Genomic DNA, 72,089 nt, shown 5'->3' with positions numbered 1-72,089 from the left:
AAATGTCTCCTTGATGTCCAGTTTGTCTTGCAAAGGAATATAAATGACGTCTCTATAACTCTAACCAATGTGACCATTCCAACTATAGAATGTGTTCCAGCTAACTTCCGTCAAGTATACGTTTTAATTTAGCGCGCTCTAAAGAAAAGTAGAAAAAAATTTAAACTGGGCAGTATCTTAGCATATATGAAACAATCCGACGTTGCTGATCACACGCTACTTTTCTGTTAAATATGTTCGTTAAAGTAACTATTTTAAAGGTCAATTAAGCAATCTTTGTTAATTACACGGCTTATCGGATTGGCAGTTAAGCACGCGAAGAAATATTCGGACCTTTCAGAACAAGTGCTACAACTTCTGCATTGAAGATATTTCGCTATAGTTACTAATTAAAAATCTACTTGAGTAATCTTTGTTAATTGCCTGGTAGGCGGAATTGCGAAAATATTCTTACGTGCTGCGTACGGCTCAGAACGACGCAGGGCCAATTCGACACGCGTAGCGCACGTGTTTGTTCTTGTAATGCTAGGCGAAAGTTTGCTGAAACACCCTGCATATACGACACAGGCGTGCAGTCCAAAGACACTGCGCATAAGGACGTGCAACAACGCGTTTGGCATATGACGCTGTGATGGGGCTAAGGCCCCGCATTCGGTTCTGTAAGTGTTGAGATCGGTCGATCGGTATACATAAAAGGTAGGTAGCTTAAGAAATTCTCTATGCGTTCAAATACAAGCGGGCCCGTGGGAGGCGTGACTTGTCGATCTGCCCCTGGGAAGCCAGCTGGCGACCCTGGGTGAGACCCGGCCAGCCGCTGTGGCCAGCGGAGCCCTGGATATGGTGGCTACCCGTCCGCGGTAATCCACCTACTGCTTTTTATTTTTTCGTTAAATTTTGTTCTTGCGCATTTAAATGTCCTAACGGGACCTACAGGCCCCACGAGGTTGCCAAACGCGCTCCATTACTCAAAACCTCTCGTCCGAACCGCAAGGTTTACAAAGAAAGAATGTGAAGCATAACGTCCGTATTCGTACCCTTGGCATGACGGTTCAGCACTGCGGGGCAACTCGATGATGCAGATTGTTTGTTTGTTTGCCCTAAGGAGACTGATCACGAACAGCATCCATCTGATGATGATGATGATGATGATGATGATGATGATCCTCTACACATGGCTCATACCCACTCTGGGGGATTGGCCAAGAATTGTAGATATGAAGATTTAAAACTACTAAGTTAACACAAAAGACAAGCACACATAAAAAGAACTAGTGCAATAATTATTTCTACATTTAGCCCAGACTTCTCATCCTAACTAGAAATTAGAATAATGAAATTACTGTGGTACCGAACGTCTTCTTTTTTATTGATTTTTTTTTCTTATTGATTCATTGCTATTATCGGAACAGGTTTGCATTTAAGAACTTAAAGACACATTCGTTTTGTTTCCTGAAGGAAAGCAATTACGGCATCAAAAACATTCCTGTGGCTGACGCCCAAATCCGAAGCACCGAAGGTGAGAATAGCGTCTATTGTTAAAATTATCCCCAGCTTAGCACAGTGAGTTTCAAGAAGTCTTTTTCTTTGTAATATATAGCGGCGACACGATAAAAAATAATGCTCTATCGATTCGATTTCTGAACAAAAGTGACAGAGGGGAGATATCACCAGACCAGCCCTGTGTGCATATAGATTCAACGGGGGCACTCGGCATCGTAATCTAGTTAATAATACTTCTAATTGTCTAGTTTGACACCACTGAATTTTCCATGGAAATTTTAGATGTCTAAATTCTGTCCATGAAGTTATTGATTCTATGGCGTCTGCTCGAAGGGAAAATTTCCTATATGGCTGATTTCTTCTTCTTTCTCGCCTCGAGTACCCTCTGACTCCGCGAGACTTTTCTTAACATTGGAAAAAAAGGCATATCAGCTTACCATACAAAAAATGAGCACGTCACACGTATGCAAACGCATGTGCTTTCGTGCAAAAAGGCCATGGAGGAGCGCCAACGCTGTATCCGATGCCTCAAGTTGTCGGTTGGTTCGCACTATCTAAAATTAGAAAATTTTTGAGCCATTCCACCCTGCGACAGTGAATGACCAGCGAAGCTGTGTAGCACAGGGCACAGTGGTGACACAGCATATTTATGAATGGTACAGAAACGTACAGAAAGTCCCTTTTGAATTTAGTGTATGCTTGTTTAAAGCACTTCCACCCCGATGTGCTTGGTCAGAAGCGCAGCACAGAGTTATATTCATTTAATGAGATGTTTATATACCTGGTTATTTATTCATCTATTACTCTTTTCATTTATTTATTTATTTATTTATTTATTTATTTATTTATTTATTTATTTATTTATTTATTTATTTATTTATTATCCGCGGAAAACTTCTTCATTTTCAATGTGCCAGTCGCGAGTAGTGGGATTTGCGCCATTTGAGTGGCACAAACCTGCGCTAGGGTTTTTTTTTCTTGAAAAGGTCACTGTTCGCGGAGTTACAAAGACGCCACACTTAGAACATCGTATTGTCCGCTTCGGACGACGGAGACTTTTTCGAACATATCTTAGAGCCATGAAAATGCACTGAATGTTCTCCGCGAGCAAAAACGCTTTTTGGATTTTTTAGGGTAGTGCGGCCTCACCTCCAGGATCCGAAACTAACGCATGTGCTTTGTGCCGCGGCCTTCTTGCGCAGGGCCTCTACACACATTGCTAGTGTACGCAGAGCACTGCATACTATCATTGTCCGTCATACTCTCTCTCTCTCTCTACCTTTCATCTGATTTCCCATACGCAGAGTAGGACCCAGTGAAGTCCTGTGCCAAAGGGACACAAGACCACAACGACACAAGCGTCATGTGCCGACATGTGTTGTTTTTGGGCAGTCGCCCGCTGCGCGCTGACGCGCGCCTTGCAGGACCCAAATAAAGTTTTTCAACCAACCAACCAACCAACCCGCTCGCCCAGCGCTATCGTGTAAGGAGATGGTGTACCAACAAGCGCTAATTCCAAGACTGCAGAATAGCAGCCCAGCCTAAAACTGCTCCGTCTTACTTCTCTCTCTCTTTCTTTCTCTCTCTCTCCAGCACTGCACGTTTGTTTGAAACATCGATACATCCACAAATATTTTTTTTTAGCTAACGTCTAAGATGGCGCCTTTTATTCCGTCTAGTCCTACTTCTGTAATGATGCCAGAGTTCTTTACTAACATTTTTTCAGTGAGAAATGTTCCAACAGAGGCGTATTGTAAGAACGTTCCTAAAAGTTCCATTTTGGGAGCAATACACTTCAGCAACATGTGATTTTGCAAGTCATTTACGTTCTCTTTTTATTAATTATTTTTGGCTAGATGCGTCAAATATTATTTTGCAGTTAATTTTTGTTTTGTCATTAGTGTTTTCAACACATTGGAGTCCATTTCCGCTAACTGTGGTTTTAAGCAGCGCTACTGAACGATTGTTTTGAAACGAAGGGAGACACACACCAGGTGCTTGATGCATGCCTCCTTTCCTGCTTACAATGCTGTGTTGGAACAAGATAGCGAGTTGGGCTAGCTGGTTTACGTTCATGTTTGGAAAATCAAGTTGAAATGCATTGAAAAAAACCTGGACAGTAGAAGTGGACAGCACAGCGCTTACTCGATACTCAACTCCACTTCTACTGTCCACTTTTTTTTTTTTTTTTTTTTTTTTTGCTGTGTGGCTGCGTTGGCTGTGGCTCGGTGTAACGTCTTTTAACTCTGAGATCCTAAGTGGTATGGTAGATTCATCAATGTGCGATAACCGCAACTGTGTAGAGACTATCGATCATATCTTGTGCCGCTGTCCCCAATTTCAACAACATCGCCAGACTCTCCAATGTACCAATGCGCCTTCAGGAGACTTGACGGTCGGCCTTTTTCTCAAGGAAAGATCTGTGTGTGTGTTGTGGAATGACTCTTTCTCTGTAATTTTACTCCCTTATTCCCCTCCCCACGAGTAAGGTAACAATCTAGACTCTAGTTGACCTCCATGCCTATCCTCTATTCCTTCTCTCTTTCTCCTTCTTACGAGAAAAAAGTTCAGCGGAAGATGAAGCGCTGAGGAAACGTTTCAGCATGGAGGCTTCTCTTCGTCAGGGCCCTGACGGAAACTAGTCCCCTTGTCGAGTCGTTGGCTTCAGCGACATTCCCTTTTCGACAGTTTCTCTACTGGTTGCGCTCTCTAGCACAATCAGTAGAGCTAATTGAGACAGCGCTTACATATTGCAGAATGGCTGTGCCAGATACATAGTTTTGTCATATTGCATTGTTAGTTGTTTGACAAGCATTTTGCTAATAATGAATAGAACAACAAAAAGTTGTGTTCTTGAAGGATGGATATATAGCTGCATTTTGACTACCGCGATATTTTGTTTCCTTTTGCGGCTTCTATATGATATTATCGAGTCGCGTGCTATATCTCATTTTGTGTTTTTTTACGTTTCTATGCTGTACAGGAGTCGTTGCTGTTTTACATAATAAATTACGACATGATCAATTTTGTCTGTGAATCTAGCGAGCTCTCACTCTGTGATAGTATATACAGAATAAAGTAAGCGCAGTTACTATAATTGCATGCACAAAAAAAAAACAGTAAAAAGGAAAGAGGTCCTGCATGACGTCTTAAAAAACGTCTTTTCAAAGACAATGCAATGGGATATTTTAGGTATCCAGCAATCCTTTTTATAGAATGGGATTTTTAGCGACGTTTTTAAAACGTTTTGCCACTTAAAAAAAAAATGGAGGGGGAGCAGCCAGTGTTGAAATAACGTTTTCTTCAAAACTAGCATGTCTTATTTAACTTACCCAACCATTCATAGTGCAAAATATTGTTTGGGAGGAGATCTTTGTCAAAAATTGCCTTAAAAGTGGTAGTCGAAGTGTTACGCTGAACGAAGTGTTGCGCTGTTGTATAAAAGGAAACAGTCGGCCGAACAAGCACGGTTTCATGGAGAACTTTGGGCCACAATTTAGGTATCGCACACCGGTCAGTCATTTTCGACACAAGGCAGTAAAATCACATGATTTAGCGCAGTATATGAACAAATCGATTGAAAACTCTAGCTATATAGTTAAGAAATCGTATGATTTTAAAGCCGTTTTCGAGAAAGAGAGAGAGAGAGATCATTTATTTACAGAAACTCGGCCTGAAGTCGGCCTGAGCTATAGATTGCTCTGGCCTTCTGCACTACATAGGGGGAGGGGAACGGGGAAGCAAAAGAGTAATGAATGACGATGGTAAGTTAGGGAGGTGACAATATACACTCACAGAAAAGATCGAGTAAAAAGGGCGTCTTTTTGTCCCACAGCGATAATCTTCATCTGGCTGGCTTGCGTTTCCTTTCTTGAAAACTCGGCATTGGCCACTTTCCTACCAAGAATGCTATGTCACGCTGATAGCGCACGTGCCGTTCGTGACCAGAAAGTGCCGGGCGCGCGGCGATAATGCAAGGAGAGGAAGGCAAAGTAAATGACAATTATTGTTGTGGGACAAAAAGACGCCCTTTTCACTCGATCTTTTCTGGGAGTATAGTCCCTGCTGGGGCTATACTCACAGAAAAGACGCGCATCCAGTCCAATGGCTTGAATGGAGGCGTATTTGCGCTGTTTACGTCAGGCCAAGGATGTAATAGGTGTTTTGAGCAAAACACCTATTACACGAGTAGCTGTCAACAATTTTGAGTGCCTTTGAGGTGTTTCACGCCTAGAGAAATTTAAAATTCGCGCGCTAAAGTCTGAAAGACTGGCTTTTTTGTTGTTTCTTCGTGATCAACAAACTTAGACTGGCACATTTTTGACAGAATATTTACGGCCTTCTTTTTTCTTAAACTTTACGCCTCAAAGCTAGTTTTTTCCACGGAGCGTTAGTGTTGTGCACCGTGCTTTGCTGCGAGTCTAGTACCGGACAGGTTCATACGCGCCCGCGAAACAGGGGATGGTTTACAAAAGCCGCAACCCACACACGTGAAGTTACTGCGAAAGCTTCCAGAGCCTGTGGCCTGTGTAGGCATGTATTTATTTACGTGAACTCGCTTGCTGCGTCCCCACCCAAGGCCCACTGTTGAACGAGGTTTCGCGCAGCAGCGTAGCACGTTGCCTGCTGCTGCTGCTGCTGAGGTAAGCTTGCATGAACGACACGATGCCGGCATTGCCATTTAATTTTCTTCGGCACTCTAGCATTGAGTTTTCTTAGCGAAAGTTTTCGAGTGTCCTGCACTTCACTTCGGAGGTCACTTAAGGCTAGCATGGGATTTGAGCTCGATCGTGTCACGGCTCACGAATCGCAGTTGCTTTTTTTTATGCTTGTACCGTTACTGTACTGTGCGCACCCCGAATTCTTTGGAATGATATATTCAGCCGGCATTAGACATTTCATTGTCCACGTGTCAGAAAGGGTCGTTTTCAGTACTTAGTGCAAACAACGTATGATTGCTTAGTACGGGCGGCCCATCTCACTATTCCTACGTGAGCGTACCTTGCTTGCTTTTGGTGGTCGTGAGCGCGAAATTGAAACTACGGAAAGACTGCGCGGCGCTCATCCGCCGTGATCCACAGCAGTGCATACCATTTCTTGACTTGATACTTTCTGGGCCGTGTAATCAGTGTTCATTATAAACTTCTTCCTGGATTAAACGTCAGGTGTAAGTCGGCGCTGTGTGTTAATCCTCCTTTACCAATGTCAATGTGAAATCGTGCTGTACCAGTCGTAAACCTATACCAGTTTCGAATGAATAGTGCATAAAAAGCGGCGGCAAAAGAAAAAGACTTAGACAGGACAAGCGCTAAACTTCAAGCTATGTTTATTGGGAAACGTACAAAAAACAGTGCGACACTACTAAGCAAGGAATCCCGCATGCGCCACTGGCACCCATAGCTGCAATATCGAAAAAGACAAAACAAAAACCCTATCATCAAGGAAGCCATCAAACTTCATGCTTCAAATTACAAAGTGTGATATTAATCAGGTACATTAAATTCAAACTTCATGCAGGCATTACAGTGACAAGTGCGATATTAGGCAGGTACTGTACATTAAGGATTGACAACTCTGTCAAGGAGGCGTACAGGCTTGTGCATGTAGAGCCTTCTGGATGATGGAAACATGGTTTGAAGTTTAGTGCTTGACCTGTCTATGTCTTTATTTTGTCTCTGTGCACTACTCATAAAGTCGTGTATCTTTACTAACTTGCCCACCTTGCCGCTCTTGTCTGCTATACCAACTCGTCTGTTTTTGGGTCGTTCCAAAGTTTGTCCCTCCTACGCTGCTCAGTGCCTCCCAAAGAACAGGTGCGCACTGGCAGTAGCCTAGTGGCTGGAGGGCACAGCAAAGCCAGTGGCACCTTTTGCATCCTCTAACCTAACCTTGTCCATTATACGGCCCCCTTCTACAACACACTCTTCTCTCGCGAAGTGATGTGCTTGCTGAAGTTCAGCCGGTCTCTCTCTGGGGTCTCGCCGGCGAAGGGCCTTTGCACTACGAGACTCTCAGCCGGGTGCCACGGCTGGTCCGGCAGAGCGCTGCGTCTGTGCTTCCAGCCAGCGTCCCTCTTGGCTCTGCGCAATCGCTTGCAGTGCCGCTTTCTGGGCCAGCCAACATCCCTCCCACTGTGTCCAATTTTATTCACTTACGCATAGTGTTATATGGCGAGTCTGTCTTTTATTTTGCGTGAATCCTGAAAACCCCTTAGTACCGAACACACGCAAGAGGAGATGCAGTCAAGACTTAACGCAAGGTTGATGTAAAAGTGGATCTGGATAGGTTTTGTGATGGTCAATTACAGCTTTGAGATGGGAACTACGGACGAGGATGGCAAAGAGTTAGTTAGGTGGAGTGATAAAAGTTAAGAAATTTGGAGCTCTGAAATGGAGTTGGCTTGCACAGGTCGGGGTGGGTTGGAGAACATTGGGAGAGGCCTTTGTCCCGCAGTGGACTTGAGATAGGCTGATGATACGGAAATGTTTGCATGTCTTTTGAAAATGCAACAACAATGTAGTCACCACGCCAACTGCCACGTAACGCAAGACACGTCTTGAACAGCTCCTGTTCAGAGAAGTTCAGCCTAATTCCTACACCTCTAATATAAAACAAGTAAGGCTGCAGAATAGTCGCATTTGCGATTCTGATTGATAGTGCAGGTGTGTAAGCAATGGGCACATTTTATACAGGCAGCCTAAATAAAGGAGTACTTGCAAGCAAATCTTTTCTTTTTTGCTCCTCTTGGCAGCTGTCTACATAAGTATGGGATGAACTTACAAATACAAGTAGTCATTCGCATCTACTTTTGGTGCAACCAGTTCAGTAGGCATGCCAGGTTACGTACATGTGTCTTTGGGTATAATGCAGCAGGCTGTAGAAGTCTCCAGAACTACAGATGTTCGTCATGTGATACCTAGCCGCTTTTATCGTACATGCACCACTCTGCTCCAGTGCATTGATTGAAGGTCACCATGGCCACTTGCTGTCAAAGTGTCCTTCAGCTGCCATCGTAATTCTGTACCTACTGCATTATGCATGCGTCTGAGGAATACTGAAGAGAGACACTGAATCCAGTGATGGAAGTGCTTCTCCTAGCTGCTTTGTTAGTTTCGCATCTGTTCTGAAATGGCACTGGGAGACTGAAAACAATCGCTATTTATATTGAGCACAGCCTCCACTAAAAGTTTTCAGTTTCAACACGGCACTGGTGTCTTTCTTGTGTCCCTATGTTTGCTCTGTTTTTTACCTTCCACCATCAGCAGCAAAGATGCGTGCACAGTTCTACACAACCAGAAAGCCCACTTGACCTGAAAGGCCGGCAATTGCGCCTGTTGGCTACGTATTGTGTGTTTTTGTCTCGCTACCTGTTGCTTCTCCTGATCACTACTGGACATGACTGTTCATGAGCCACTACAAGCAATGACGCTGTGAGTGCTAGCTAGTAACAAGTTTGGGTGCTATCTATAACATTAGAGACAAAGCAGCTGGCTTTCCAAAACACAAGAAATTACGACACTCAAGTCGGGGCACCCATCAGTCTTAGTCGGTGGCAGGCACATACTGTGTTATGAGTGCAAGAGAGCACACCCTCTGCTTTTCTTTCAGAAATCCACGAGAACTTTGATTTTGAATCACATTTATGAATTTGTAAACGCACATTTATGAATAAATGAATTTGTTAACAGTACAGTAATTAACATAATGTCAACAGGTCCTTACCCGAAAGCTAGAGCAGGGCCCACTTTTAATAGCATCACCAGTAAAAAGACCACTAGTGATGAGCAGAAAAAGGGAAGTGCCGTGCAATCTCTGTAATGAAAAGAGAGCGCATGGCACTGACAGTATGGAATAGAGTGACCTTCAGGTCTATTGAGATACTGAGGTACTAAAAATACTTATGTTCAGTCCAAGCACTATGAAAAACCACAGTTAGATGGGGAGAAGCAAGTTTTGTGCCAGAAGGTGTTGTTGACCTGCGTTGTTCATAAAAAGGCACAAACATTCAAAACATTCAGTGTGAAAACAAAAATACTTTAACCATTTGGAGCATACTTTTATATGCCAGTATTAAAGGGCCACCAAACAGAGAAAGCACCTTTTTTTTTGTATTAGGAAATTATGGAGACAAATACTTGGAAATCCCTGACATCACACGGACATCAAAGAGCTGTGGTTTAAGTCCAAAGTTAAAAATGAAGCTTTGACCATCATTCTCCCTCCTAATAATAACCGTATAGCCATAAAATTAATGATAAAGAGCCTCTCAAATAAACATTTCTCAGTCTAAGCTCTCTTATTGCTTCACATTAGTGTCCCTTCAATAAGTATGTTTCTAATTGAACATATAGCATTATAAGACATTTCTAACTGATTGGATATGGCCTGCCAACATATCAAGCAAATGGGTGGTTTCTACAAACAAATGTAAATTAATCGCGTTCCTTGCACCCGCAGGCTCCTGCAGCATTTTGACGGATAGTTCCCGCCCAGAAAAGGATGCTCTACGTGATGTCTGGCCGTCAGCAAAGTAGCTGCTGTGCATTTTTCATGTCTTTCAAGCAGAGTGGCTTTGGCACTCTGCTTGCAAGGTTTTTTCTGCACAAAACCTTCCTAAAGAAGACCGGCGCAATCTCATAACAAGCTTCCTGAAGGTAATTAAAAATTCTAAAGCTAAAAGCGCCAGTTAAGAATAATTAGCTGTTAAAGCCAAAACATATGTAGAAGACTTATTGATTTACTAGTCTGTGAACGTCAGGTATTTGTGAATTCATGGCAAAATGTGTTCAAAAAGTGAGAGAGAGGATTTCAGGCACTTTTCCATTGGCTCATTCACTTCTTAGCTGCCATCACTTGAAGTGTTACCACTGCTTATTCTGGTATGTTCTATCGTGGTCATATTCTAAGATGCACAAATTTATAATGTCTCACAATATATGTTCACGAAAATGTGGTCATTTTCAGTGCAGTCCAGCGGAATAAAATTTTAGTCAGCGCCCCTGCCCCCTGGTTTTGCCACTGAACTGACAGCAGCGCAACTGAAGTGGTCCCATTGAAGAGCGCAGTCTATTAGTTGAAAGTCAGTGCTGTGTTTGTCCTCATCCTTAAGTCTGCGTTCAGTCGTGCTGCTCTGTTACGGTTATTTACAACTGGCAGTTTCCTACAACTGTTAAGCCTTATCTGCTCATTGTTCCAGCACCAGATCTCGAGTGGCAGCATCACTTTCACAACTACTGAATAAAAAATTATGTAGCCAGCATACACTGTAAAAATTGGTTTCACAACATATTTCTGCAATGCCTGAGTCACTGAAACTAGCCTGACCCTTGTTTTGTAGTAGTCAACCGCCATACACAGTTGGACAAATGTAAAAATTCACCACCACCAGTAATGTCAGGCGATTTTGCTTTTTAGTGCCCAGATTTTTGGGCACACAGCAAATTAACAATCAGCATGCTTGTGCTAGTATAGATGGCTCATGGAAGAAAAATTCTCCTGGACCTGCCAGGGGAGGATGACTATGCATTCTTCATTCGGGCGATGGAGAAGCTAAGAGCAGGAGCTGCAAAAGTGGCAAGCAACTCCGGCCATCATGTGCTCTCTCGCTGCGAGGTCAATGGTATTGCTAGCCGACAGTGCCACCCATGACCTCTTCCTGAGGTTTAAGGCCAGTTGTGCAAGCACAAAGAGGCACGAAAGAAAAATCAAGATCCAGCCATAGTTTGGCAAGGCGTCGTCCTGGCTTGTGAAGAGGCTCGGATCGAGTGGCAGCTGGACGACCAGCAAAAAAAGCTAAACGTCCCCACTCGCACAAAAGCATAAAGAATGGTGTTCCAGGAGCAAAACGCCATTAGGAACAGTGGACTCGTCAGTTGCGCTGTTACGTACCAGATGTGGTGGCGGAGGTTTATTGTTCCTGTCAATGCCCCCACATGAACACTACTGTGTGCTTTTGTTATTTCATGGCCTGCCACGGTGGTCTACTGGTTATAGTGCTTGACTGCTGAGCCGAAAGTCCCAGGATTAAATCCCGCCTGCGGCAGCCGCGTTTTTGATGGAGGCGAAAATGCTTGAGGCCCGTGTCTTCATCTTCGCAAACGAACTCAACGCCGAGGCGGAATAACTTTGCCACGCCCAAGGTTACATCCTTAACTCTATGGCTGTTGTTTATATGGAAGAGTTGTAGGGTGTGACAACTTATGACATGCCCGTTTTTTCAAAATCGCAAAAAAAAACGCACGTAATTTGAGATAATAACCGAAATTTAGGACCTCGATTGAGGCGACACCAAAACTGAGCGCACCGGGCACACAGGAAATCCATCGGGCTGGTTACATCAGACCGGAACCTCGCGTGACAATTTTTGAAAAAAACAACAAGGTGCGGCGCTGCAGAATGTGGTCTGCAAAAACGGCAAGTCGTCCCAAATACCCAAATGCACCGCTTATTCTTTTTTGGTGTGTAGTGCTGGTGTAGCCACGGCGGCTGCATTTCGATGGAGGCGAAGTGCCAAAGGCCAATGTTCTTGGATACTATAGGTGCACGGTAACGAACCCCAGGTGGTCGAAATTTCTTGAGCCCTCCACTAATACGGCATCCCTCAATTATATGTCCAATGGGAAACATATAAAGAAGCCATCAGAACTTGCGTTGTGGCACTAGACCAAGCTAAAGGTTACTTCATTGAGACCACGCTACCATCTATGCTCCATGATAACCCTAAAAAATTCTGGCGGAGTCTGTTGCCAAGTCTGAATGTCCAACCATCCTTAAAGGAGTCCTGACACAAAAATTTTCGCCCTGCGTTTTTTTTTTTTTTTTTTTTGCTGCAACGTGTTGCTGGGGGCCTGTTAGTCATAACACGGCACATCGTTTGCTGCAGCGCGCGACAGAATTAATTACAAGCTCCTCATTACCGACACAGTCTCAGTTTCGGTTTGAGAGCCCCAAAAATGACTAGCCGCCGGGTGAAACTATCGCCACCTTCTCTTGTGAAACACAATAATTGCATTTACTCATAAGCTTCATCTAATTCTTGACTGCTGCTCGTTCACCGACTTTGTCTTCTTGGATTTTTCAAAGGCCTTCGACAAGGTTTGCCACAAGCTGCTTCTCTCAAAACTAGCGCAAATTAACCTTAGTCCGAAAATCCTGACATGGCTAGAACACTTCCTCTGTAACCGATCTCAGTTTGTAACTTACAATGATCATACTTCACCCAGTAGCTCCGTCAATTCTGGAGTGTCTCAAGGGTCGGTCTTAGGACCCCTTCTTTTCTTAATCTTCATCAACGACCTACCTCGGGGTGTCACTTCTAACATTTATTTGTTTGCTGATTACTTTGTTGTGGTTTGTGAAATCACTAACTCCCAGGACGTAACCACATTGATCTTAACGCTATTTCCGAGTGGTGTAACGACTTGCTAATGGCACTAAACAGCAATAAATGCAAAGTCTTACGTGTACCCTGTACTGCCTCTAGTCCACCAGCATACCGACTTAACAACATCCTTGAGTCAATAACATCTTGCCACTCCCTTGGAGTAAACATTGCATCAAATTTAACCTGGTCCCTTCATATTAACCATACCATAAAAAGTGCTAACCGAATGCTCGGATACCTACGACATAATTTTTCCTCTGCCCCGCGTCACTAAAACTGTTTCTTTATGAAACCTTAATCCGCTCCAAACTTGAGTACGCTTCCGCTGTATGGGACCTCAGTACTGCCAAGCTAATCGAGTCACTTGAACTTGTTCAAAGTAACTCTACCCGATTCATTATCCACAACTACAACTGAACTGTTAGTATCTCCTGCATGAAACTAACTCTCAGTCTACCATCACTTGCTTCTCGCCGTTATCTTTCTCGACTATGCCTTTTTCACAAAATTTACTTCCATAACGGCCATCTCCCTAATGAATTAACCACTAAACCATCCTACCATTCCGTTCACATTGATCACTCCCACAAAGTTGGAATCATTTCCTGTCGCACTGATTACTGTTATCATAGTTTTATTCTAGGCACATCACAGGATTGGAACTGCCTTCCCGGAAGCATCGCCACCATTGAAGACCGCCAACTTTTAAAAACAACACTAACACTGTATAAATAAGAGACAGGAGACAAAGAACTTGCTCATCTTTATTTATTGTTTGCTGCATTTCTTGTTTGCTTTTTGCTTCTATTTTTCACTCTCTGTAATGCCTTTGGCCTTGAGGGTATCAGTAAATGAAATGAAATGGTTTTGGGACATGAAACCCCCTACAGTTATTATCACTATTTCTCACTATCACCTGCTTTTCCTCATTTCAGTTTGGACTCTGTCCTGAATTTCATGCTTTTGCTAGCCATCTGTCTCCTTTCTCAATGCCCAGTGGACCCTCAGTTGCAACACCGAGAGCACCTAAAGATCTGGGAGGACTAGGAGGCCCTGCTGAGTTCCGAGGACCCGGTCACGAAGACCGTGGCTGCCGAAAGGGCTGCCAACTTTATGCACTGACCGAACATAAATGCTCAAGTGCTGTGGGGCTGTGCGGAGGCCCGAAAACCTGCATTCTCCGAACTCCTCAGTCATGATAATAAAGTCCTCTGCGTCCTACATTCATGTGAGGTGCATAGCATTGCATGCATATCATTTCAATTACTGCATGCCTCGTACAGACACTTGTCTCGTACCAAGCCTGTTATGACAGTACTCTGATGCATGTTGTCCCCAAAACCACCAGTACACATGCTAGTTCTGATCTATGCGCCTTGCATGCCGGTCGCCTTGGTAGACATTACTTGGTATTTGGCTAACTGAAAATTCTACAAAATGTACAATGCGGATTTCGCTACCATTCGTTGGTTCATCTGACATTGGTCAAAGCATGTGTGGACCAAGCACTCTTGTAGCTAGGCTTTAAGCAGGGGAGATAAACAAACCAGATAGTGCGCGTTTCGAGGAATTTGCCTAAGGGGAAGTGAAATGTACCAAGGAAAGTGTTGAAGCACTACTCTTGCGTGCCCTTCCATTGAGGCGATTTCGTTACCATAGATGCTAAAAAAGCCGTGTGACTGCATGTCAACCTACCCACAAAACAAGTGGATTACAGCGGGCGGTGCCTACATTCAGGGACCCCAATGGCGGCAGCGGCTCGCCGGACTAAAGTGTTCTAGAAATGGGTAGTGGGCTGACTGGAGGCCGTGCACTGACGCACTTTATGTCTCACCTGGTAGATGGCGCCACCACCACCTGCAATGTAAGCGACGCGTTGCTGCCCTCAGCGCGAAGGTTAGTTTGCCAGCGCTTCAAGCACAAACTACTCTTGTGCAACCCCTGTACATAGCCATTTTCGTTGCTTTTTTTTTCTTTTGCGTGAGCATATTCTTGCTTTGGCCGTTGTTCTGGCGCATGAAGTATCGCTAAACATGAGCGCGTCATCAGCGGGCGCCGGATGCAATATATGCTGTAAACCGCCAGTTTTGTATTGCAGTAGCGAGCTCTCGCTTAAAAAAAAAAAAAGATCTCGCAGTTTTATTGCGTTTAGATAATTAATTAATTTATGGGGTTTTACGTGCCAGAACCACTTTCTGATTATGAAGCACGCCGTAGTGGAGGACTGCGGAAATTTCGACCACCTGGGGTTCTTTAACGTGCACTGACATCGATTGCCTTTAGATAAAAGAGACTAATATTTTCATGCTAGCGTTTGTACTCGGTGAGAGTATGACCTCTTTAGTGAGGTCATACTCTCACTAAATAAAACAATATTACTACAAACTTAAGCACCTTACGCGCTCTCAGTTGATATATTCTCCTGAAAAGTGCAAGAAAATGTGTGGGAGTGCACAGCTAGCAGGAAAGACCTATCCTAATCATGCCCAAGAAATAAAAGACCGAAAGTAAGGGTAGACCATGCAATCAGATTTTGCTTCTTGAAGACCCCTCACATGCTGGAAATTATATTTGTGTAAGAAATTGCATGCAAACACCGCTATCAGTTGAGTGCAAAATTCAGTTAGCAATTCTGCTGACACTATAATATGCCTCAAAGGTTCATATGCACTCTTTTCTACAGAACTATTTGTCCGCACTCCTGTATTTAGAAAAATGAATTTGTAATGAAGGTGTGGAAAAATGTAGACAACAATCGTTCGCGGAAGTAAGTGAAAAGTTTATTTGGTGGGGCAGCACAATGACCTTATATACTCCACAAAAGCCATGCGTATCAATCACTTTCATTTTTTTTTTTTCAAAGTGAAAACAGATGGAAAAAAGCTGAAATAGCTTGAAGAGGGCCTTGCCCCATTTTGTACTTATCAGCGTGTGCGGCAAAAAGCATGTCTGCTAAAACAGCCCAATAGATGCTAGAAAAATACTCACAAAGAGACGCTAAATATTTTCAATAGCATACTTAGCATAGCATAAATTTAAAAAGTTCACAAAAGCACATGAATACTCAACACATATTGTTCACACAATAAAAGACACTGAATCAGAAGAAATACTAAAAAAAATGACAAATAATAGACACATTTCCATTCAAACACATGCATTTTTATACAGATCTACTGACGTTCTGGTAGATCATATTAATCGCACTGTTGATGGTACGCCAAGGACCAAAGCCACCATTCACAATTGAATTAAGGGCATGGCGAGTGGCAATTAACATACTATCTTGCTTGTCTTTCAAATCTGGCATTTTCTTGTATTTGGGTCAGTGAGACAGAAAAAGAATATTCAGAGAAGATTCATACTTCAAGTTTAACCTACACTTGTAAAATCTAAACGCAGGAACAATAATAAAATTTAAAAAATCTTCTATAGCAAGGAAAAAAAATTAAGTGCAGCGGCTTATCTTGAAGTGCTTTGCTTTTTGGCGTTTGCCTGCTCTGTCTGTGTTTAGCCCCTTAATGTAAAAATGAAGTCGCGTAACAACATACAATTGGATTATTTTTTGAGAGAGCATTGAGGCATGGCTTCGGCACCCAACCTCTTGCCAAAGCCTTGCTTTCACAATGGTCAGCACATCTAAAATGCTGTCTGCACAAAGTTCTTCACATGAAAAGCAGCCTGTGAACAAGACTTGCTATCAGTCTACATTATTCACAACTACAGGAACTGAAAAATGAAACGTATTGACAAACAATGCTCGGCCGAAAACCTGCAGCGACGACGAAACGCAGCAGCAGCCCTACAGCAGCGGGGCGAAGGCGCGAAGGCTCCCATTGCTGACGATGGTAGCGCCGCCACGCGGGCACTCAGGAAAACGAAAACTCGTTTACATTTTTTGCGCCGCGGCAACGTACCCTGTCCCCGGAGAGTGGGCTCACTACCCAATATTCTAGCCGGACCTGACTGGCAGTCGCTAAAAGCGTCAGATAGGCAAGCTGCGCCTACCACGACAACGTACAGCGGTGAGCACTACTAGGGTGAACACGCGAGCGCGTGGCCGACGGCTCTGTCGGCGCCGCGTAACGGTCATCGGTAGAAACATTGCGCATGCGCATCATGCGTTCTACGAAATACTCTTTCCACCGCGCGCACACAAGCGTATCCCCAACAAGCATATCTATGACGCAGTGCGCGTGGTGGAAAGAGTGTATCGCAAAGCACATGCTGCGCATGTGCAATGTTTCCAACGATGGCTGTTACGCGGCGCTGATAGTGCCGTCGGCCACGCGCTCGCGTGTTCACCCTAACAGTGCTCACCGCTGTACGCTTTTGTCGTGGAACAGAATGCAACGATTACGATTCAAAAATTCGCGCCACCTTCGGATCGCCAATTACTAGCGCAACCGAAAGTGAATTGTCTCCACCGGCATCCGAAAGTAGACTAAACCGAAGCCAATCCGACGTGAGCGATGGGGGCTGACGCGATCGCAGGTGTACAGACGCCGCTGCGGGAATGCGCGTAGGCTGGCGCATCGGGGTGTTTGTAAAACGTGCCGGCTTTCTTTTCGTATCGCCAGCTGCATGTTTCTGTCAGCGCAGGTGGGCGTCTATCGCCGCTCGAGCCGTTCATCACGGCAGCGAGCCGACGACGCTGACTCCGCTTATTAGCGCACTCGGTGCTTTCGTTGCTTTCGTGTCGTGTCCCGACGTCTGAAGTCAAACGCGTCAAATGCCCCAACACGGAAACATCGTTTGCTACTGGTTTGCCGTGGTTCATGCTTCTTCGCCGCTCGGGAAGACGCACGGATACCGTTAACCTGTGTTTACATCGCCTGGTGATTGTCCTGAAACGGTGAGTACTCCTGAACCTGATTGAGTTGACGCAGTCTTCTTTTTTTTTCGTTCTTTCTTTGCGCCTGGTTTAACGTTCTGCATTGACCTGGTGGGTCGTTCCACAATAACCTCTCAGAAGCACGTGAACCAGTATGATCGCAACTGCTCATGCATGTGACCAATTAATTGACATAGCGGTGCAGGTGTCGCCTACTTACGCACCACGGTGGTCAAGTGGTTATGGTGCTCGATGCTGAACCGAAGGTCGCGGGATCGAATCCCGGCCGCGGCGGCCGCATTTTCGGTGGAGGCGGAATTGTTTGAGGCCCGTGTACTTAGATTTAGTTGAAGAACCCCAGGTGGTCGAAATTTCCGGAGCCCTCCACTACGACGTCTCTCATAATCATATTGTGGTGTTGGGAACATTTATTATATCATACAATTATTATATCATACATGTCACTAATTAACCAACACAGCGGTACAGGTATCATCTACCTCACATCTAATTCTTCACGATCTCCTTTATATACAATCATAAATTATCAGAATGAGGGCAATATAGCTAGGCAACGAGAAGCAAGGAATATTGTGACAAAACACAGATATACAAGCCCCTGGATTCCGTTCTTATGCATGCCTGTATATATAGGATCAGTTAATTAGCAGCTGGTGTCCCATATATGTGCAATTGAGCCATGTCATATTTTTTGGAGATGATTTGTTAGTCCCTCATGACTATAGCTAGAATGCCCTAATTCGCATGCTTATCTAATAAAACCGACTGGTGGGCTAGTTGGTACCGCATATCTTACGTTTCATTGCAAGGAAACACGAGGAGGAAAGGAAGACACGAGGACACAGCGCTATTAACAACTGAGGTTTATTGCACACGGTAGCAGCATAAATACCAATGTCCTAGAAAGAGGGAAAGGATGTCAAGATAAACTTTGCACCACGTGTCGCTTTACGGCAACAGCGCCAGCACTATCTCTTTTGGAGACTACGAAACAGATACTTACGTAACAAGCGTGCTTACATTTTTCATTTGAGCTAAATTGTTGATTTATTCTATGCTGTTTCTATGTAATAAGTAAGAACATACAGGCTGGCTTCAAGTTCTGTTGACTAGACTGCTTTAGAGAATTAGTCTGTGCTTTACAGCGATACTTGTGGCACCTCCTGTTATTGATTCGAAGCCATTTAAAACGAACAAAATAAAGAGCAGGCTGTCGGTTAATGTGCTTCTGTAAGGGACACAGTGCCTGTAATTCTACTGGTATGAAGAGATACAAAACGAAGTAAAAGACCAGAGCAAAAAATAAAAAAAAGAACTAGTAATGCTCAAAAAGAAGTATAGAACAGTCTTAAATAATAATACCTGTTGAGGGTTTTATTTCCCAAAACCATGATATGATTGAGGGACGCTGTAGTGGAGGCCTCTGGAGATTTCGACCACCTGGGGTTCTTTAACATGCACCTAAGCACACCGGCCTCACGCATTTTCTCCTAACGATAATAAAAACAGAATAGGGCAGTATAAAGACAGATTACTGCAGTTTACATAATTAAAAGCGAAGCGCAAAAAAAGAGGAGGAAATAATATCCGACGACTAAAAAAAAACGCTACAAACAAGAAGCCAACTCATTGTCTGCACATACGAACGTAATGAAGAGATTATAAATGTGCATGGCTCTGTATTTGGAACGTGTTTAAGCATCTTTAAATAAAAGGCAAAAACAAAGCGCACCTGTTTCTCACTATGTACCCAACCCTTGCTGCTGCTGTGTAATTGAGTTGCTGACAAGTCGTGTTGACACCATGATTATATGAACACCTGTGAGACCCATTGGAACATGATTGCAAAGATGATTGAGGAGCGGTTAAATAAGTACGTCGACGAAAAGAATGCAGTTGCTGACAAGAAAGATGCTCAACATCCACTCTTTATCCTTGGAACGTCGCACCAATTAGCACAACCGTTCACGCTTGTACATTTAAGACGAGTGCTTTATCTCAGTCACGAGTTGTTTAAGCTCACCTAGATGTTTTCCCGTGGCCTGAAAAATAATGTGTATCCATCTCATGCACAGGTGATCTCGTTCTTCTGTTATCTTTCATTTTGGCTGCCATTACTTTTGCACCATCATTTTTTGCACTGCACATCGCGAGAAATGTTCTTGCAAAGAATTTTTTAAAGGAACACCTGTCATATGCTCTGAAGAAAAAAGTTAGCGAAATATTGGAGACACTGAACGCTATGAAAGGAGGCGAGGACATCTGTGTTAGTGCACCTCCTATCATACTGACGGCCTCCGATTTTGATGTAGCAAAATGAACGAGCCAACTTTGACCTTATCCTGCTTCTGTGATAAAGTCTTCTTTTCACTTGGACTTTCTCGGTGGTAATCACCCCCGTCCTCCAAACCCCCCTAAATCTTTTTTATCTGAGCAGCTTCGCATGCTCGTTTGACACTATCCTGCATAGCGGTTACATTTCTATAAACCAGTAGGTAGGGCCTTCTGTTTCTTGATCTGTGCAGTGTGTACCTAGCGCAACTTTAACTATGAGAAATACCAACTAGCCTACCTTGTATGTACTCAAAGCAGCAAACTGCATGACATGATCGAAATAAGAAAGCCGTGATTTCATGATCTTTGCTTCGAATGAAGATCAGGAATTGTTCTCTCCCATGACGAAGATATTGATTCATTTCGCAGTTCATAGGATTCACAGAATGCTCACGCCAACACCCTAGCTCAAAAGGGTCTAGATTTTTTTTCCTTTGTATTTTCGCAACATCTACAACTCGCATCCTTACATTACCACTGAAAGAAGAATTAAGCCATAAGCTGGGCAAATGTATTAGTCTTGAGTCTCTTAACTGAGAGTCCGGCCATTGCTTTGTTTTCAAGCGCTATATTTCGCTGAACTTCTTTTTTCAGGGCTGCCATTGTATATTCTAGATGCTGTAAATAGTGTTCTAAAACATCTGTTGCATTGTCATTTATCTGAATCATTTGTTCCGCAGCTGTTCCCTTAATTTTACTCTTGTTTGTGTGTGTGTTTAGAAAAAGGCCGGCCTTCCTGATTCCTTCTTTCACCTTGAGAATTTGAGTTTCTGTCTTATGCTTCCAACAACTAAAGTAGCCTAGCATCATCTATGTATCTGAGTTGGTTACCTTTGTACCTCCAATTTCTCACTTCTACATGCCGGTTTACGAGGTGGCAATTTTTGAGCCCATATTCCACGTATAAGTTAAAATTATGGTGAACCTTTCTGTAGCTTAAACCAACCTGTGTCGTCAAAATTTGTCTCAACGAGCATAGGCGTGTGCACGGAGGGAAGGGGGGGTCACCTAAGAGGGGGGAGGCGCAAAGTCTGCCCCATACTTTGACTTAATAAAGGGGGGGCTGCGATGAACCTTCACGTCTCCCTGATGTCATGCCTATGTCAACAAGCACTTCTTGTCCTGTGTAAAGGTTCATTAATTAATAGAATGCTTAGGTGTTCAGGGTAACCCATTTTGGCAAGATACACCCAAATCAATTCAGTTTTGGTAACAGTGCAACTCTACAACACAGACAAAAGAACAACTTGACACGGTGCTCAGTCACGTTAAGTACGTAATCGAAGTGTACTGTGTGACCTGCACATGTCCTGAATTTGGACACAAACACGACACAGTGCTGTCCAAGTTCAGGACATGTGCAGGTCACACGGTATGCTTTGATTACGTACTTAACATGACTGAGCACCGTGTCCTGTTTTTCTACATTCTTTTGATAGTGTTGTAAAGTTGTGCTGCGACCCAAAGTACGATGAATCAAAACGGAACTCGACCACCTTGCAGTCTTGCTCCACCACGTACCCAAAGTTTACAGTTGTCAAGCAGAGTCAAAAGCCTTTCTATAGTTGATGAAACAAAAATACGAGGGCTTTTGGTGTTCTTTACAATTTTCTAGCAACTATCTTAAGCTTGCAATGTGGTCTCCCGTACCGCACCCTTTTCTGATATATGCTGGCTCTGTTGCCATCTTTTCTTGCGTATCTGGTTCTTGCCTTTTCTGTGTTCCATTAAGCAGTACATTACAGATGTGAGGTTTTAAGGCAATTTTTTCGAAGTTGGAACATTTGTTCGCCTGTCCCTTTTCATACGTTGGAAAGAAAATAGATCTCTTTTAGTGTGTTGGCCATTCTACTGTATTTGAAGCTTGCTTACATAGTTTAGGGATGACTTTTGTTGGTTCTGGTCCAATGTCCTTAACAATAGTTTAGGGACGTTATGTGGAGCACTTGCCTAACCTCGAGGTGTAACAACTCAAACCGCGATATAACGAACACGGATATAACGAATTATCGGTTATAACGAAGTAAATGAAGAATAGTCTTGCCATACATACAGTGTTAAAAATAAACTTTTATAACGAATTTCTGGATATAATGAAGTTATTTCGTGGCACGTGAGACTTCGTTATAATGAGGTTTGAGTGTTAGTTGCTTTATAAAAGGTACGAACTTGAGCTTGTTGGCGCGGCTTCATAATAGGAAACAGCGTGGGCAAATGGGCAAAGTCCTGTCTGCCTTTCTTGTCCCGTTTGCCCGCACTGTTCCCTGTTATAATATAGTTGCTGTAGAGCCCATTTTACTTTTCGTCTCAAGCGTGTTTGTTGTGTGGTTCATATTTGATATCTACAGAACGCTGTTTCTTGTGGTCACATTGAATGAACAAATTGAATAATTTCAAGCCTCCCTGCTTTTATATGCATTTGCTCTCTTGAAATGTGGGAAGAATGTGCAGTATCAGGAAGAAAGACAAAAGCGTGTAGCAAATCGTTCTCGCATCCTGCTCGCTGAAGTGCAGCTGCAGCGAGGTGAAATAAAACGCTCTAGTGAGGTAACAAAAAGCAAGAAACAGAAAGAAAACCCGTCATCCGTGGTGATATTGAAGTGCGTGGGATTACATCGCGTTGTGATCTGGGCAGTAGAATTCCTGGTCTGCAGCTGTTTCTGAGAGATAAGAAAAGAAATGCGCACAGTTGTGTATGAAATAAGGGGAGGAAGTACCATGTGTACATCATTTATACGCGTGCGTTCTTTTCATGGTTGGTACAAGAGCTGCGGGATGCTAGTGTAACAGCACTGTTGTTACGTGGCATGCTGCAACTCAAGTTTATGAAATGGACAAAGCTATCTCTCATTGCTTTTCTAGATAGGCAGCTTATTATACATGATTTCAATTGACAAAAGCTGCTTGTGAGTGGTAAAAATGGGGCACTGTGGGAACAGATTTTTGTTAGTCAGATCCACACAGTATCGATCAATAATGAATCCAAGGAGGGCGTAGGCAAATTTAATGCTTCTTTAACTAAAGTGATGGAACTACAAGCTATCGAGAAAATGAAGGCGGAAGAAGAAACGACTCACTGGTGATCGGAACTAAACCCACGCCTGCATTATGCGTGCATTTCAGCACCAGCTGTAAACGAAAGAAGGCATATTGATCAAAGAGCGCGTTCCTTTCAGATGCGACCTTACGAAGCCAACAGATAATGATTAATGAGGCCAAAGGAAGCAGACTGTAGTTTTTAATTGCAGCCAATTGGTGTCACTTCAGTTGGCAAAGCCCATTTCAAGTAGGCAGCTGTAAGTCTTATTTCTGCATTAAGCTTCATTTCAGCATTTGTTTTGTACAAAGGAACAGTAGAATGGTATGACAAGAAAAAAAAGCTGCGATTATGCAGCTTTTCATAATGTCTGGTTTGATTAGAAGTGCACTTTACTCTTTTATATGTACATGTATAAACATGAGCTGTTCATGTATTTGTGTTTTCAATATGCAAAAGATTTCTGCATAGTGCTTCATTTTTTTTCTGCATAACTTTGTTCTTTTCACATTTTTAATATCCCATATGTGCACCTTATTTTTCAGTGTTTACCGATTTACATTTTCTCTGTAGTTGAATTTTGCTGCTAAATTTGCTGATTGCTTGTATTTCACTTGCTTGTACTTTTCATGTTTGCTCGCTTGCGCTTTATTTTGTTTTTTCTATATGATCACATGTCTGCGGCTGAACTACTCAGGGTCAGGAATCCCGTCAAGCTGCTGTTTAGCAGCTTTTAATTCCTGTCCTTGCATCCTTCTCATTCTTTAATCAGATGTGCATTTTTTGTGTTGACCATTGCCATTTTATGAAAATATTGAATCATTGTACTTTAACACTATTGTTGAAAAAGAATGCTAAATAAACTGAACTGAACTGAACTTGGCACTTCCACAAATGCTCGACAGAAACGAGAAACGCAAAAATAAAAAATAAAATACATTTGACTGACAGCATGTATCTTTTCACATTTCAGAGTGGCATTTAACAGAATAAGAAAAAATGAAATAGTTAGAAAACGACGTTACAGAAGCAAGGGACCACAGACAATAGTTGTAAGGAAAAACATCCATATGATGAAAATGACGATATTAGAAGTAACTATATGGAAATGGTTACAATTAAAGTAGCACTATCTACTTCTGCCTAAGAGCACAAGCAGTTTAGGAAGTAAGTCTTCCAATTTTCAGGTGATAAATGATTAATGTCCATATTGTCGCTTATCTGTGCCCGCACACATCACTGGTTCACGAAGTGCTTGCTTTTATCACAGTTTTTCTTTAAGTGTTTAGCTTCTAATGAGTAATCTGTGTGTGTTGGTATATGAGGCATTCCTCATTTTGTTTTGCATGCTTTTATATAGAAAAGTGCTTCTGAAATTCAGCTGTTGCTGCCTACCACTTGTTGTATTGTGTTTCTCGCTTCGCATGCCCTGCCTCGGCGAACAATGGCTTTCTGTAGCTCGTCCCAAAAGGTGGCTGGGAGTCCACTGATGCATTGGGTATTGTTGCGTTTCCCTGGTGCAGCCATGAAGTTCAACGGTGCTCCCAAGCGATACGTGCCACTGCCGCAGAGCCAAAGCGACGACGAAGTCGTGAGGCTCGACGAACAGCAGGCTCAGCGTCGCAACAACACTGCGGTCGCGGGTTCCGGTGCCGCGGCGACGGCAAACGGTCGCGCTGGTGCGGCTTCCGAACACTCTGCAGGTGCAGCGCAGATAGCCATGACACGTCTGGAGGCCAAGCAAACCGATGTGAGTGTGTGCTTGTGCTCCACGCCAGATCTCCAGAGGTGCTTTAGTGCCTTTAAAGGGTAGTTGAAATGGTTTTTAACGCGTAAGCATTTCTTTAGGTTGGCAAAAGCATGCACCAAGATGGCATCTGCGCAAGTTGTCCGCAAAAGCCGCATGAAGCACGTGACCCTGTGAGCATGTGATGTGATGTGTAAACTTGATGGATTACTTAGCGTACTTCAATTTGTGGTGCACGTGTCGCCTATATTTTATGCATTACACCCCCACCATAACACCTGTAAAAATGCTACGAGTGTCTAATAAATTTAACAAATGCACAAATAAATGATACACAGGCATCCGGTGTTCCCGACTGGAGCAGCGAAGGGACAGCACCGCTGTCAGTGTGGCGCAAGTGCTGCCTTGCACTGAGCCTGGCGTGCAGTGCTCTGTTTGTACTAGGCCTTGGCTGGCTGCTGCCGTGCCGCTACGACAGCCTGCAGCCATTGGAGAGTGTGCCCAGCGTGATGCAGCAGTGGACGCACCTCTACCAAGGCCTGGGTGAGTGCCGTGGCTTTATGCCTGATTTGGCTTGGTTCTTTCCAGCTTTAAGGACATCTTTTATAGCACCCTTTTAAGAGTCCCTCAAAAGGCAGGAGTTGTCATTACAGTGGTAGATATCTATCTTATATAGAAGTTCAGAGGAGGTCAGTTACTAGGTTTTTTTTTTTTTTCAAGATGTTCTGATGTGAACTGCTTTTCTCCGTGGCATGAGCGACGTGAACCGCACTTAACTTAGTCTCACACTAAAAGACAATCCGTTAAACCGGAGGCATTCTGGAGGCAAGTTTTCTTGTCCTCGATGACTACCCAAAAAAGGGAACTTGCCTTTGTCAAGATAGAGGCAAGTTCCCTTGTCTTCAGTGAGTACCCAAAAATGGAACTTTCCATTGTCAAGATGAAGGCAAGCTCCCTTGTCTTCAGTGAGTGCCCCCAAAAGGAGAACTTACCTTTGTCAAGATGGAGGCAAGTTCTCTTGTCTTCAGTGAGTACCCAAAAATGGAACTTTCCATTGTCAAGATGAAGGCAAGTTCCCTTTTTGCGTGCTCATTGAAAACAAGCTCTGACTTATCAAAATGTTTACTTCGGTGGCATTCCTTGCTTAACTAAGACTTCTGATCATGATGGTTACTGTCATAATAAAGAAAAGTTTCTTGTATCTCATTGCAGCGCTGACATCCAATGTGGAGGCCTCATTTGAGGATGGTGTCGAGCGCGAGAGCACAGTGCACCTGGGCTTCCGGCAGTACTCTGAGCACAATGAAACGGCCACGGTCGGTGTGATGGCTCTCAACGGCATGACGGGTGCCATCATGTGGAAGCAGGAGCTGTATGCGGCTGCGGTACGGCAGCAGTGCCTCCTGGATGTCTGCTTCGTGTTGGGAGACGGCTCCAACTCGCTGCTTGCTGCAGTCAACAAGTCCAGTGGTCCGTACCATTTAATAATTGAAAGGTGTACTGAGACAAAAATTTTCAGCTCTTTTTTTTTGTGTGTCAAATGAAAAAACATGCCCTCAGGAGCCTGGAAAATGTACTGGTAAGCACAAGTGCGCCCTGAGAAATTAATTACAACACGTTTTTAAATGCTGCTTTTGGTTCCTACCGAAGCAAGACGGTATGAGCCTCTCGTCACACTCTTGCACAAGATATCGTGACATTTCTTTGGTCGCTTCGTTGCGTGATTCTGCTGGCGATGTGCCAGCAGCCACTTTATACGTCGCACGCCTGACGTCATTACAGCTAGCCATACTAGTGTGTGAAATCACCAGAATTGATACTGTAGCCTGGTGTCATGCTAGTGTCGATATCAGTAGGTGCACCATGCAAAGATTGACTTTAATGTAAAAATAAAAATCTTATGAGTGTTTACTGAGCTTCACATGTGCTCAGAACCGTCTCTTTTTAAACATATTGAGGGGATTCAGCGCGATATGAGGACAGAGGGGAACTCGCCCAAATGTCAGTTCTTCTGCCGTCTCTTTTTACAGGAGAGTTGTTCAGCAGAGTAAATTCAGCATCGAAAATTTGTGTCAGTACCCCTTGAATTCTTGGGTTTTATGTGCCAAAACCATGACATCATTATGATGCATGCTGTAATGGTTGGCTCTGGAATTCTATTCACTACCTAGGGTTCTTTAATGTGGACCGAACTCTAGGCATGTGGGTCTTTTTGCATTTATTCTTGGAAACTAGAAAACAAAACTTATGGTCTGAAGAACTACATTATGCAAATCTCAGTATCAAAGGTCCATGTGGCATCATGTCATATTTCTTCACATGATACTTTAAGGTCCAGTAAACACACTCCGACATTTTTTTACACCCTCCAAACGAGCTCGCTAATTCGAGCAGTAGGCCGTGGTGATCACGTTTTGTGAATATCGCAGCACTGTGCACCGTGCAGGCACTCCATCTCGAAAAACAATTCCCGTGCCCCTCTCCTGCATCTGACCAGTGCTTTTCGCCCGCGCAGTGATGTAATCTTGCCTATGGGCAACATTACGTAGCACCGACTTGGTTGGTTGGTCCTTCACACTACGAAACGGCACCTTGGCCCTGCGGTGTTGCAGCTCGGGCCATGCAGTCTGCACTTTCACTTTCCTGTGCTGCCTTCTGCCGTTTCAGTAGAGCCGAGGCTACCGGGACAAGCGGTATCGCCAGAATGGAAGCCTCCGAGATCAAGGGGCACCTTGCGACTTTACCGCTAGGGAAGGGGCACATGCGCAGTGGCCTACTTGTTTACCTCGCCAGTGCCTCGCACCCTTCGCACCACACTTCCTCACCGCGACGGTCTGACACGAGTGACACGTAGAGAAAGCCTTGATCGGATGTAGGCGCCACGCCGATGACATACCGTATATACTCGTGTAAGGGCCGCCCTCGTGTAAGGGCCGCACCCCTACTTTGGAGGGGGAATTTCGAAAAAAAAATTCAAAAAGTCCCGCCAGAAAAGTGTAGTTAGTTAAATTGCAGCTAGATGGCGCTGCCAGCTTTTCCGCTTCCGCCGACCTCGATGGCACCATTATTGCTTTGTGTGGCGCATCGTTGGCATCGTGTGGGTAGCTTGGCAGTGTTTCTTCAGATCGGTGTTGTCGATGTCACTTTGTCTGTAGTAGTGAGTCCTGTTTGAGCCATCGCAGGTGAGGGACGATGGGCCGGCACTTGAGATCTTTCACTGCAGCCTTTAATCTGCAAGTGATTGAATATGCCGAGGAGCACGGCAAGCGAGAAGCTGGACGCAAATTTCACGTCGATGAGAAGCGCATGCGTTACTGGATGAAACAGAAAGATGCCCCCGCCGTTACCAACAGAAGCCGAAAGGCATTTCGCGGAAAGAAGTGCAAGTATCCGGAACTCGAAGGCAAACTTGTCAAGTATGTCACCAACACTCGAAGGGACGGCTACGCCATCTCAACTGACATGATCCGCGTGAAAGCCCTGGCCATCGCTCGCCACATGGAAATACCCCGGCACAATTCAAGGCAAGTCGGGGGTGGGCTACGCGGTTTATGAACAGCAACCAGCTCTCCATCCGCCGCTGAACAACACTTTGTCAAAGGCTTCCAAGCGAGTACGAAAGCCATGTGATTAAGTTCCATCACTTTGTAAATGGTCGCAGGAGGGAGCATAAGTACGACCTCTCCCGAATTGGGAATGCGGACCAGACTCCTGTGTGGTTCGATGCACCAGAAAGCACCACAGTGGATTTAAAAGGTGCGAAAAGTGTGTCTGTGCGCACGACCGGTGCAGAACGTCAAAGATGCACTGTGATGCTGTGCATCACGGAGACGGCAGAAAACTTCCGCCGTACGTCGTACGAGGCGAGCTCTTCCGAGAACGAGGACGGCAATAGCGAAATGGAATCGTAATAAAAACATTCCTGGAATGTCATTTGCGACTCTCTTAAACTCTGATACTGTCGCGGAAACCGTACAGACCTTTGGTGAGCTGTCATCGGCCTGATTCGTGTAAGGGCCGCACAAGCAAAAATTTCGAAAAAAAAGTGCGGCCCTTACACGAGTATATACGGTAATCGCTGAAGTCGCGTTACATTGCCGAAGTTGGCGTAGTCGCAACAAAGGGCTACGCCTACCCCTCTGCACTCTCGAGAAGAGTGGGAAGGCTGAGCGAGAAACCGAAACTAGCTGAAGTGGGCTATTCTATGTCCTGCAAGTTTCTTATTACAGCATTTATTCGTAAAATTCTCGTAGCTGCATGTTTACATCGTACAAGTTCGCAGTTATCTCTCCATCACAAATTTTCAAGGAGAGCATGGCAGTGGGAGTGTAACATGTTGTCCATGGCTCATGGGTACATTATTTGAGCTATGACACGGGGATGTAAAGCTATGCGTTTGAGAAATATCAGCAAAAGCCTGCTTCTGCAGCCTTGTTATGTCATTTCTGCTGAACATACGATCATAATAACGGTATGAAAGTACAGTACTTATCGATTCAAATGCGACATCAAATTTTTTAGTATAACGACTTGTATGCTCAATTGCTCGAGATAACCACGTCATGTCCCAACGAATATTGTCTCTAAAGATAATGTTGGCTCTGATCTGCGCGTTCGAGTTATGCCGATACGACCCGAACTGAAGACGGTAGAAATGAAAACATGCGTATTACTTAGCCCTAAGTTGTCCTATTTCAATCCGCGAGTACTGTACATTGTCCGATCACTTGTTGGTTGGGGGAAAATAGGCATATTACCGTATTTGCACGATTCTAGGGTACCCCTGATATTACACACACATAATTTTACATTAGAAAATTGAAAAATGTAACTTGTCCATCTTTCTTTTGCGCATGACTGTAACCTGAACACAAATTTGAGGGCTGGATTTAGCGAAAAAGAGTGTATTAGATATTGCAAATACGGTATGCTAAATCATGTCAATGTGATTCCACTTTATGCATATGCAGAGAAAGAAGAAAAAAATAAATGACAGACTTGGGTCCTTTCAGAAAGGCCACTGGGATAGCAGACTATGAAGAGAATGAGGTCAGCTGTCTAAGTTAATAGTTATCTGTCTTGTTTGTTCGTTATAACATTTGGAGCCTCACACAAAAAAAAAATGTACATCACTGTAGCAAATACTTCGTTAGATCGGGCATTTATGGACTCGTTATCGCTGCAGGGCGTGCACTGTATGAGGGGTACCAAAATAAGTAACAGGAATAGTGCTGCGCTGGGCGTAGCGAGCGTACGTAGTATGCGATTCGTCCGCTAGGCAAGCGTCACGCAACATATTTCGAGTAAATTGCATCTGGTGGCTGCTCTCTGGAAGACTGTTTCTGGGTAAAGTGATTGTTTTCGTGAAATCAGTTCCGCGGGCTCGGTGTTTTTTTCGTCATGGCCAATTGAAGTGAAGAGCCGGGAGCTGTCAAATTTCGTTTCGTACTCTGGCAAAGTGGCTCAGCGACTATTGAGATATTAAACACTGTTTACAAGGACACTGAATGAGAAAAACTTACGAGTATGAGTGATTTTCTCTTTTTAAAAAGGGGCAAATGTCGATTCATGACAAACCCTGTCCTGGACGTCCGTCAACATCACGAATGGACGAAAATGTCACAAAATTTTGTGCACTTGTGTGTGGAGATAGACGACGGACCGTCGGAAAGTTGGAGAAGTTATCTGGCATAGCTTGAAGCTCAGTTCAGCGAATTTTAACTGAAGATTTGGGGATGGGAAGGGTCGTTGAGAAATCTCAGCCTTGAATTTCAACAAACGGGCAAAGAGATGGTCGAGTGAAAATGGGCCGTCCTTCGAAAGAACAGCTCCAAAGTTACCCAGACTTTTGCTGGAAGGTTGTTACTCGTGACCAGTCACAGTGCCATTCTTACCACTGCAAAACGAAATTGCAGGTCCGTGTGCATTTCTCGTAAAGTGGCCATCACAAAAAACGCCGAGAACGTGAAACTTACTTCACGAAAAAAAAATCACTCTACACAAAGCAAGGCTTCGTGAGAGAATTTATTGGATGACATGAACTAAAAAGGTGTGGCATGACGCTCGCCTAGCAGGAAAATTGTGTACCACAGTAGCTCCGCCAAACACAACACTATTCTGGTTACTTTTGGGTGCCCCCTTGTAACTGCATCCCTCCCACTATCCCCTTTTGTTGTTGGTTCACCACTGTATGCCACGTGCATTTTTTTGACGACAGGTGCTGTGCTCTGGTACGCACACGACCACGGAAGCGATGGACAGCTTGGTGGCAGCACCTTGCAGTCTGTCTCAGACTTTCATGTGGTGACGGACTGCAATGACGACGGCCTGCCGGACCTTGTCGTCTCTATGCAGGTGAGTTTGCTGCACGGCGGCAGCCTTTGTTCATTTCAGTGGCCGCTGTTTGTTATGCTTCGGGGTGTTTGCTAACGGCACCTGCGTGATTCAGTTAAGGTGTTAAGCAATGAATTCAGCAACAGGTTTTACTGATAATAAAGCTGGAATAGAAAAAAAAATTACAGCCAGTTACACGCCTCTAAAATCTGAGTAAACAGTGGAGCTTGCAAGCAAGTGCCGCCACCTGGCAAACGCAGATTGAGTGCTTTCTTCACCTTCGTCTTCTTCTACTTTTTTCTTTCTTTCATGCTTCTTTCTACATCTTCATCTTCTTCTGTCTTGTTTCTTTTATCTTTCTTTATCTCTTTCTATATCGCCCTCTCTCCTCCTTTCCCTTCTCCTAACCCTCACTCCTCACTCCAACCCTTGCTATGCATGGTTGTGCTATAGTTTACCCTCTCACCTCCTCCTTTTCCTCCTCACCTTGACATCTGTCCTCCTTACCCTCACTTCTCTTTCCCATTCCCTTGCAAAACTATACTATACAAAACTATGCTATGTTAGCAGCTGCTTGGCACATACTAAACTATACTACACAAGGCTCTGCCATGCCTTACCCTCTCCCCTCCTCCTTTTCTTCCTCCTCACCACTTCCCTTTTCCGTCCCTTGCTATACTATACTATTAATGGCTTTTTTTACGCTAGGAGCTACTTGGCGCATACACCCGCTTTCACTGGCGCGTATCCACCAAGCGTTTGCGTTGTACACCAGACAAACCTCAAGCTGAAACAGCTTTGGTGTTAAAAAAATTTCGGCCGGATTTTCCAAAGGAGAACAGTTTAGCATGCAAAGCGTTTAATGGAGGGAGGCAGAGGCCTGGTAGTACATATGCATTATTTTAGGCATTGTTATTAGTGGATAACAAACATTATCTGAGATTAGCTGACATTTAGGTAATTTTAACCAGTAGGAATGGGCAAATAGTAAAATTGAGGTTCGAAGCGAATTCGAAGCAAATAGTGATTTGGTCGAATAATTTCGAATCGAATAGTTCGAATAGCATGTACCACGTATTTTTATGAAAAATGAGCAATTTTGTCATGACCCTCGCACACTATTTTTAAGGATTGGAACTAGGTATGCGTGAATGTCACTTTTTTTGGTTTGAAATGAAATGGAAGGAACCTTGAATACTATCAAAATTTCAATAGCAGTACTGTGCAAGTTATAAGTGGTACAGTACGTTACAATTTAAAAATTACTTTACTGAGTGCATATAAGCCCATATAATACACTTCTAAACCTAAAAAAAAAAATGTACATTTAACCTTGAAGTGTGGCTTCGCGGCAATGCAGATTTTTTCTGAATGGGTGGTTTCACGGCACAGCAACAGGGCACTGCAGTGAAACCACCTTTACAGGGAGTTATGTGCGTTCAAATATATACATATATTCGTTCATTTCGAATACTTCGAAATTTCGAATAATCTAAACCCGTATCGAAGCGAATTGAAATACTTTATTATTCGTTAGAATATTCGAAACGCCCGAATATTTGCCTATCCCTAATAACCAGTGCCAGCCAACAATAGTGGCCAGCACTCACCACTGGAGAGAAAATATTTGGCAGTGCTGCTCTTATGAGAGTAAATACTGTACATGTTGTGGTATGCATGTCATGCCAGTTATGTCATGCATACTATGATATCTCACCTGAAGAAATGACTACTACAGCACCTTGTCATTTGTGTCAGTCACGCTACTCATGAACAGAAGGAGGGGAATTGATCAAGGGCTCGTTTTCTTTGTTAAGTGCAACCTATTGACCTAATCATAACAACAGACAGTGAAGCCAAGGAAAGTATAGGGGACAATATTCGTGGTTTTCAACTTGAGTATTTATGGTATAAATGTAAAAAAACGCCAGGCCTGCGCGGAAAGCGCAGCACAGTCACAGCGAAAGCTGGAAGAGCGGCATTTCTAGAGCCCGTCATAAGCTCTCCTGTCGCTACTAATACAGGTACATTAGCAACGTACCCACTACGCCACAAAGCGTAATTTTTGGGAAGTTGGGAAGCACCCAGCACGACATTATTCGTTGTTCTGCGGAGAAGCGAGGTACCATATGTAAGCGATTATGTGCAGTTTGTTGATGCGGCGGTTGATGACGATGAATAATTATGGTTGCGCCCTTTGTAATGGGTTGGAAGCTTCAAACGCCCCACTAGTTACGTAATGGATATTGTGTGACGCCCGGTCGTTATTTAACTGTCCCACCACGCTTTATAACACACTTTAACTGGAGAAACGTAGAGCGAGAGAGAGAGAGAATTGACTTTATTGAGACCCTGAGGAAATGGATCATGGGAGCCTTATGGGCTTCCATGGCAACCAACAGAAGTGCACTTGCGAGGAACCCACTACGCTATAAATCATTGTAATTTTTGAGAAGTAGGGCAGTAGGCACTGTGCCATTTTTCGTCATTCTACAGACAGCCGTGGTACCTGCTAAACGCATGTAAGGCATTATGCGCACTTTGTTGATGCTGTGCGTGATGACGATGAAGAATTATGGCAGAGCTCTTTGTAATGGGTTGGAAGCATTCAACAACCTACTCGTTGCGCAATTCGCATTGTGTGACGCCTGGTTACAGAATCCGCGTTGTGCGACGCTTGGTGCTTATTCTACTCTTTTACCACGCTATATTGCATATGCTAATGTGGTTCCTTCCCGACATGAAGCCTGTATAGGACCTTTTTGCGAAGCAGTTTCAAGCACCGGCATGGCTCAGAGGTTGAATACTGGGCTCCCACGCAGAGGGCCCAGGTTCGAACCTCGTTCCATCCTGGAATTTTTTCTTATTTAGTTTTTTTTCTTATTTCGAGCGATACTGGTTACGGACACCGGCGGCGGCGGCGGCGGCGGACAACTACGGCGCCAAAAACGGCCGGTGAAATGATCTCATAACAGCTTTCGCTGTAAAAGTTAAAGTGGACGAAAGGACAACATGCCACCAACAGTGAACAAACCAATCCAAAGGTCCCTACAGCCACAAGCTGTCTTTTCGTCCACTTTATTCAGTTTCATTGTCTTTTGTTATCATTAGGTTGTGCCATGCCATTCATGTCATGCATGCATGCCATGCCATACACATTCTGATGTAATTCCAATGAATGGCCGTTCATATAGTGACTGTGATGACTTACCCAAACTCCATGTCCTCACACGGATGGCATCACAGTGTAGGAGACTAACAGATAGGTAGACACGCACACTGTCGAAGTGACTTTGACGAACCACTTCGCACACTGTCGAAGTGACTGAGAACTGAAATCAGATGGGGTTCTTAGTTGTCAGTGTGGTTTGGTAGATGAGCGTTGTGTGTTTTCACGCAGGTGGAGAAGCCGAGCACCGAACCGTTCTCAGTGTCCGTACTGGAGAGGGCATTGGCACTGGTCTCCCAGGACGATGGGCGCCTGCTAAAGGCGCCCCTGGCGCTTCCGTTGTGCTACAACATGCCGCGCATCCTCGGTTCACTGGAGCATGGCCGTAACATCTCGCACCACGTCGATGTCTTCGTGCACTGTGTCACGCACGACAACAAAAGTATGTAGGTGACTGAATTTGATAAGTGACAAATGAAATAGATCAAGCAGTGCTCCTAAAGAAGAGGCACGTTACACGTAATGAGAAAGAAGCATGCAAGCCCTGGTGTGCATCTTTTTCCAGCGTGCATGAAGGTTTCTCTCTTCTAAAGGGGTACTGACACGAAAATATACAGCCCTCAAAGCCTAGAATACGTACTGTAGGCGTGAGTGCACCCTGAAAAAATCCGCCAGATCTCACACACTGTGGGAATGGATGTAACGTGAAGCAGCCAGCAAAGAGCTGCATTCATCGCCTTGCTTATCTTTGAGGCAAATGAAGTTATTCACGTCATGACATCTAGTTCATTATATATATCGCATGTTTGTCATGCATGCATGTGCAATCTGGCATATACCATGCTAATGAAACGTATATTCTAGTATATACGTGCTATGCATGACCTGTCATCTATGTGCATCATGCCCTCATGTCATGGCACACCAATATTGGTATATATCCTGTTAACAAAACAGCGGGAAGTGCACCAAGACAGTGTCATGTAAATCGTGCCATACATGACATGAATGTCATAATTTGCATGTTAGGACGTGTCATTTATGTCCGTCACACATTCATGTCATGCAATACCAATTTTGGTGTATGTCAAGCTAGCGAAACAGCCGTGAATGCACCATGAGCATGGCATGTAAGTCATGCTGTACATGACATGCATGTCATGATTTTCGTGTTACCACCTGTCATTAATGTTTGTCATACAGTAACGTCACGCAATGCCAATTTTGGTATGTATCAAGCGAGTGAACCGGCTGTGAGCACACTATGGACGTGGCATGTAAATCATGCCCTACATGACATTCATGTCATGATTTTCGTGTTACCACCTGTCATTTATGTCTGTCATTCAGTAATGTTGCGCAATACCGATTTTGGTGTATATCCAGCTAGCAAAGCGGCCTCGAGCCCACCATGGGCGTGGCATGTAAATGATACATGAAATGCATGTCATGATTGTCATGTTACCACCTGTCACTTCTGTTCGTTGTGCACTCACATCACGCAGTACCAATTTTGGTGTATATCAACCTAGTGAAATGGCTGCAAGCACACCATGAGCATGGCATGTATATCATGCTGTACATGGCATGCATATAAAGATTTTCATGTCAAGACCTCTCATTTAGGTCCGTCATATAGAAATGTCTCGTCATACCAATTTTGGCATATATTCACTTAATTAAAAGCCGCAAGCGCCCTGAGACCATGTCATGTAAATCATGCTGTACATGACATGCGTGTCATGATTTGCACAATAGGACCTGTCACTTGTGTTCGTCATGTACTTTGTCACGCCATACCAATTTTCGTATACATCACGTTAATGAAATGGCTGGAAGGGAACCAAGACTGTGGCATGTAGTTCATGCCGTTGATGTCATGCATGTCATGATTTTCATGTTATGACCTGTAATTTATGTTCGTCATACAATCATGTTATATCGTACTGATTTTGGCATACATCCCATTAACCAAATGGCCAGGAGTGCCCAAAGTCTTAGGTGGCAAGATAGATAGATAGATTGATAGATAGATAAATATATAGATAGATGCGCTCAAAGTTTCAGATGTTCGCTAAGTGATGCTTTGCATTTAAAAGTAATTACATTATGTTTTTAAAAGCTAGTTTCGGTTCCTACTGTAGCCTGGTGTTACAACAGTGTGACCTTGTCACGTGCTCGCCCAAGATATCGTGACATTTTCATAGCTGCTCCATTCCTGGCTCCATTCCTGGCTCCATTGATGACGCACAAGCATCCATTTTGAATGTTTTACAGTGAAAGCTGTTATCAGACCACAACGGCAGTGGGGTAGTCGTCCGCCGCCGCTGTTGTCCGTAACCTCTATCACACGGAATAAGAAAAAATGAAATGAGAAAAATATTCTAGAAACATTGGGTGCTCTTGCTGACTATCATCAACTAAGCATTAGCACCTCTAACAGCAGGTAAGGTTCTGTGCTCTCAACCTCTCTTTTCAAGATGAAGCGATGGCGTCAGCCTTGGCAACAGATATCACCGGTGGTTGCTGTTATTCTTTGCTACCACCCACCACCTACCTAGCCATTGGGAAGCATTTTAACATGGTGTGGGTTCGAGCTAGTTGGTACTTCATGATCAACACTTCTTGCGCAAAATTTTCTGAGACGACGGACGAAACAGACACGGACTTGCACCCGTCCGTGTCTGTTTTGTCCGTTGTCTTAGAAAATTTTGCGCAAGAAGTGTTGATTGGGAAGCAGCCACTCTGTGCTCTTGGCCATGGCTTTGGTGACAGGGATGGTGTTTGAGGCCCTTATATATTACAGTGAAAGCTGCTATGAGATCACAACAAGAGCCGATTTTTTTGGCGCCATAGTTATACGCCGCAGCTGCTGCCGCCGCTGGTGTCCGTAACCGCTATCATCAGAAATAAGAAAAAATCAAATGAGAAAGAACCTATAGAAATGGATGGGATTTGAATCTGGGCCCTCTGCGTGGATGTCGAGTATTGTACCACAGAGCCACGCTGGTGCTTGAACCTCCTTCCCAAAATACCCTATACGCGTATCATGTCGGTCAAGGGATTGTGTTAACATATGTAATATAGCGTCATAGAAGAGCAAAATAACAACCAGGCGTCACACAATGCGAATTGCACGAGTGGGTCGTTGAATGCTTCCAACCCATTATAAAAGGCTCAGCCATAATTCTTCATCGTCATCAGCCACAGCTCAGACAAAGTGCACGTGATGACTTACAGATGTGTAGCGGGTACCTAGCTTATCTGCAGAAGGACGAATAATGGCATAGTGGGTGCTTCCCTACTTCATGAAAGTTATGGTTGTTTAAGGCGTAGTGGGTACCTTGCATGTGTACTTGTATTAGTTGCCCCAAGAGAGTCTGCAACAGGCTCTGGAAAGGCCACGCTTCCAGCTTTCGCTGTGACTGTGCTGCGTCTTCTGTGCAGGCCTGCTCGAGTTTTTAGGGATATACAAGTGGCCATTTTTAATGTTTGGTGCCTGATGTCATCAAAACTAGCCATACTGGTGTGTGAAGTCACCAGAGTTCACGCTGTAGCCTTATGTCACGCTAGTGTTGATGTCAGTAGGTGTACCATGCAAAAATGAACTTTACTGTCAAAATAAAGTATCTCATTCGAATTTACTGAGCTTCAAAGCTGTGCAGAGTTGTCTCTGTGCACAGGAGATTTGTATGGCAGGGTAAACTCGCCTTCGAGAATTCGTGTCAATATCCCTTTAAAGGGAGACCCCACCCTTGGGTCGTTTTTTTTTTTTTTTTTCATTTCTTGATACATTTTGATGAAACTTGCTGAGTTTGTTTAGATATGTGCACTGATTTCAAATATACAAGTACTTTTTCAGTACATTATGTAGTTTTTGAAATATTAGACATTTCGTGCTGTTTTGGGTGCAAGGATTTTTTATAAACTGAGAAAGTTACAGAGTAGTAAATCAGTATATTGCAAATATCTGGAATGGGAACTGTATGTAGTAAAAGAAGAATGGATGTTCTGAACCCATTTGAGCAACATTGATGGTATGCATGTTGAATGTTCACGAGTGTGTCATTCCCAGTGTGACATCTACTCACTTGCCAAGAGTTGCCAAGAGGTGTCCGTATCGGTGATAACGGTGTTGTAGCACTGTGGGAGTCAGTCGAACGATAGCTTTCACTTTAGGAAATGTGGAACTGCGGTGCGATATGTCAGGAAATTATTTCAATATGTAGTGATGCCTGGCGTGCTTCTGTCCTCCATTCAGGCATACTCTTGAAAGTGGCATTAAGTCGGCTGTCTTCGGTCAACCAGACGGAAGATGAAGCCACAACACACGTAATGTGGAGGTGAGTGACATTATGCAAGAACGAGAATGCTGTGTCAGGTTGTGTCTTGTGTGAATGCTGTGTCACACGCTGCCATTCAAACTTACATGTAGCATCGCCACCTGTCCCTGCTATCAATGTGTAATTGCAGTAACTGAAATTTTGAGATGCTGCATGATGTTTTAGGTATGATCCACTTGCACATTACGTCACAAGCATGATAGCCATGAACAAAGTTGCCGCTGTGTTGACTGGGGCAAAACTGTAACTTCACTCGCTGACTCACAGTGGTAGCTTTGTAGCTATACTCTTGCATGGGATCATTTCCTGGCCATGATATCTTCATTTCAATGGAGGGGTGGGAAGGAGGGGCCAAATGCAAGAACACCCCTAGGCTGATGTCTGGGTGCACATTAAGGAGCCTGAGGTAGTCAAAACTCATCTGCAGCTTGCCACTACGATGTGCCTCATAATCGTATTGTGTTTTCTGACAATCGAAACTGCAGAACTTATAGTTTGTTACAACCTAAAAAAAATGTCAGCTTCACCCACAGACATCGCTGCCCCTCTCAAGATAATTTGCATAAATGCTCCATCCTGTAGCGCTTACCCATTTTCGTGACGTCAAGCATTTCTCGAGTGTTTCACATAGTTGACTATCCCACACAGACTCTCGTTTGTGTCGCCTGCTTTAGGTTGGGAAACTGAATGTTCTGGTACATTTAATCAGGCATTCTGGCATCGCTGCTGAGTCAGACATACCGTATTTACTCGATTCTACCGCGCCCTCGATTGTAGCGCGCACCTGTTTTCCGCGACCAAAAAAAAAACGTACATCGATTCTAACGCGCACCCATTTTTCGTGAGAGAAATGAACAAAAGTACGTAGGAGTCCACCTTCGCACATTCAGAAGAACAGGTATTTGGGTTTTAAAGAACTAAAGCTTCAAAAAAAGAAAACACAAAGTCAAACGGCGGGCCTTGCCGCTGAAACTGTCACCACTATGGCGGCGATACGAGTCGCGTAATGGATCAGTCTTCATCGCTGTCAACGCTCTTCGAGTTCGGCAAACCGGCCCTGCTTTTGTCCACAGAAACCTTTTCGTGAAGCTTTGCTGTAAAACAGTCTTCTGCTTCTGTTAGCGCCAGTCTCGCACGCACGCTTCGGCAACTCCGAACGACCGCGATGCGGCCCAATTTCCGTCGGTCTCTGCACATGTAATAACTTTTCCTTGAAATGCGACATCGTGGTGCACTCGTCGAGTATTTGGAGGGGGCACTTCCATGCCGCCGATGCGAATGCAGAGCGAGATGACAAACTCCTCAGCACACGTACGAACTGAAACAATGACAGAAATGGCCGAGGCGCGTAGGAGGCGGCCATCTTGAAATGCGGATGGCAATACGATAACCGTTTTTTCGGTACTCGATTCTAACGCGCATGCGATTTTACGACTCGTTCTGCCGAAAAAAAGGTGCGCGTTAGATTCGAGTAAATACGGTAATGTTTTAGGTTGTAACTACGAACCTTTAACATTTAATATGCGTTGTACAGTAAAATCTCGTTAATTCGACCCCCGTTAATTCGGAATTTCGGTTAATTCGGACGCGGCGTCTGGTCCCGTCCAAAATGTGCATTGTTCTATGGCTGAGAACTCTCATTAATTCGGACAGATTCGACCGCGCTTCGGTTAATTCGAACTCCCGACCGAGGTCGGGTCGAGACGGGGAAGCAGCAGCGGATACCACCACGGCCGCGGTTCGGATATAATTCGGATTCGCAGCCGAAATCGACGGCGCATCTAACACTTCGAGATCGGATCATGGCCTCCGAGATTTAAAACGAGGTAACGAGATCGGATTATGGCCTCCGAGATTTAAAACGAGCTTTGCATCTCGGAGGCACATACACAATGAAAGGCAGTGCATCGCTACTGTCATCAGCAACAGGCAACATGGCGACGGTCCGTCCGCGTTATTACGCGTTATCAACGCGATCAGCCAGCCACGAGGGGCTTTAGCCACGAGTGGTGGATGATAAGAATAGCATAGAATATGGCATAAGGCATCGTTCCGCGATAGCACCCCTGGTGTTCTGCAACGTGCGCGGTGAAGCGTTGTGCAGGCCTGGCGTTCCGGACTTTCCGCACGCCTTTCTACGTACGAGCCGTGCAACATTATCAACACTGACGAGACAGCGCTGTTCTTTAAGGCTCTGCCTGAGAAGACAATCGTGTTTAAGGGGGACCCGTGCGTCGGCGGGAAACGGAGTAGAGAGCGGGTGACGGTTCTTCTGGCTACGAACATGACCGGCACAGAGTAGCTGCCGCTGCTGGTGATCGGAAAGGCTGCGAAGCCAAGATGTTTTAAGAACATTAAGCAGCTGCCTGTCGACTACCGCTTTAATAGAAAGGCTTGGATGACGGCCGAAATATTTCAAGCCTGGCTGCGTCAGCTAGACCGCCGCTTTGCGGCACAGTGTGCGCGGACAGCCACCTTCAGGAACTTAGCAAAATTGTGATTTCCTTGCACGTTGCCTCCGCGAAGCAAGCCGCGATCACCGACTTCTTTAAGAAATAAAAGTCTGGTGGTGGCGGAAACATTTTTCTAGTGTTTTGATCGTACTCGCGATAATTCGAACCCTCGGTTAATTCGGACATTCTCTCTGGTCCCGTGAAGTCCGAATTAACGGGGTTTTACTGTATTTACATTAGCTGAGAAAAAGTACTTACTGTTTCAGCAGAAATCAGCTAGCACGACTGTCTTTTCATATTTGAAGGGCAGGCGCATTGCAGTTGCGTGTACGGAGCTTACATTTTTTCTTAGATTGTAGCAAACTATAGTTTGCTTGGTTGTAGACTCCCCTGAAAAATGACGTTGGTTAGGCGCAAAGCAGTCTGAGTGCTCTGTTAGGGCTCTTGTTTTGATCTGTGTTGCATTTTGCTGCCCATATGTATTGGATACGGATCGACTTGCCATCGTCTTGACTGTGGTCTGTTGTGCGGGCAGCAAGGGCAAGTCTGCCAGTGGGCATGGCCTGCAGCTTGTCGTGCTTCAAGAGGACGAGGAGCCCTCTCTGATCCTGGCCTGGGGCCATGGCAAGCTGCTCAAGCTGGCTGGCGCCAACTACCACCAGCGCTGGAGCACGGACCTCAAGCTGGACTCGCCCATCAGGTAATACCGGGGCTCTTCGATTTTTGGACTTCTGGCAGCTCACTGGCAGCCAGAGGTTAGCCGGCTAGTTCGGGTCCTGACAGGAAACGGCGTCGTAGTCACGTGTGTTGGAATCCCACGACAACCCGAATATGCCCCAAGATTGCAAAATCAAACGCTGGGACAGCCAGAATAAACATAAACAAACGCTAGCACCTTGGCAGCAAACGAAACTCTCTGTTGAGTGAGTGTCGGTTGTTTCTGCACTGCCCACTTGGAAGTACGGTAAACTCCTGTTGAGACAAACACGGTTAAGACGAATCCTCGCTTATGCCGAGCAACACAAGAATGTTTGGTTTCCCATAGACTCAACGCAAAAAAAAAATCTGCTTAAGACGAACTGCCTAACCGGTACTCTTCTGTTAACGCAATCTCACTGGCAATTCTGCGCAATGAACGTTGCCACCTTGGTGAAGCATGAAGCGACCGAGGGAAAGAAAAAAAAAATGGTTCCAGGGTCAATGACTTGAAGCAAATCGCAATGCGGAGGGAGTGAGTGAGATAAGCAAAGAAGCGAAAAAGAAAGGTCCGTGGATAAGGCCGGTATCTCCCCCACCCACAGGCTTGGGGGGGGGGGGGTGATAGGTCTATGAGTAAAGAAAGCAGCAAAAAGAGTTAAGGGACTTTACTGCTGGGAACCCCGAGCCATTGCATCCTTTTATGTTTTCTCCCCACGCTCTTCTGTTCCCCAGCTGTAGTACCAAGGAGAACTGAAAAACAAGAACCTGTGGCCACTGCGGGCCATCTAATCCGCTGTGGACAGAGAGGCTAATGCAAGAGGAGTGGGGGAAATAAAAACCAAAACGAAAGGAACAACAGGAACAAAAATTGCCTGTGCATTAGAATCGAGTACGAAACCGAAACTACGTTTGCGGCGCTAGCACTCCCGTCAGAGGGGTCACACGCGTCGTCATCACCGTCACACAGTGGTGACCGAGCATATTTTGTAGCCAGTAATATCGTCGGTTCGCGTTGGTTCGTGTAGGACCTGTGCGCATCGCATCTGTTACCAGTGAAGTGGAAGTTGTCATGCGCCGTTTTCATTATGAAAGCGCATGACAAAGGAAGGTTATTTTGCACACTGAATATAGCTGCATCATGTCTTTATCATGTGCCCGAGGCTTGTGACCATGAGTAGCGCGAAGGGTCACTTCAGATGCACGTAGATCGGGAAAAGAATTACTACGGGCCGAAAATGGGAAAATATCCGTAGCTAGAGGAAAGGCTTCCAGACTTCCTTAAGCCACCCAGTGTACTATGCTGACTTTGTCAAGGTAACAATATGCGATCGAGACGTACCCAAGAGTGATCTTAAAGCCAGTGAAACAGGTTCACAGAACAAAACGAACAGCCAGAAGAATAAATTTTCCATTCTTTGAAGGCAAATTGTGCTTGTCTCTCCCTTCTTTTTTTTTTTCTAATCATCAACATAGGGTTGTGTCAGTTTTATCGTTAATATGCAGTAGCAATACACTCAAACCTCGATCTAACGAACTCGGATATAACGAATTATCGGTTATAATGAAGTAAATGAATAGTCTTGTTATAGTGACAGTGTTAAATATAAACGTTTATAACGAATTTTTGGATATAACGAAGTTATTTTCGTGGCAGATGTGACTTTGTTATAATGAGGTTTGAGTGTATATGCATGTGAATTTTTATTTTGAATCTGCGAAATCAGGTGCGTGTTAGATTTGCGTAAATATGGTACTTGAAGGCACAGTTTTTATCAAGTTGAGCCAAATAAATGCTTTTTCTTGTCATTTTCCCCCCATTGTAACTCTATTCCATTCAGTGTTTTCAGGTGACATATTTGGATGCATTAGCATGTTAGCATGTCGTTTTGGGGGGCACTTCTGATGCACAGAACTCCTTATAAGACAAACAAATGACCGTGGTCCCTTCGAGGTCGCCTTAAGAACGGGAGTTTACTGTATGTGGCTCGGTTTGCTGGAAAGCTTAGGAGTTATTTTTGAGCATACACATTTGGGATACGATCACATGCGTTGACATTGACATTGACAAGCTCGTGAGATTGATGTCCTCGTGAGCTGAAAAGAAAACAGGTGCAAGAGCGATTAGAGAGACTCGTTGTTTGATCACGGTCTGGAACTTGGTACCGACAGGCACGAAATTATCGAATAATGCTAGTTTCGAACACCGTGAACTCAAACACGCCAATATTCGTTCGAATATTTGAAGCACGCGAATTTTCGCACAGGCCTGAAAATGTGCTCTCGTGAAATTCAGATGCACCTGTGATAAAATCCAGTGATGGTCGTTTGCATCCACGACCAGAGGCTGAGCAGCGGAATTCGGCGTTGCTGCAATGTACTGTTACACTGTGAGCCTGATGCAATGCACTGCGCTCAACTTTAGCCACATGTCTGAGAGGCCCACTGAATTTATAAATGTCTCTTCGTAGGAGTTTGGTTGCCGGCCACTTCACAGCATTCAGCACATACGAGCTGTTTGTCGTCTCGGACCACGGAACTCGATCTCGAGCCACATTGGTGAGTTGCTTGATGGGGATCGCGCGTTTCTGGTGGTACGTGTACGGTTGATCCCTGGTACAGTTGAAACCCTTTATAAGAGACACGCACCGGGAAGTGGGCCTTGTCCCTTATATAAGAAGTCTCTTATAAGCAACTGTCTCTTATAAGGGGGTTTAAATGTATGTCAAAACTGGGCATATCGAAATCTCGTTTGTAGCAAACAGTGGCAATATCCCTTGAAAATTTCATTGGAGTGCCATGCTCCCCTTGTATTGAACTCCTGTTCACCACCACGTTCAATATGTACTTACAGTAGAATGTCTGTGTCATAAGTTTGCAATTGCTGTGATCAAAATTTGGAAGTTTGTTTGTACAGTGTTCATCCGTGCATGGTAATACATGTGTAGAGCAAAATACATTCGTGGTATGTGGCCTGGGATTGTGAGACCTCCCCATGAATGAATGGTGGGGGGGGGGGCGTACCCTCTTCCAGCCGCCCCACGCTCCCTCGTAACTCACACCTCAGGGGTGAAGATTACACCTTACTTACAGTATTGGTTTGCAAGGCCATTTTTTTACAGAAATGTGAATGTCCTCAAGTATGACCTGTTGATTATTGAACGAGTTACTACAAATATATAGGACAACAATGACGATAGTGGCCAAGCTTCGCAGTCACGTTGTTGTCGTTCCTCTCTTTCTCGCGGACGCAGTTCCAGCTGTTGAGCGCATCGACGGGCCACGTCAGCTGGCAGATGCAGTACGACGGCACCGCCACTCGTGTGGCTCACCTGGTGCCCGCCATCTCTCGTTACGTGGACGGGGTGCTCATCAAGGCCACCAGCCCTCTGGCGGATGCCACGGCCAGCCGCCATGACCTCGACCTCTGGGTCAGTGCCTTTCTGCGATTACCTCAACAGAGTTTAATTCACTGACCATGCCATGCGGTGGCTGCTAGGGAGTGTGGGTTTGACTCCTGGCAATAGCAGCTGCAAAACTGAAAGTTGGTCGAGCTGGTTCATATTTATTGTGAAATTTCAGGGCACATGAAACACAAAGACACAGTGTGAGGGACCAACAAGGGCTCGTTTGCCCCCATACACTTTGTCCTGGTCTCTTGTGTGCACTAAAATTTTGCAATGAATAGCAGCTGCATTGCAGTGGGACATAATTAAAAATAGTTTCTACTCCATTTCTTGTTGTAACCCATGACCAGTTTTTACATTTGGATTGTAGGGGTTGTATTCAGTGATTGTATGTATATTTAATGTTATATGGTACATTTAATAACTACCCTGGAATAAGGTTTCACTGTGTTTCTTGCGTTTTTGTTTACTGTTCTTAATCTAACGGGATACTGAACAAAAATATGAAAAAATGCCGAAAGCATCGAAAGCCGAAAGCATCGAAGTTTGACTCTGAAGACACGACTCTTTTTCAATAAACAGTGTCTATTTCACATACTTTTGAAAAGACGGCTGTATTTTTGGAAGATTGTGGGTGCGCAGTGACTGCACTCCAGCACATGCCGACCTCCGCGGTGATGGCCGTAATATCGAGTTCCAGCGGTGAAAGTATCAGCAGCAGAGGTGGGGCAGCCAGTGCATGTCTTCTTGTCCTGCTACTTTCCTTTCTCCACCTCTTCTTTACGTCCCACTCACCCCTTCCACAACGACACTGACATGTGCCTCCACCCAGGAGCATTGTTTGCTGCTGGTGCCATTCGTACTGGTTCTAGGGCCCTCAGTACTGGTTCGTATGGTTGTAGCAAAGTAGCTTGAGAGAGGCAGGTGATGGCTTGTAGTGTCTGCGGCTAGCATGGTCGGCACGCCCGTTTTCAGCCAGCTAAACATTGCCTCATCTAGTTCACAGCGCAGCCGCTATACCAGGCAGTTTGGGAAAAACGCATTAAGTGCATTATTTCCCGCTAATTTCTGCCTGAATACAAGTTTGTGTTAACCGATTTAAGCACCCAATGTTTCATTTGAGGTGAAAAATATTTGCGGCAGAAGTTTTGTTCAGTATCCCTCTAAAAGTGACTGTCGTTCGCATAAATGTAGACGGACTTTCTAGCAATGGCAGTGTGGCCATCGCCTTGATGGATTTCATTTTATCCTCAACAGGTGAAGAAGTTGCAGGAGCCCAAGTATGCCCATTACCTGGAAGCTTTCCACGGAATCCACGATTACAACCCAGAGGTACTCGCCTAAGTGCACTTTCTGAGGGACGGGTATGATGCCGTTCAAACCGAGGCTGGTGCCACCACGTCATTCATGCCTCTAGAGTTCTATATAGATTTATAGAGGTTGCAGCGATGGCGTAGTGGTAGAGCATCAGCTTCGCATGCAAGAGGTCCGTGGTTCGAATCCCGGTGCCGGACAATTCCCAACCGGATTAAAAAAAAAATAATAATCCGCGTGATGATGGAATTGTGTAAAAAGGCCTGGGGTGCAGCCTCACTGGCGACCACAGCCAGCAATGCACTCCCTCACCAGAGAAGGATTGGCCACCCTGGTGTAGTACTTGGCCACTACCTCCCACATGAATACACCAATTAAACATCGGCCCTCAATCCCCAGCGGCTGCGAAGCAACTGACCAAGGCGGCGGTCAGACCTGCGACGCAGCAGAGGGTGCTAAGAATCTCTGGGTACGGACAGGCCGCCATTGGAATCTGAATTTGGCTACGTATAACGCTAGAACTTTATCTAGTGAGGCGAGTCTAGCTGTACTATTCGAGGAATTAGAGGGTGTTAAATGGGATGTAATAGGGCTCAGTGAGGTTAGGAGGCCACAGGAGGCTTATACAGTGTTGAAGAACGGACACGTCCTATGCTATCGTGGCTTAGCTGACAGAAGAGAACTAGGAGTGGGGTTCCTTATTCATAAAGATATAGCTGGCAATATAGAGGAATACTATAGCTATAATGAGAGGGTGATATGTATCGTAATTAGGTTTAATAAGAGGTACAAGATGAAGGTGGTACAGGCCTACGCGCCTACATCCAGCCATGATGATCAAATGGTTGAACGCTTCTACGAAGATGTAGAATCAGCAATGAGTAAGGTAAAGACACAGTATACTGTACTGATGGGCGACTTTAATGCAAAGGTAGGCAAGAAGCAGGCTGGAGATCATGCAGTTGGGGAATATGGCATCGGCTCTAGAAACGCCAGAGGGGAGTTACTGGTAGAGTTTGCAGAACGCAATAATTTACGCATCTTGAATACCTTCTACAGAAAACGGGCTACTCGTAAGTGGACGTGAAGGAGTCCTAATGGCGAAACTAAAAATGAAATAGACTTCATAATGTGCGGCCACCCGGGCATTGTACAGGATGTGGAAGTAGTTAACAAGATCCGATGCAGTGACCATAGAATGGTAAGATCTAGAATTCAACTTGACGTGAGGAAGGAACGGCAGAAACTGATACGCAAGAAGCCGATAAATGAACTAGCTCTGAGAGGGAAAGTTCAGGAATTCAGAGTTTCACTTCAGAATAGGTACGCGGCTTTAACCGAGGAAACCGACCTTAGCGTTGACGCAATAAATGATAACCTGACTAGTATCATCAAGGAGTGTGCAGTGGAAGTCGAGGGTACAGTCGTTAGACAGGACACTGGTAAGCTATCCCAAGAGACGAAAAACCTCATTAAGAAACGTCAAGCTATGAAAGCCTCAAATGCAACAGACAAAATAGAGCTGGCGGAGCTTTCGAAGTTAATCAATAGGCGTAAAGTAGCCGACATAAGAAAGTATAATATGGAGAGAATTGAGCATGCTCTAAAGAACGGAAGAAGCCTCAAAGCTATGAAGACAAAACTGTGCATAGGCAAAAATCAGATCGGGGTAAGAGTTAAGTTAGGGATAAGAGTTAATGGAGAGTATCTCAGTAACCTGCGATTCGCTGATGACATTGCATTGATGAGTAACGCGGGAGACGAATTACAGCTCATGATTACTGAACTGGATACGGAAAGTAGAAGAGTAGGTCTGAAAATTAATATGCATAAAACTAAAGTAATGTGGAACAAGCTTGGCAGAGAACAGCGCTTTGTGATAGGTGGCGAGACATTGGAAGTAGTAAAGGAGTACGTCTACTTAGGACAGGTAGTAACCGCGGAGCCGAACCATGAGAGTGAAATAACTAGAAGAATAAGGATGGGTTGGGGCTCATTCGGCAAGCATTATCAAATCATGAATGGTAATTTACCACTATCCCTCAAGAGGAAGGTATATAACAGCTGCATCTTACCGGTACTTACCTACGGAGCAGAAACCTGGAGACTTGCAAAGAGGGTTCAACTTAAATTGAGGACGACGCAGCGAGCGATGGAAAGGAAAATGATAGGTGTAACCTTAAGAGACAGGAAGAGAGCAGAGTGGGTCAGGGAACAAACGGGGGTTAAGGACATCATAGTTGAAATCAAGAAGAAATGGATATGGGCCGGGCACGTAGCACGTCGGCAGGATAACCGGTGGTCATTAAGGGTAACTGACTGGATTCCAAGAGATGGCAAACGCGTGAGGGGGAGACAGAAAATTAGGTGGGTAGATGAGATTAGGAAGTTTGCAGGTATTACGTGGCAGCAGAAAGCACAGGACCGGGTTGATTGGCGGAACATGGGAGAGGCCTTTGCCCTGCAGTGGGCGTAGACAGGCTGATGATGATGATAGATTTATACTGATGAACAGCCTAATTCAGCATAGATGTATAGTTCCTTAGCGATAGCTTTGATGGAAGAAGTTGTTTGCATAATAATTAGATGGCACAACATTATGTTAGGCAATTTTTCAAAATATGGGCCTTTTTTACCAGCTCACGTCAGCCAGGTTGGCCGTAATGTATTCACTCAAAGGCTTGCAGTCACTCAGATCTTGCTCTCCCAAAGTTGGCCACCAAAAATTATGTCCATTTTCTTAAAGTAATCATCGCAACCTCAAATATTGCTGCACCGGTAGTCATTGGCACATTTCCATGATTGTTCCTACCAACTTTAATTGACATAAAATGTCAGAAGAATCACTTGATTTAACTGTTTAGCTAATCAGTCTAGAGCTTGTTTTCCACATTAAGGGGGGAAGCGGGTCTTTGAGACCGAAAATCAGAAAAAAAATCGAATTTTTGAAAATGTTTTATTTGGATTCTGCCGCTACTGATGCATAACCTCGCCAAGTTTCATGCGTCTTAGATCAGTATTTTAGCCCTGAGAGCATTTTATGTGCCGTCAGCGAGCTAAATTTTTAGCGATGAACGCGTAAAAAACGGGCTTATTCAGCGCCGCGCTGTTGCCGTTCTACGTTACCTACGGCAGCCATCTTGGTCGCATTCGAAAGAGCCGCGCTTTTTCTTGAATATCCCGCCGCCCTTGTTTCCGTCCACTCAGAATTCACGTAGAAAATCCGCGCCAAAAAAAGGTCCCTCCGCGTGAGCCTATTGGCACAGTGAGCCCACGTGACTAAATAACGCCTTCCGATTCGTCGGGCCTCCCGCGCTGTCTGCTACAGTGCACGCAAAGCGGCAAGTTGATGTCGCCGTCGTATAACTGTGTTGTTCTCGTCGATTTACGTCCGTAAAGTTCCAACCCGCGCAAGCTGGCAAGAAACTGGAGCAGGCGTTTTTATCATCCTCAACAGACTGCACATTGCGGCGGCTTACTGGCACGGCGCCAAGTGAGCTAGACGAAGTGCGCCGCAGCCGCCGGGAGTGAATTAGGCCTACGCTCTCGGCCGCGTTTTGGAACTTTGATCGTGGCGAAGCCGTATCGAAAGTTGCGCAGCGCTCATAAATTCGAAAAAAAGAAAGAAGCGAGATCACGGCTCGGGTGCATCAGAAGCGCATCCAGCGGAGGACGGCGTGGTGGCGGAACGCGATTCATCGGTCGAAATGCCGACTTCACCTGTGTCGGCGGCCGAAGCGTGGTAGAAGGATCGACACGACGTTCTTGACTAGCACCGATCGTGCGCAACAGCAGAAAAAGACTGAAGATAAGATCTCCGGCTTATCGGCAACTTCCGCTAGCGAGCGCAAGCTGCGCACGCTCGCAACAGCGTGCGAGGGCTCTGACCCGTCGGCGGCTAACTACGGCATCGTCGACTTCTCCGCAATCAACAAACTGCTTGAAATGACATGCACTGGGGCCGTTTCGATTGGAAAATGTGATGGGCTACTCTCCTGGTGTCTTCTAAGGCATTTATTTGCAAAGTAAAGCATTTTTACTTGTGTAGCGCTCCTTGAAGATACAGAGTTTTGTTTTTTGCTTTTTTCTCAGTTTCAATTTTTTGGCCACCTTTCATTCTTTTAGCGAGCGTTTCTCTGCTTTGGTACACTCGATTTTGATCATTTTTGTATTACTGAAAAGCTGGATGTTTAGTGAGTGCAACAAAGTGTCATATGTTACTATAGAAAAGCGTAAGTTTTTACAAGAGAGAAAATAACAAAAATACATTTTCTCGGTAATCGAATGGCGGATTTTGAAGCTTCATAACTTTTGTTGTAGGAAAGCTAGAACCATGAAATTTGCTTTTTGCACTCTTTGATAACTGTAGAATGCAATGACATTTAATTCAGCAGGATCCGAGTAGCCAATTTATTAAAAAAGTGATTAAACGAAATGTTAATGAATGATTAATTAAAAAAATTGTCGTAAGGGCTACATAAAAACTGAGTTCATATTTGATATTTACACATGTAAATACATGATCACCGAAGTTTTCATTATCCTAACTTAAATAAAAAGATGCTTCATGTCAAAGTGCCTCTTCCCCCCTTAAGAAACTTTACAGGCTTTAGTTTTTTCGAACCTGCATTCTTACCGTAAAGGAAAGTGCTGTTGGGAAGCAGCGTGTTCATTTACTTACTTCAAAGTACCCTTATGGTGAAATAGCATTGCGGAGAGTATGGGAAATTTTTCAATAGGAAATGAAGCTGAAGCCAGAGGGAAGGGTTAACATAAATTGTAGTACAGAATTAGAAAATAATACATGAAGTAAGGTATCAATAGGCACCAATGAAAATTTGTTTAAAATGGCTCAGAAATGCACAGACACCTTACTACATCCTATTAAAAAATAGTGTTCTTATCATGGTATGTTATCTAGTACTTTCACACAAGCGAGTCATGATTTGCAATCTTGTGAATTTACACGGGAAGGTGATTCCACTCGTTGGAGATGTATGTGGCAGATAACAATTTGGAAATCTGTTCTCTTATTATGCAGTGGCCGGCGTGTTAAAATCGATTTTCTGACACTGTGTTTTTAAATTTTTTCAGTGTAGCTCCTAGAACTTTCAAACGTAAAGTCTTCTCCACGTAATTTTCCCATCAACAGCTTTGCATCAGCTTTCAGCAGAAAGCTATAGTGCAAGCCTTATGCAAATACACATTTGTACGGCGTGCACTAGCAAAGTTCATTTGCATGCACCTCGTTGTGGAATGTTTTGAGTGTACTGCTGCAGTAAGAAATTGTTCGTCTTGCACATCTTCTACCTCTGCATGCAGAAGCACCAACTTGTGCTGAACACCCAAGAAGAGCAGTACTTCATTGTAGACTTCACGAACAAGACGGTGGACATCATGGCACGGCTTACCGTGCAGCAGCTCTGCTTTGGTGAGTGTTCGGCCAGCATTTGCATACATTGCACGGAACTTCTGGGTGAGACATTTGTCGCTTCCTTGAACGTACTTTTCAACAGGTGCTGTTGTGATAAGAGCAGCGACAATGTAGAACTTGGACAACAACGAAAAAAACTATAATTAATCCTTCTCTCATAGGAATCAGTCATAACGGGAAAGTGAAGCGTATTTGTCATAGTAGTAGTTCAGCTTTGTTAGACATTATTAAATACAATTCGCACAGTGTGTGTTGATGTCAAGACTTCATGGTAGCCTTTGACATGGATGCACCTATGTTCACGCCTAGTGCCGCATCTCTCCCATCCCAAGGTTTATACTGTTGATTGTGAAAAAATATGTTGCAATGTGGGCTTAGTGCAGTGCACCAACTAGCCCAGCAACATGTTATACTAATACAGTGAACTCCCGTTAAGACAAACTCGGTTAAGACGAATTCTCGCTTATACCGAACAACACAGGACCATTTATTTGGTTTCCCATAGACTCAGTGCAAAAAAAATTCGCGTAAGACGAACCGCCCAACTGTACTCTTCTGTTAAGACGAACTTTCGCGGTGATCGACAACGCTAGCGATTCTGAGAAACGAACACTGCAGTCTTGGTAGGGCATTCAGGCGACCGAGAAAAAGCAAAACAGATGAAAAAAAAAAAGCGCTTCCTGGAGCAGATTCAAGCAAATCGCGACGCGGAGGGCGTGAGATAAACGAAGAGACCGGTCAGCGGATAAAGCCAGTATACCCTTTCACCCCCTGCCTGTGCGTGGGGCAGGTGTGGGCTTTATCAGCAAAGAAAGCAACAAAAAGAGTGGGGGATTTACAACTTGGACCCCCAAGCCATTGCGTCCTTTTGTATCCCCCCCCCTTGGTTTCCCAGCTGGAGTACAAAGGAGAACAGAAGAACACAAGAGCTTGGGGCCCTTCCACCGTGGTCAGAGGGGCAAACGCAAGTGGGGAAAAAAAAGCGACAACAGGAACAAAAATGGTCTGTGCATTACAACCGAGTACGAAACCGAAACCACGATTGCGGCGCACTCCCGTCAAAGGGTCAGGTGCATTGTCATCGCCATCACACAATGGCGGCCGAGCACATTTATTTTGTGGTCAATTCGCCATAGAGTTAATATACTGACTCTAGAGGAAAAGCTCCCCATAGGGCCCATGCATTGAAAACTATAACCGCATGGGTTCCGCCATGATGGAACAAAATGATTGTTGCCAGCGTTGCCAGACCCTGGGACGCTCGCTTTATTTGACGGTAGTAATCAGTTTTAATCTACCAACCTAAGCCAGCTACGCGCTGTTCAGAGAACATCAGCTGTGTTTTGATGCTTGAAGCCGTGTGTTAGTGTACGGTTGTCTGTGCAGCTGGTCCGGTTGATAACAGTTAAAATTTCCACCTGTTTGTGCATGGTTTTTACTAGGCACTCCCTACCAAAGTTTCTCCGTTCGCTGGCACAAAGGTCACTCGACAGATTCGACGCTCGAAGCAAAGTCCGTAGGCCGTGGTCGCGCGCTGATTCGACTTGCAATGGCGAGACAGCTGTATCCGCGTTCTTTTTCAGCTCATTGCTGCCGTACTTCAGCGCAGAGAGCCGTAAAGCAGAAAAATGTCGATTGCAGCATGCAGCGGCGAATGTGAGTGAGACAGCTCCCGAAAGCTTCAATCGAAACTAAAGTTACACGGCCCACGAAGCTTTATCGCCGTTAAAAAGTATTAAAAAAATCGGTTGCGACTAGTTCGTACATAACTTTCAGGGCTTGTCTCATCTCTTCATTGCCGTCCGTCCTGGTTTGCACTGATGCACTGAAGTTTCCAGCTCGAAAGAAAAAAAGTGCTGTCACATGAAGTCGAGTGGTATGCGGCGACAGAAAACGCACACAACGGGACACTATGACAACTACGAGATACACGTCGCGAACGAAGTTTCAGGGGCTTTAACACGACACGCAAACCGGCGCAATCGGCCGCAAGCACACACTCGCGTACTCGTGAGTGTTGATATGGTGGTGCCATCTAGTTAACCAGCCTGCAAACGCTCCTTTCCGCGCGCAGTAAATTGCATAAATAGCCGTCGTATCCTTTCGTAGAAGTATTCAAAATAAACACAAAACAATATCCGCAAGTTTTTAATGGTGCAGATGCTTCTTTAGGATTGATATGTGATGGCAAGAATGACAACGTTCCAAGATGTCAGCGTTCTTGTGGTTATAGGTCTCGCGGCCCAGCTTTTCCTCTAGAGTCAGTACTATATTAACTCTATGCAATTCGCGTTGGTTTGCGTCCACCTGTGCGCGTTGTATCTGTTCCCAGTAAAGTGCAAATTGTGATGAGCCACTTTGATTATGGAAGCGCATGACAAAGGACGGCTTTTTGCACAGTGAATATAGCTGTGTCGTGTCTTTTTCGTGTGCGCGAGACTTGTAACCGTGAGTAGCGCGATGGGATATCTTCAGCTGCACGTCGATTAGGAAAAGTTACTACGGGCCGAAAACGGGAAAATATCTGGACCTCGAAGAAAACCTTGCAGACTTTCTTAGGCAACTCAGCGTATAATGACTTTGCCAAGGCAACAACACGCAACCGAGGCGTATCCAGGAGTGATCTTAGAGCCAGCAAAACAGGCTCACAGAAGAAAAGGAACTGCCAGGACAATAAATTTTACATTCTTTAAAGAAAAATTGTGCTTGTCTTTTAATTTTTTTTCTAATCGTGAACATAGGAGCGTGTTACAGTTTTATCATGTAAATGTGGTAGCACATATCTTCATGAGCATTTTTATTTTTGAACACGCGAAATCGGGTGCTCGTAAGATTCGTCTAAATACTCTGCTTGAAGGCATAGTTTTTCTCTAGATGAGCCAAATAAAGGATTTTCCTTGTCTTTTTGCCCCCATTGTAAGTCTACTCCATTCAGTGTTTTCAAGTAACATTTGGATGCACTTGGCATATTAGCATGTCTCTTTTTGAGGGCACTTCTGATAAGCCGAACTCCTGATAAGACGAACAGATGACTGCGGTCCCATCGAGTTCGTCTTAAAGGGAGTCTACTGTATACTGTGGATAGCGCCACTGCTGTTAAGTTGGCTCTACCAATTTTTTGCAGGCACCAAGTGCGCTCCAGACATTTTCTCAACAAAGGAGAACGGTGAGCTTTGCATTCTGATCCAATGAGAGTCTGGTCCTTGCAGTTGTCACATGTTTTTGGAGTGATAATGTGCTCCAGAGTCAGTTTAGTTTAGCAGTCGGTGGCCTTTAGGCACATTGTTAGTGTTGAGGACATCTTATTGCATTGAGGTTCATTTGAAGACGTTTCTTGAGATTTCGTGAAAGCAAACCATAATCTGTGCAGTTAGAGACGAGATGGTACATTCAGAAGAAGGCTAAAGCATACAGCTTTTGCGACAATGAAAATTGAACCAACTGTCTTGTATATGATCTCGCATCATGTCTTACATAGTACCATACCTGCCAAGTCTCCCGGATTACCCGGGAGACTCCCGGATTTTGAACGTTTCTCCCGGTTGTACGGGTCATAGGAAAATCTCCCGGAAATCCAGTTTTGCCCCGCGCGTCCAGTGCATTGTGCGCCCCATGCGTCACGGTGACGCGAGGTGGGACGTTTCGCGTACAGATGCGCTACACGCAATTTAAAAATTGATCCTAAATGTGTTATAGGTTATATTAGCCGTTAATATTTCGTAGATGATGTGTTTGTGTACACAAAAATCTATCCCACAAGTTATCTCGCCTTCAAAATTTTGTGCCACTACTGCTTTAAGTGGAGAGCCCAGCACTTAAAAGGGTAGCCGTTACCGATGTCTGTCAAGATAGCGTGTTCGCCAGCGCTCGCGACCGTCCCCGTCTCAACGGCGCCCCTTATGGTCCCTTGCCCGACGAAATAACTGGTAAGCAAGCGACGACAGGCCTCGCACGCGGAGCGATGTTATCGCATGTGCCCTTCGCGCGACGGTGACGGCCAGGTCGTTTCATCTCTGCTTCAACCGCGTTCGTCCCTAGCGCTAGCGCGCATTTACTCGCACGTGAAACAGACGATGCGTAAGCGATGTTATCGGTTTGGACTCTGTACAGATCAGCGGCGACCGCAAAATCCCGCTGACAGTGTCCATATAATTGCTATCGCAGTACCCCACTCGCCCCCCCCCCCCCCGCGGTCGGCATACTTCATACCCCCCCCCCCTTCGCCGTTGAGTAGATCTCCCGGATTCCGTTTCTCCAAACTTGGCAGGTATGTAGTACTGAGCAAGTAGGTATGAGGCACTTCCCAATATATCAGACAGAAGAAAAAGCACAGAAACAAAGCAAAAAAAAACTGGGGCTCTGCATTATTTAGGAGAAACACACCAAGCAGTTTGTGTTACCACTTTATGATGGTGTCATCATTGGATGGTGTTTGCATCACACCGTTTGACGCTGAGAACTATAGAGCAGCATGTTAACGCAACGTTACGTGTCAAGACCCTGCGAGAACGTTGCGTATTTCATCACATATCACTAGTCACTGCGTGAATGGTGCTAGTTTTTTTTTTTTTTCACGCGAGTGTGCGTCACATCACTTTACTTTTTCGTCAGCCCTGTTAGCGCTGTGTTTTATTCACTACTACCATAAAGTATGACCAGCTAGTCCAATTCACAGCCATCATTAACATTGTCTGGACATAATATGTAATGTCGTTTTTGAACCAGATCAAGGTGGAGAAAGACGGAAAGATGAAATGTTCCATTGTTCAGTCCATGCTCACTTTGATTTGTTGCAAAATTTATGTTATGGGTCACTGACACCAGCTAGCCGAAAGCCACATCCTACTAGTGCGATATATAACCTTCAGCAGCAATGTGTGCAACTGTACGCATCAACTACGGAGGCGCGTAACGTACCGCATGTTTCTTGAAGTGGCTTGAAACGCAGTGTGCACATTTATACACTCTTCCTGAGTGGACAACTAGCGCTCATTTACCTTCATTGTGACGCATACTGCTGCAGAGAATTACTTTGCTGGAGACACAACTATGTTCGATGATCGTTCGACAAACCGCGCTGCAGGACCAACGTCAAGAGCATTATTTTTCTTTGCTCAAAACGAGCACAGCCAAAAAACAAACTGGGCATGCATTGTGAGCCTTACATTTGATTCTTTTTATGCAAAAATAAAACCTGACTGATTGCAGAATAATTAGATATTTAGTTACACGCTAATTACCACTAATTACTGAAACTCGCACAACACATTACCTTATTTTGTTTCCTGGGATGCAATATCGAGTGCTTTGGATTTATGTGGCATGAATTGGACGTATTTTCAAACAGTTCGTCATAATTCATGCCTGAAGGGGTTGTGATTCACTGGTAGGCTCTATGCCCATGTCGTGCAGTGGCCATGCAGGTGCTGCAACACCGGCCTGGCAGCTACTACCTGTCGCTCGCCACCACCTCGGCGAACCGGCGCTCGAATGCCAGTGTGCCCCACGACACGGTCGTCAAGGTGGCTCTGCTCAGCCACCAGCATCCACCACCAACACCGCAGCAAATGAAGCTGTCACCGGGCTCGGCCGATGCAGCGGCAGCTCTGCTCATGCATGACAAGCACTGTTGCCAGCCCTGACGAGCAATTCCCTCTGTTCTTGGGAGGCCAACACATCCTGATCACGCTTTGTGATGGCACCGCGTCGGGCACCCACAGGCCTGACGGAGGAGACATTTTTTTTCCCTCGCAATTCGACAGGGACACGACTATGCTTCTGCACTCGGTGTAAAAAGAAAGAACTATAGAGGCAAGCTGGTCTTAGCCTCGTGCCCTTCAAAGACCTCTTTAGTCATTTTGTATCCAAAGATATGCTTCAAGGTTATGGTCACGAATTTCATTTTTAGCTGATCATGTTACATTTCTGATGAGACGGGAATGTGAAAGTGTTTGCTTAGACTATGACGAACGTTTAAGGAGCCTGAGGTGGACAAAATTAATTTATAGCCTTCGGCTTTTTTTTTTTTTTTTTCGTAGTCTAGGTTCACTTCGGGACATTGTGGGAAAGAAATAAACGGAGATGAAGGAATATATTGTGCGTGACAAAATTGGTAAGCCAACTCCTCGTGAAGCTATTCCCTTTGCTTTTTTCTTTTAAAATGTTGGATAAACACATGGCCTTCTTGTCTGCGTAACTATGCTGTCGGGTAGCTCTAGCATCACACCACTTCTTGCATCTCCCATGCTGATGCACAACTATCGCAAGTATTTACAGTGCCGCTTGTGCTACCTGGGGCAGCCAGATTGCAAGACACCGAAAATCATGCAGAGAAAAAACCATGGGACATGAGAGAATCGAGCGTGCCCACAGCCGTAGAGTTTCCTACAATATTTACTCGTGGGAACTGTGCTGGTGCAATCATTCAGCCAGAATTGGAATGATGGGAAGGTAATAGGTAGTCCTGGTGCTTGCGTCTTCTAACCCACTTGTGGCTTTGTTTATTGTTGTGTTTTGGCTTTTGTTTCAGATCAAAGATTTGGCTCCTTGTGAACCTCTTGAGCTGATTTGAATGTTCAGCCTAAAAGGGTGAAGGTGGCGGAGGGGAACTCTTGGAACTTTCGTTGTTCTACTAAGTGGCTGCAGGCAACATGGAGCCACACAGCCGAAAGAATGAAGCTTCGGCAACTTCATCTATACCTGTCATTCCCATGCTGGCTGAAGTGCCATGTGTGGCAGCTCCCATAGAAACTAAAACCAGATTTCCGTCAAGTGTGCTATAATGACGCTCTATGGCTGCAGCAGCCGTTCGGCTGCTTGACAAGCAGTGCGTTGGGCTTCAACAGATGACAAGCACTAATGCATGCTGCGCACTCTGACATGACAATCTGTAGCCATCTTGTGCTATGCTCCCCCCTGCTTTGTTTTTTCATCCTTGTTGGGAACATTTGAAACCTTTTGTGCAAGCTTTTGCTCTGGGCTTTGATGCAATGCCTAGAGGAGTGTCTTCTCGAGCACGGAATGGTAGATTTGAGTTCGCATCAGCTATGGCGTGTGCTCATATGGCTGTCGCGCTATTCCTCCCAAGAGGTGGGGAAGTGCCGATGTTGCTGATGTTTCATTGATTGGAACTGAAACAAAACCAAATGGCTTATCTTGATTTCACTCCCGACCAAAATACCACTGTTATTACAGTATAATTCTAGTTAAAAATGTTTTAATTTTTTGTTTCCGTTTATTTCCAACACACTCTCTGGAGCAGTGAGCTTGCTCATTATTTTAAAGCAACACCAATAGATTAGGTGTAGCCAAATTTACCAAAGGCCGCCTAAGTTTAGGTGTTGTGGTTCTCTATTGTGAAATTGTAATCTCTCTTCACGAGCTGAGCACACTAGCCTCTCTGAGAAGCCCTTCTTGAATTTGTGCTCAAGTGAGAAGCCATGAGGGCCCCTCTCGGCTGGTTGGGAAATTTTTGCTGGAAATCAATCAGCCAGTCTTGGTGTCAGGGAACAAACTTTTGTAAAATTTGTGCCCCGTGAAAGCTCTAGTCAAGGGCAGCTGCATTTGCAGCCGTGCAATAGGTCCTTGTGGCAGGCATTCAGTATGGTGTATTTCCTCGGATATTAGTTTATAGCAACAAGACAAAGCTAACAAAGTCTTTCTCGAATGAAATGCGTCTGGATTGTCAACGATTTCAAAATGTTGCACTTTATTGCTTGCAATTTTAATCATAAAGTGTTTCAGATAAGTGTGTGGGGCCCTCCAGAACTCCTTTGGTTGTCAGATGGGTATCATATGACTGCCTCAGGCTCCATTCATCACATGGCTTACCACCCTCTGTTCTGCTGAGTAGTATTTTTATGCTGGGCTTGTGAAAAGTCAGCTGGGATATCTCTACGCACCCACCAACCTGGTACATGCATCGACGCCTACATTGAGTGACAAGAAATTAGGGCAATCATTTTATGTTAGCTGAAACCCATTCTTAGTCAGTCATTTGGCGTGGCAACATGTATTGTCCTCTGGCAATTTGTTGAAGGAAACATTAGTACTGGCACCTCGGCAGTAGAATACCTGAACTGCATCCTTGCATCTACTTTTCATTGCCTTGCACCACCAGCCACATTCCTAGGAGGACTAGATGAGATATGCCCATGTATTTACTATACTCTATACAATAAGGAGCACTTGGCACTTTTTCTGCACGTTCTTTGTGTTGTCTTTTGTCGGAGTCTTTGACAGTCGTTGTGCGATTCTATTACGGTGAACACTGGTCATTCAAATGCATCAACTATTTCAACCACATTCTCAAATCGTAAAGGAGTACTGACACAAAAATATTGCATCTTGTTTTTTCTGTTGCTATATGTAGCTAATAGTCCACTTATGTCTGGAAACCTTGTTTGCTCAGGCATGCAAAGGTTTATTGTTTCAAGACGTCTTTATACCGCCCAGTCACAGTTTTGATTTCAGAAACTGGCGAAAGAGGTGGGACCCAGTGGGGTTTGTTGGTAAACGTAGCTGGCATCGTGAGCACCCAAAACAGTGACGTTTTCGACATGCACCGGCATCGCTTGAACGTGTGCAGTGCGTTCACAACTGAGCAAGAGAACACATGAAGGGAGCATGGCAGTCGAACACAAACTTGTGACATAGCTGGTTGTTGGTCGTGCTTAAACTCTAAACAAGCTGTTGTCGATGCCGCAAGGTGCTCAGTTTTACGTGCGACTTTGTGGCACTCGCTTTAAGATTGATTTTCAATATATTCTAAGCCATATTTTCTGTTGATATATTGTAGATGACGTTTCTCTCTGCACAAATCTATCTCTCATCTTAACTCCCCTTCAAAATTTTGTGTCATGTCTCTTTCGAGCTGACCCCAGAGTTCTGTTTCTGATTTTTGTGAAAGTTGCACAGATTCTTTTATACACGTTGATGATACTCGGAGCAACCTTTTTGGGGTGGATTCAGTAGCACCCTTGTGACATTGGCGCAGACATGCTTTAAACTCGTGTTAGTTCAGATGACATGTTATGAAACACCTGGAAACAAACTGGTATGGAAAACATTACAAATGTCATTATAACAGCATTTTATTGCACTGGAAATGTGTTCCCAACGACTAGCTGGTATTGCAAACATTGAAGAGGTCATTGAAATGGCTGTTTATTTCACTGTAACTGTGTTACTTACATACAAGAGGTGCAAGCTCGAATGATCAAAACACTGACAGAGTTTGCCTTACATGTAGACATTGGCACACGCTTTTTTGAGCAAACGACCACCTCGCCCCTCTTAGGGCACTCTACACCCACAGCATATTCAGAGTAAAAGACTTCATTATGCATTTCTTTGTACAAATGCGCGTTTTTTGCATGCCAAGTAGAATCTCTTCATGTTACTTCTTGTAGTTTCTCGATTTCTACAAGATTGCCGTATTTATTTGCTATTCACAAGATCTGATGCGAGCAGACATGTTTGTTTCAATATTTATGAACGCTTGGAAGCTTAGTGCAATCTATGTTCATTTTTCTGTATATTGTGATTGTCGCATCTTTGCTTTTGCATATTACTATACTTTTAAAGTTTCTATTGTCGCATCTGTTTGTTTTGCTTTTATGTTGCCAATGGCATTGGAGCAACGCCTTTAACCGAAGAAAGGCAAGTGAAAGTTATATTTAGGATGGTTAATGTAATTGCCATTATGGTTATGATGATACTATAAGGTTTCCTAATGACTACCGTAAACTGTGACTAGCATATTTTGTGTTTAGGAGCAGCAATACTACATATTTTATATATCATTTTGTTAGATACGTGACAGTAATATTTTTGTCTTTCCACAGGGAAGAAATCGTGTGGCTTTGTGCAAGTGTCCAACTTTGAAGATTTTACCGATGTGTAGATTCAGTCTGCTTTTCAGAAGTGTGAAATCTGCATTTATACTGAATGTTTTCTGTTCTTTAGTAAAACAGCTTTTGGTTTGGTATGACAACTTCTACATCACAGCTTACCTAATCCAGCCAGTGGTCTTGTATTAACTTCTTTTAGTGGAAAGCTTCATGCAGAACGAAGTAATGATTTGGATTTCCATGTGACATTTTGACTGTTGAAAACGGTCGACAACAAAGCATTGTGAAAGTGAGAAGACATTACTGCTGCTTAAATACATGGGTGATATCGTGTTATGATTGGAAACACATTTGATATGTCATTAAAAGTACGTGTTTCGAAGTGACAAGATGCAGCTTCAAAACGCAAAATGTGTTGGACTTAGAGAAAAACTTTTGTAATCAAGGAATTTGGATGCACCTATGGCCAGATTGGTGCTACCTTTCTGTATATACAGAACTGACCACTTGTTATATGGAGAACGTAGTTCCAATGTATGTTTACATTGTATTGTGAGAAGAAAGAAACTGCAGCTTCATCACATTTATGTTTCCTGATGCTGCCTCCTCATAAGTTTATGAAATCTAGGAAGCTTTCGAATGCATTGTTTGGGTTTGTATAATTGGAGAGCAGTAGTGATAAATAGGCTGTTGATAATGATGAGATATATTGGCAAGATAACTGGTTGCGTCTTTCATCAGATGTCGAAACCCAAGCTAGTCAGCAGTTTTTATCATTTAATTTTGTGGACATATGCCGAGAATGATGAGACCACATGAGAAGCCGGATAACAATGTGTAAAATAAGAAGCTCGGAGAAACCATTATTAATTAGGAAAGGGCAGATTGTAAATTTGAGGTTCAAAGCAAATTTGAAGTGAATAGTGATTTGGTCAAATAATTTTGAATCGAATTGTATATATCCCATATTCTAAAGAAAAATTGGCGTTTTTTTTTCATGACTGAACTTAGTTGCACAATATTTTTAAGAGTTAGAACAAGGCTTGTGCGAATATCCCATTTTTAGTTCGAAGCAAAGTGGAAGCAATTTTCAATAGTAGCAAGATTTAAATAGCAGCAGGGTTCTAGTCATAAGCGGCAAAATATGTTGAGTTTTAAATTTGCTATACTTAACGCATATAAGCCTTTGTAACACGCTTTTAAGCAAAAGAGAGAAATAATAATAATCGAGGTGAAGGTAACATGTACACTAAACCTAGAAGTGTGGCTTCGCGGCAGTGTGGATTCCTCTGGATAGATGGTTTCATGGCATACCTGCCAATGCTGCAGTGAAACAACCTTTACAGGGAGGTTACATGCAATAAAATAAACGTGTATTCATTCGTTTCGAATACTTCGAAGATTCCAAAATTTCTAATTAGGGGCTGAAGCGAATTAGAATGCTGTAATACTCGTTTGAACATTCGAAGTGCTCGAATATTCGCCCATGGCTAATCACTGTCTCTTTGTATTGTTTCATAATGGCTGGTGTTTAGCGGAGCTTCTTGAGTGTTTCATTTCCATTCAAAGTCCTCGTGGAAAGACTTTGTTTCTCTTCTGTGTTTGTTCACTCTTCATGGTATCTCATTTGTATTTATGTCTGTGGGAATCTGATCTCTGTCCTCATTGTCTTTATTTACACATGTGCAGTGTTATCACGTGATAATGAATGTGTTTAAGAGTTTCGCCCGTTTTATACATGACTGGCACAATTGCTCTTGCAAACAAATGACCCACAATAGTGCGAGTTGTCTGCAGCTTGGGTATGGTGCCGGTATCATATTTGTATCTATACAGTGGGACACTGAAGCCTAGCTATACCTAAAAGACATGGGAGGGGGCGGAGGGCAAACAAACCTCCGCAGTATTTTTTTAGCGATACGGCCAATCTCTTGCGAGACCACAGCAGCAGGTGCATGTACTCAAGTACAGCACATATAAAGTCAGTCATACAAAACGAAAACAAATAGCCATGCATAGCAGTGCAATTCAGGAGAACTTGAAAGCCTAGACAGTGCTGTAATGTTTGGTAACGCAGAATAGTCGTTCAAATAACATCAAAACCTACATTTGTTGCGATTGAATGTGTAAAAAAATATTGCATGAAAGTACTACATCACTGACAGCCTAACAGCACACCACAGGTGCAATTGAATTGTACAAGGTATTTTCTTTTTTTTTTTTCGGTAATTGTACAATTTCGAAACACGAGAAAATGCAAGTGAAGACCCCTCACATATCAGTAACTAGTTAGTTTACATGTGGTTTAATAGGCCTTTTTATGTAAGGATACAAAGCTTTTACAATACAATGTACTATCCATGATTGCTTTGTGTAATTGTTTATATTCTTTTCGGTAATTGTACAATTTCGAAACACGAGAAAATGCAAGTGAAGACCCCTCACATATCAGTAACTAGTTAGTTTACATGTGATTTAATAGGCCTTTTTATGTAAGGATACAAAGCTTTTACAATACAATGTACTATCCGTGATTGCTTTGTGTAATTGTTTATATTCTCTGATTACTTGGGAAAAATAAAGCAGTTAAGTACTATTCTTCCGGTGGTTGGGAGTGCTTATGTGGCGTTGGTTAAAAAAGAAACTTTGGTGAAGCAGTTTTATCATTGGTATTTAGGCATTCAAACAGTCAGTTTACTTTTGCTGGTGTTTAGGTCGGGGGAAGGTGAGATTCTAGGGTGAAAATTTGCCCCTCCCCGTACTGGAGAACTCTGCACACACCTATGTCTGTGGCGAGACCCGCGCGCTCTCATTCAGCGATCTCTGTGGCGCCAAGAGTGCCAAAAGGGGCTTGAGTTTTCTTGTAGGGACAAGAGTGTTCATCCCGTTTTCACACTCTCGCGCCACGACAAGCTCATCTTCATAATCAATGCTTGAAACCTGAGCAAAAGCCCTCGTAGCACACTGTTGCTGTCATATTGCTGCCATGTTATCGTCTAACGTCTGGTGAATGTTAATGTCCTCCTGGAATCACGTTGGAACAATGTTGCCGATAGCCATTGTTACCACGTTGAAGAGACGTTGAGCCACATAAAAGAACTGAATACTGGGCAAGTTGGAAATCCATACTGGAAATGAAAGGCGCAGAAAAAACGAGGAGTAAACGACATGGCGCGAATCTAACAACTAACTGAATTTAATAGCAGAAAAAAAATTCGGCAGATCCCACGTACCGTGGGAGTCGATGTTATGCGAAGCATGCGTCGGGAAGGTGACTGTGGCGTAATTTTTGTTACTGAGTGAAACGTTACAAAGTGACGCTAGAGGTTCGTATAAATTTTATACGCACACATATATGAAGAGCCGCATATGTGTTATATAACCAGTTGTTTACAATTGGGTAACGCTGCCAGCGGCAATGTGGGTATTACCAACACCAGAAGTGGTAAGCTGATATATATGTATAGTGCTTATACTTGTCCCTTATGATGGAGACCTCAAGCACGTTTCACGAACCCGTGTGCATGTGTGGAAGAAGTTCTTGACAGTTCTTGAACAAGGTCATCACCGTGGTCAGCGAGCACCAGCAGCTGGTCATGACTTGTTATTGGATTCGGTCGTGATCGCGGTGATGAGGGGTCCATGTGTAGTGAAGTATGAGGTATAGTACAGCTGTTCGAAATCGTGGATGCCTCGGTCATTTCGTCGATAAATTGTCTGTCGCTAGAGCCAGCGACATGTCGGAACCTGAAGTCACCGTTCTTGTTGGGGAGGTATAGGCCGTCGAGGCTGGTAGGCCTGGAGAGTGCTAGGTAGACCAACCTCAGTGGATGCCGCTTGTCGTATTCGTAGACTATCTGGGCGTATGTGGCCTACGTAGCCTAGTCTACAAAGCGGCTGTCAGTCAATATGACATCATCCTCGGTCAGCATGAGGCCATCGCCCAGCCTCGTAAGAAATGAAGATGACACTGCGTCGTTCTGGCAGACTAAGTGCACTTTACGGTGCGATGATGCGAATATGATTCGTAACTTTCGTTGATGTATTCCTCCGGGGTCGAGTATTGCTTCAATATAGCTTGCTGAATCATAGGAATACAAATGTAATGTTCATTGGACTGCCATAAAAGCGGAACGAACACTGGAACCACAGACGTTAATCAGATATGACGCCTGTATCGTAGGAGTACACATCGTAGGAGTATAGTGTAGTGTTTATCGCTTTCTTGCAAAATTAGATAGCCAGCACCACAACCACAATTGACGTTGCACCGACATTACGCCTGCGTAGGCTGTTTTTCCAAACCATTTTATAGACTTGGCGTTGCTCTGTGGTAGAATACCTGATTGCCACGCCAAATGCTTGGGTTCGATTCCTGCTGGGATCCTAGTTTTCAATCTTTACATTTGTCGGGTCAACGCTGCCGATGTCGGTTTTTCTTAACGTTCTTGCATTTAAGTTACCAATGTCTGTTCTCGCCGTTCCTGGGTAGATTTAAACTGTCAATCACCTGTGGCGCATACCCGTACACCGCGGCCCATGGTAAACGGGTATGTGCCACACGTGTCTGGAGGAATGGGTTTGACGACGTACGCGACAGGATTTTCACGTTATTCATGTCATGACCCGACAGTCATATTCGCAAAATCCTCTTACCCTTCCATGCCAATTTTGGTCTACACCAGGTTAAGGAGGCGATCACGAGAGCACCCAGACGTAGGCGGCTAGATAGATAGATATATACGTAGATAGAAACGCTCAAAGTGCCAAAGTTTCGCTAAGAAATGCTTCGCATTTAAGAACAAATATATCTATATAAGCGTCGTATCAAACAATCAAAAAGGGACCTAAATTGTTGTGGCCAGGTATACAATCTCGGAATCGTGCAACGACACTGATGGCCTCTCAACACACGTGAATGAAGAATGCTTCGGTGATTTCTCGTGTTTTCCGGTCATGATGCCCGGATAAAATCTTGGTGTCCGACAGCAGTGGTCTGTACGCGCAGTCTCTGCCATGTAATCATAGATTCTCGGGCTTCGTTTTTTTAGATCGAAAGCATCTTATGCTCGGGGCAGAGTCCGTTCTGCGGCGTCCGCACCCATACTGCGCATGCGCCAGCTCTACCCCCTCTCCTCGCGTGAGTGCAAGGAGGTGGGAGGAGGTTGCGTGTGCGCTGCCTCCGCTTCGTTTCTCCTCTCCCGTTTCTTTCTCCCTGCCACAGCTGTGCGCTCGTATAGACCTTTTCACAAACGGCTCCCTGGGCGCCGCCATAATCCTCACTGGGCTACGCTAAATAGGCGTGACCCCCCAAAAATGCACTGTCGAGGCTGTGACGTCAGCTTTTGTACTCCCGCGCGCAGCCCAGCATGGCGGCGTTTTTTCTCTCCTGTGAAAAGGTCTATATAATGCGGCGCGCGCTCGCACCCGTTGCACTCTCCTTCGCAACGGCGCCATGGACGCTCGCGAAGCTGAACGTAAATGGCAACGCCGGCAAGCGTTGCACACCCCTTCGCAACAGCGCGCTGTGGAGGCTCGCGAAGCTAATGGCAACGCCGGCAAGCGAATCTCGAGGCTGCGAAAGCGTGCGTTCGCTGTGCTTTTGTCATTATCTCTCCGTGCAGGGGTGTTCGACACGTCATGACAAACGTCAACGTCGGCGCTAGTTGCAGCGCCACCGCCACGGAGCAGAGGAAGGCTCGGGAAGCCGAACGTAAACGTCAGCGTCGGCAAGCGGTAATTCAAACGCCTCGACAACCACCGACTCGGAAGTCACATAAGAAAAACGGAAACCCTTTTTCTCTTTAGTTTCTCTCTCTCTCTCCGCGTTTTTCACGTGCTCCACTTCGCCTTTCTTAATTTCCCTCTATGTTTCTCTTCAGACTGCCGCAGCTGTCGATCATCACAACAATTTTCGTGTACTGCTGTCTACTTTCCTGAGCAAGTAAACACACAAAGAAACACGAGGACAGAGCGTCTTTATTTCAGGGCAACGCCTAGTTCACTCGTCTGCCGATCTATCTGGATACCTTGAGGGCGCTGATGTCCAGAATTTCCGTAGGGACACCTGGGCACCAATATATGGACAGCATGGAAGGGAGGTTGACGCGTTGACGTGCTTAAGCAAGTTGAAAAGTGCGATGACTAAAGTGTTAGAAGACGCCATGTGCTCTTAAACGCGTCTGTTTTCCTTCTAGAAATCACACGTGTGTAAGGGAAGTTATTTCGCACTGTACATGCACGTTATTTGTCTTCATGCATGTTCTGATCAATATTATACCGGAGAATCACACACGGGGGGGGGGGGTATCAATCTGCGTAATGGACGTGCACGTGTGGGTTAATCAAGTGCGAGCTCTGACTGTTCACGTATGTCATGTCGTTTACAACTTAACCCCGAAAGTGAGCAGGGACAGGCAGCAGCCTGCAAGGAAGATGAAGAGCCATGAGTTGAATGGGACGTCGAACGAAACCTTTGCGCTGCAGTACGGGCACGGCGGGAACTCCCTCCTCAGTGCCTGATCCATGATCCCCGACTCTTCAAGCATCTGGATCAGGCGCCTCAGCTGACGTCTGCAATGATGAACGAATAACTATTAACTTCGAACAGGGAAAGTATACTGCACACGTTGCCGCTCGACATGTTGGCAAACACACGCACGCACGCACACACACACAAACTTAACCCTTTCAGACGCGACCTATAGACCTTATGCAAAATTGCTGCCATCTGTCGGAGGTTTGACGAAGCTACCCGTTCGGCGCCATGTTGGAGGCTTGTGGCCGAATCGTATTGCTGTCGCTGCTATAACTTCTTGCTTGTATCTGCTTCGATAGTGGGCAATCGGGGCATAAAAAACGTCAGACGAGTGTGTAAGGGCCTGTACGCGTTACCGGCATTTCCTAGTTATTACGCTGACGGTTATTACGTGTAAAGAACTGCCTCATAGCGAGAAGAAAATACAAGTTTGACACCGCGAGTCACATGTAGGCCTGCCGTCGTCGAGATTGAAACTTTGCGCTAGATTACAAATTTGGTCTGTCTTTTTTCAATGTAGCGAGTAAAGCGTTGTTAGCTCTGAATATCATGCATGTAGTATAGGATGGATGGGAAGAAGCGTTAACGCGCGACACAGATAGGCACAGCGATGACCGAAAGTGCTGTAGACCCAATTTAAAACGTATTTCGTAAGGGACAGCCTATGTCGAGCTGGTGTATTGTGTATCTAATTTTAAATTAAAGGCGTTGTCCTCGTTTTTATTTTTTAAATAAAAAAATATTTCGCAAGTTTAGCCACCGACGTGTGTTTTGTATAAAATTACTGCACGATTAAAATGTAAGGTATTTTTGCGCATCTCACGCACGTGAAAAGTGAAGATGAAAAGTGTTGTGTCTCCAAGCAGTAGATGCCGTTCAGCTGGTGTTTTATTGAATATCCTTCCGACATGTGTTCCTATATAACACGATACGCCAAAATCACGTGCACATCGTCGATTTCGGGGCCTACTGGCGCCTTACAATGTCAACCCGTAGCGGCAAGGCAGTTTTGCGTCGCCGACTGTACGCCTGCGAAACCACCAGTGGTAGCGCGCCCACGGTCGAATGCAGCAGATTTCCCGAAATAGCATTTTTTTTAGTTTCATAAGAAAAATGCCACGCACTTGAAGCACCTGTTAAAATTTCCTAGCACACAGGGGTGGATACAGGACTTTTCCAAAGGGTGATCAGCTTTTGGGAGCAACTGATGTGCTCTTCTGGGGGTATAAATTAAACAAAACGAAGTAAGGGGTGGGGGGCGGTTAGGACATCCGGGACACCCGTCTGAATCTGGCAGTGATACCACATGAAATGCTTGAAAAATACGCATAGTGAAGCAATACGCGCCCAAAGCATCCCACGAAACGCTACCTTGTTAAACTCCACAATCGAAAACAAACTACAAACAACACGCTGCCGCACAATCGGTCCGTTCGCCGGGAATCAATGACGCGCACGAGCTACCTGTCTAACATGTAATTGTTATCGCAATGCAATAAATAAGGTAATGTCAACAGCAGCGCAGGCATGCACGAGTAGCCGCGATGCAGCTTTGAAGCTCGTGAAGCTGGTTTGTCTGTGCCTGTAAGCACACGGCGCGAAAACTGTCGCGTTCCATCATGACATGAAAGAGTGTTCTATGATGAGTGCCGATGATGTCACATACCGCATATATAAAGAACGGCGAGCGTAAACACGGCGTTAGTCATAAGCAGTAGCCGGAGGAACGAAACGATCTACTGGTTCTCGTCGGCCGTGAGGAAATCTAATAACATGAAGGTTAGTTTCCTGCAAACCCTTTCTTCAGCATCGCAATTTCCTCAATCTGAGCAACACGGCACAAGAAAATATGGTGGCATTGCCGCTCCCATCAGCCTCCACACGTTGATTCGCACGCTCCGTGTGTGCACATGCGGAGCGCGCTTAACCTTGAACATGGCGGAAATGCGCACGGCGGCCGCTAGATGGCAGCAATTTTGCATAAGGTCTATAGGGAACCCAAGCTCAAGTTTGCGGCGCGACGACAGCGCCGCGCCAGCCGCGCTGCGGCTCTTTCGGAAAGCTCTGAACCTTCTGCGCGGCCGACTCAGCCCCTTTCACCTCTGCTTTCACGGTAGCGGTAGCGCACGTGCGCACGCGTTCTTCTCTCGGTGCGGGTAACTGGGGGGCCGTCAGCTGGGTACGTTGAACCGAGAGGCTTGCTGTGCGAAGCTGCGCATTTCCGCGATGGCAGAAGCGACCCCGCGGAAGCGCAAGCGTGGTCTGAAGTATTGCGGTTTAGTGGCCAGCCACAACAGTGCAGACAACACCAAGGCACGCGATTTACGTGTGAAACTGTATTGTTTCGTGTCGCACCAGAAATACAGGCGGCAAGCGTGGATAGCTGATAGCGCTGTCTCGCCTTCTATTTTGGTTGTCTGAGTTCATCGCTTTCGTTCGTTTCGACTACCTGAATCGGTAAGTAACGCGGCGCATGCACGCAGCGACTACAGTAATGATTACACGCTGTCTTCTCGCATTGTGAAAGTCCAGTTACGGTTGTAGGTGAAACAACTTTGTGTTTTGATTTCCCGTGTTCGTGAGACCTACCCGTCGTTGTTGAACGTTCACACTCGCGTTATACCGTTAGCGTTGCGCGGTTGGTTGAATTCAACTGAACTCGGCACATTGTCAGAAGTTCGGCGCCTGCAATTCACGCGTCGGGAAGGCTGCTTTATCACGCCGGAACGGACGTCCGTGCATTTTCAGCAAGCTTTGACATCGTTCTGCAGGTTTGCTTTGTTTTTGTCACTTCATTAGTGTGATATATATTTAAGCCGCTAAATACAACTGGCACTTAATACATGCTTTGCAATTGCAACCTTGAAGTAACCTTCTGTCACCTTCTGACTTCGTGCGATTTTGTAGCCGCGTTCGCGCAGCAGGTTTTATACGCCTGTCAAGTCGATATCATAAAAAGAGACTGCAAGCATGACACGAGAGCCGAAAAAACGAGGCGAGCAGTTCATCTTGCTTCACAGTGGTTAAAGCTCAGCTAGCTGCCTCGCGTCTTAATCGGCGGGTTATTCTCCAGCGGCTCGGAGGACTTGACTCTAACCTTCTCAGGAAACAGGGCCATGGCCGTGTAATTTCTTTTTTTTTCGCACGCCGCAAACGTTTGTTCACGAAAGTACACGGCTGCTACTGTTAAGCATGCCATATCAAAACAACAATCATATGATTCGTAGTTCACACCGCAGAACATCGATAGCGTGTACGGCTTCATTTCGGAGTGCATGTGAACCATTATTCATCTTTAACATGACAGAATGAGACTTACCTCGAGGTATACGTCCTACACGGTGTAATCGCGACTTGGGAAATGCATTTCGCTTTGAGTCGGGCGTCGTTGTCGTCGATCGTCTGCTCTTCACCGTTAAGGTGATTGACGAGCCTTTCTCCTTTTACCAAGTTCGCTTTTCGGAAGTGCCAGTCAAGCTTGAATATCCTTTTGAAGCCGCACTGCACGCGGTACATTATGAGACGCCGCAAGTGCACCGCGAGAGCTCTGCACGTGCACGGAAGCGAGCGGCAGCGCCGCTAAGCGTTGCTTGGGAAGCCTATGAAGAACTGTCTGCAAATACGTCAAATTTACATAATGTTATTCAGGCACTCTGTATTGTATTGCTAGAGAAATAATGCTATAAAACGTTGAT

At 44.7% G+C, this 72,089-nt stretch overlaps 1 protein-coding gene across 1 annotated transcript; it reads left to right on the top strand.

The window, feature by feature from the left end:
• The first annotated feature begins 17,354 nt into the window (after positions 1 to 17,354).
• Positions 17,355 to 64,448, top strand: LOC119399733 (uncharacterized). The gene is made up of 14 exons (XM_037666571.2): positions 17,355 to 17,738; positions 24,633 to 24,859; positions 25,195 to 25,399; positions 26,069 to 26,326; positions 31,074 to 31,210; positions 34,590 to 34,800; positions 38,620 to 38,701; positions 41,690 to 41,854; positions 44,322 to 44,409; positions 45,105 to 45,281; positions 46,515 to 46,589; positions 51,894 to 52,002; positions 55,130 to 55,171; positions 57,418 to 64,448. The coding sequence occupies exons 2-14, from the start codon at positions 24,635 to 24,637 to the stop codon at positions 57,645 to 57,647; spliced, it is 2,004 nt and encodes a 667-aa protein (XP_037522499.1). The 5' UTR covers positions 17,355 to 17,738; positions 24,633 to 24,634; the 3' UTR covers positions 57,648 to 64,448.
• The last annotated feature ends 7,641 nt before the right edge of the window (positions 64,449 to 72,089 follow it).

This window comes from Rhipicephalus sanguineus, chromosome 7, assembly GCF_013339695.2.
Source record: "Rhipicephalus sanguineus isolate Rsan-2018 chromosome 7, BIME_Rsan_1.4, whole genome shotgun sequence".
NCBI classification, from domain to species: domain Eukaryota; kingdom Metazoa; phylum Arthropoda; class Arachnida; order Ixodida; family Ixodidae; genus Rhipicephalus; species Rhipicephalus sanguineus.
Note: the sequence above shows the minus strand (reverse complement) of the source record. Positions and strands in the feature narration are given on the sequence as shown.

Excerpts from the sequence above, each read along its gene's own strand:
- LOC119399733 (XM_037666571.2), top strand. The coding sequence starts at position 24,635 with ATGAAGTTCAACGGTGCTCCCAAGCGATACGTGCCACTGCCGCAGAGC. Across the intron at positions 24,860-25,194 it reads TGGAGGCCAAGCAAACCGAT|GCATCCGGTGTTCCCGACTG; the intron begins GTGAGTGTGTGC and ends AATGATACACAG. Across the intron at positions 38,702-41,689 it reads ACAACACACGTAATGTGGAG|CAAGGGCAAGTCTGCCAGTG; the intron begins GTGAGTGACATT and ends TTGTGCGGGCAG.